The sequence below is a fragment of the Vigna radiata genome, chromosome 2, assembly GCF_000741045.1.
Source record: "Vigna radiata var. radiata cultivar VC1973A chromosome 2, Vradiata_ver6, whole genome shotgun sequence".
Lineage (NCBI taxonomy): Eukaryota > Viridiplantae > Streptophyta > Magnoliopsida > Fabales > Fabaceae > Vigna > Vigna radiata.
Window position 1 is genome coordinate 3,366,717 of NC_028352.1, and position 68,093 is coordinate 3,434,809.

At 30.9% G+C, this 68,093-nt stretch overlaps 8 protein-coding genes across 12 annotated transcripts; 5 read left to right on the plus strand and 3 right to left on the minus strand.

Moving 5' to 3' along the window:
- Positions 1-12,521: 12,521 nt before the first annotated feature.
- Positions 12,522-14,144, plus strand: LOC106755242 (probable NAD(P)H dehydrogenase (quinone) FQR1-like 2). Its single transcript, XM_014637358.2, has 2 exons — positions 12,522-13,303; positions 13,697-14,144. Exons 1-2 carry the CDS (start codon positions 12,753-12,755, stop codon positions 13,920-13,922), a joined length of 777 nt encoding a protein of 258 aa, XP_014492844.1. The 5' UTR covers positions 12,522-12,752; the 3' UTR covers positions 13,923-14,144.
- Positions 14,145-14,669: 525 nt separating this feature from the next.
- LOC106756618 (dolichyl-diphosphooligosaccharide--protein glycosyltransferase 48 kDa subunit) lies at positions 14,670-19,089 on the plus strand. Its single transcript, XM_014639115.2, has 13 exons — positions 14,670-15,004; positions 15,186-15,322; positions 15,904-16,029; positions 16,247-16,300; positions 16,399-16,512; positions 16,881-16,936; positions 17,035-17,076; positions 17,314-17,389; positions 17,515-17,586; positions 17,687-17,812; positions 17,901-18,005; positions 18,351-18,434; positions 18,818-19,089. Exons 1-13 carry the CDS (start codon positions 14,743-14,745, stop codon positions 18,863-18,865), a joined length of 1,302 nt encoding a protein of 433 aa, XP_014494601.1. The 5' UTR covers positions 14,670-14,742; the 3' UTR covers positions 18,866-19,089.
- A 3,216-nt stretch (positions 19,090-22,305) lies between these two features.
- On the minus strand, positions 22,306-22,861 carry LOC106755908 (putative lipid-transfer protein DIR1). Its single transcript, XM_014638136.2, has one exon. It carries the CDS (start codon positions 22,809-22,811, stop codon positions 22,506-22,508), a length of 306 nt encoding a protein of 101 aa, XP_014493622.1. The 5' UTR covers positions 22,812-22,861; the 3' UTR covers positions 22,306-22,505.
- Positions 22,862-28,595: 5,734 nt separating this feature from the next.
- Positions 28,596-30,611, plus strand: LOC106755737 (UPF0496 protein At4g34320). The gene is made up of 2 exons (XM_014637948.2): positions 28,596-29,111; positions 29,327-30,611. Exon 2 carries the CDS (start codon positions 29,347-29,349, stop codon positions 30,466-30,468), a length of 1,122 nt encoding a protein of 373 aa, XP_014493434.1. The 5' UTR covers positions 28,596-29,111; positions 29,327-29,346; the 3' UTR covers positions 30,469-30,611.
- A 1,373-nt stretch (positions 30,612-31,984) lies between these two features.
- Positions 31,985-35,550, minus strand: LOC106776327 (probable 1-acyl-sn-glycerol-3-phosphate acyltransferase 5). Of its 3 annotated transcripts, XM_014663767.2 has the most exons (6): positions 35,268-35,550; positions 34,718-34,854; positions 34,533-34,599; positions 33,297-34,126; positions 32,889-33,019; positions 31,985-32,515 (listed from the first exon to the last, which is right to left on the minus strand). In XM_014663767.2, the coding sequence occupies exons 4-6, from the start codon at positions 33,866-33,868 to the stop codon at positions 32,073-32,075; spliced, it is 1,146 nt and encodes a 381-aa protein (XP_014519253.1). In that variant the 5' UTR covers positions 33,869-34,126; positions 34,533-34,599; positions 34,718-34,854; positions 35,268-35,550; the 3' UTR covers positions 31,985-32,072. The 3 variants fall into 3 exon arrangements, with proteins under 3 accessions (XP_014519253.1, XP_014519244.1, XP_022633975.1); XM_014663758.2 differs by lacking the exon at positions 34,533-34,599; XM_022778254.1 differs by lacking the exons at positions 34,533-34,599; positions 34,718-34,854.
- Positions 35,551-36,800: 1,250 nt separating this feature from the next.
- Positions 36,801-47,922, plus strand: LOC106756330 (phospholipase A-2-activating protein). Of its 2 annotated transcripts, XM_014638715.2 has the most exons (23): positions 36,801-36,977; positions 37,094-37,419; positions 37,572-37,675; positions 37,894-37,962; positions 38,387-38,447; positions 38,551-38,690; positions 39,246-39,435; positions 39,736-39,797; positions 40,229-40,317; positions 40,470-40,539; positions 40,626-40,685; positions 41,493-41,639; positions 41,745-41,783; positions 41,901-41,938; positions 42,739-42,825; positions 43,237-43,402; positions 43,580-43,657; positions 44,205-44,341; positions 44,742-44,818; positions 45,391-45,460; positions 46,125-46,190; positions 46,926-47,092; positions 47,629-47,922. In XM_014638715.2, exons 1-22 carry the CDS (start codon positions 36,918-36,920, stop codon positions 47,058-47,060), a joined length of 2,271 nt encoding a protein of 756 aa, XP_014494201.1. In that variant the 5' UTR covers positions 36,801-36,917; the 3' UTR covers positions 47,061-47,092; positions 47,629-47,922. The 2 variants fall into 2 exon arrangements, with proteins under 2 accessions (XP_014494201.1, XP_014494200.1); XM_014638714.2 differs by lacking the exon at positions 47,629-47,922 and having other exon boundaries at positions 46,926-47,418.
- A 685-nt stretch (positions 47,923-48,607) lies between these two features.
- Positions 48,608-53,653, plus strand: LOC106756122 (cytochrome c biogenesis protein CCS1, chloroplastic). Of its 2 annotated transcripts, XM_022778260.1 has the most exons (9): positions 48,608-49,142; positions 50,548-50,767; positions 50,848-50,959; positions 51,576-51,848; positions 51,935-52,200; positions 52,290-52,446; positions 52,514-52,597; positions 52,851-53,031; positions 53,395-53,653. In XM_022778260.1, the coding sequence occupies exons 1-8, from the start codon at positions 48,623-48,625 to the stop codon at positions 53,004-53,006; spliced, it is 1,788 nt and encodes a 595-aa protein (XP_022633981.1). In that variant the 5' UTR covers positions 48,608-48,622; the 3' UTR covers positions 53,007-53,031; positions 53,395-53,653. The 2 variants fall into 2 exon arrangements, with proteins under 2 accessions (XP_022633981.1, XP_014493884.2); XM_014638398.2 differs by having other exon boundaries at positions 52,851-53,653.
- A 229-nt stretch (positions 53,654-53,882) lies between these two features.
- On the minus strand, positions 53,883-56,867 carry LOC106756124 (4-hydroxy-3-methylbut-2-enyl diphosphate reductase, chloroplastic). Its single transcript, XM_014638399.2, has 10 exons — positions 56,501-56,867; positions 55,969-56,165; positions 55,612-55,791; positions 55,367-55,498; positions 55,202-55,276; positions 55,012-55,117; positions 54,822-54,916; positions 54,491-54,676; positions 54,314-54,400; positions 53,883-54,094 (listed from the first exon to the last, which is right to left on the minus strand). The coding sequence occupies exons 1-10, from the start codon at positions 56,763-56,765 to the stop codon at positions 54,029-54,031; spliced, it is 1,389 nt and encodes a 462-aa protein (XP_014493885.1). The 5' UTR covers positions 56,766-56,867; the 3' UTR covers positions 53,883-54,028.
- Between the last annotated feature and the right edge of the window lie 11,226 nt (positions 56,868-68,093).

Below are 68,093 nucleotides of genomic sequence, written 5' to 3' on the forward strand. Positions count from 1 at the left end.
GACATGCTTGTATCAGATTTTGTTCATTTTATTTAAACAATTTGAGTATATATTATTTGAACAAGCTCTTTTTGATATTTTTGAATTTGGGAAATTATGTTACCGATTAAACTATTAATTTTTTGTTGATGTTATTGAGTACTGGTTCTTTTTTTTTTTACTAATATTTTTTTATTGATTGTCGGAATTATTCTGATATTAGAAAAATCTTTATTAGTGAATTTGGAGACAACAAGAACAAGGGTCAAAGATTACAACAAGTACAACAAGAACAAAAAATGATGAATATATAATAAACTTATTTTTATGTTTCTGAAAATTGTTTAAATTTAAATTACAGAAAGTTTGTATTTTTTTTATTTTAAAAAAAATGTAATTAAATGGGCTAATGAGCCAACCCGTTTACCCACCAACCCGTGGTAGGTTGAGCCGGGTTGAAGTTTTTCTGGCTCGCTAATAAATGAGCCGGGTTGGGTTGGTTCACTAAGTGACCAACCCGTGGTGGGTCGGGTCGAGTCGAACCGGATTACCCCTTTTGACAGTTCTAATTAAAATAAATCATTTGGCAGAAGAAGTTTCGTAAATACTGGTTAACATTAAGCAAGGTATTTTCCTCTTGTCGATTCAAAAAATGAAACGTTAGAAACAGTCTCTCGTATGTTTTCTAAAAATATTTTTTATTTAAAAAAAAAAACGTGCTTACAATATAAAAAGTACATCTCTTCTTCGACGAATCTACCTATAATTTTTGCATTTCTTTTAATAAATTTTAGCTACATAAAAAAGATGTCAAGATAAATATGTCAACAAATGCTATAAAAATACCCCTTTCAAAAATAGTCAAATGCTACTTATATATAATAATGGGAATGAACACAGTTAAGAGAAAAAGGTAGAAAACTTAGATAGTATCTTCAATACTGTCATTTAATTATAATTAAAGTATCATCCTGATATTTTTTTTGTAATATCTTAATATAAATATTTATTACACAGTAACATTTACAGTTTTAAGTATTAAATTTAGTTTTATCCAATTATCTATTACTGGTAAAAAAAAAAGCCGCTGATAAAAAAAAAAAAGTAGAAAAGGGAGGAGAAAAGCACAATCACAAAACTTCATAACAAAGTCTCAGATCTAAAAAAAATAATCTAATGTCTACCAAAAAATATTGGATAGTACTATGAAATTAAGGAAAATGCTAACATTGAAGAAAGGACCATAAATTATCGCGCAGATGTTTTGAAAGCTGACCGATAAAAGCATTATAGTACGTCTGTCTTTTGTTTAGACTTTAGTTACTTTTCTATTGTAATGTGAAAATGATAAGTTGAAATTTGAATCCTCATCTGTCAATAGAGTTTTGATCAGCATTGGCCCGAGTCAGCAGACTGCATACTCAAAACTTCCATTACTTTTTCTTTACCAAACGTTTCATTGAGTTCATCCTGTCCCCATAACACACCAGATCAGATGCTAAAGTTTGTGGCAAAAAATAAAACACAACAAAGCAACCGAAGAATCTAACATGAGACCATTAATTTCTATCACGTTTCCTAGTTTAGATAAATCATGTTTATGTTTCATTTTGTTTCTATATAATTAATTACCTAAATCTCTTCAAATTTCAAATTGCTTCAAAGGAATAATGTAACATGAGACCATTAATGTTTTTCTTTCATAGGAACACAAGTACTTAGTCCTTATACTTAAAAGTCTACAGAAACAGTTATATAACTTGAGAAATAAGGATTCAAATGGCATACCAGTATGGAATCGTTATTTTCTGTGAGCTTATCACACTCATGAAGAAGGTCATGAAGCTCTTTTCTGAGCGCAGCATTTTCGACATCTAGATTTTCAATAGAAGCATATAACCTTTCGCGTTCCATCTGCCAAGGTGAAACACACAAGTTATGAAAAAGATTATGAATTTAAGGAAATGAAAGAGCTGTCAAGAAGGATTCTGAATGGTAATGATAAAAGTGAGAGTGAAGCAAAAGCAGAATTAGCCACTTCTGTTATTCAACCTTTATTAGAAAGGTTCATGCTGTATTTGTATTTATATGTACAGCAGCAGGTTACACAAACAAGGAAAAAACAGAAACAGAATTTTAACAGACAAAAACTGTCAAACTAACTTTGACTTTAAAACACACAGCACTTGAGTGCCAGTATATATACATATAATATACGATAAATATGTTGTGTACCTTCATCTTCATCCTTGATCTCTTAGCTACTTTCTTCTTTGATTGCCTTCTTCTTTGTTCTTTTGCTTCCTCACTTTCCTGTCAAAGTAAATGCAGTGGGCATCAGTAACAATTAAAAGCAAAACTATAACTATGACAGGTATTTAGCAAAGAAATTCGTTTTCACTATAGTACACATCTACATGGGCTGTATATATAACAATAACTACAATTGTGGAAGCCTTTCATCCAAAATGGCCTTAAGTGACCAGCAATGAGGTGCAAGAAGAACAAAGCCAATGCAAAAATTGAACAAAAACATGACCAAAATCACTTACAATGCAAGCAGGAAATCGTAAAAAGAGCATTAATACTGCAGAAGCCCCTCCAACAAGCCACACAGGGTGGTATGTAGATATGATGATACTTATACTTAAATAAACCAGATCATATAGATGGTGTAGCTATAAGGGTATTTAACAAATTTAAACATGAAAGAAATCAATGAGGTGAATCCAAGCAATGTATCTTTGGGCCATTATAACACCAAGTGACAGTTGAATATCATAATTAGATTCTCCTTTTTTATACAGTTAAACTGGTACATATAAATTTCCTTCCAAGGTAATACTATAAACTTCCTATGTAAAAGATTTCTCTTGTTGGGAGCATAAAAAAAAATACTTTTTTAGATTCTATGGAATTTATAAGCATGATTAGCATGAAAAGATCAACGTAAGATATTCGTATATGTTCAGCTTATTAATCCAATAAAAGTTTCAAAGTTCAGTTAGCTTATCTATTAATTTCACTTTCCCTTTATCTTTGGAGTTCATTTGGATCAAGTTCCCTTTTCTAATATAGAAAGGTAACCAGATAGATAATATGTGATATAACACTCAAAAATTCAGTACCTCCTTTGTAAGTTGAGGATTAGTGACAGATAGTTTTGTACTCAAGTTCCTGTTCCTCTCAGTTGGATTTGCTCCAAAATGATTCGACCCAATATTTGTTTTTTCTTGAATAGAATTGCAATTTTCAGTACTAGTCACACTGTTTGTACCTCCCCCTGATCAAATCTCAGATCATAAGACAGTGATTTTTCTTCTTTTATAAATCAAATCACAAATTAATGAACTCAGAACATACCATTTCTGACTATCATACTGGATCTTTCATGCTTAGCTGAAAAGATATCCACCAGCTGAAAGGAATCATGCTTATAAGCATTATGAACTATGAAGGTGAAAACATTGGCTAATAAGATGGTGGAATTTTTATTTATAATCAATTCAGAAGTTCGAGACACATGCATAACGGGCCAGTGTATATCTACTGTACAATAAATATGCATGCATGTATAGCATACCTTCATGATCTTCTTTGGTCTCTTAAATGATTTATTCATCGCCTTCCTTTTTCTTTGTTCTTTTGTATCATCGCTTTCCTGTTAAAGTAAAAGGAGCTCAGCAGTAGGCCATCCCTAAGAATTAAAATAAGAAACCATTGGCAAGTATTTATCTAAGAAATTTGTTTTCACTGAAGTGCACATTTCCATACTCTGCAGAATGCAATAACGATAATGGTGGCATATCTTCATCAGAATGGCCTTAAGTGACAAGGAATAAGATGTAGAAAAAGCCAAGCCAGTGCAAAATTGAACGCTAATTTAGAAAGTATAAAAATTCAATCAGAAAATGATAATATTCCCATGCAACAAGCCACACTGGGTGGCACGTAGATTTGATGATACTTGAATAAACCAGACCATATAAATGGTTAAAGGAATTTAACAAATTTAAATACGGAATAAATCATAGCATGCAATTGTAAAATAATGGTAAGATTCTCCTTTCTGATTCAGTACAGTTGAATTGGTAAGTACAGATTTCCTGTAATATTATAAACGTTGTGTGTGAAAGTTTTTTCTTTTTGGGAGAATATTAGAAAGAACTTTTTAGATTTAACGAATTTATGATATATATCTATGATTGGAAAAAATGGAGCTAGTCCATGTTACTCCTTTTTCCTTTTGGTTTGCTTTGTGTTTCAACATGATCCTTAGACCTTTGCAACTGGCTCTTATTCATAAGCACCAGGAGATCAACTTTAGATATGAAAATATGTATCATATTAATCCAATAGGAAAAATTTTTACAGTGCAGTAGCTGGTCTATTAAATTTATTTTCCCTTTATCTTAGGCTTTCATTCAGAACATTGATTCCCTTTCCTAATATAGAAAGGTTAACCTTAAAGCTCACATGTGACATATAACTCGGAAAATTTTAGTACCTCTTCAAGTACAGGATTAGCGGAAGATGCTTTGAGGTCTATATTCAAATTCTGATTCGGATCACTTGGATTTGCTTCGAAGTTATCTGTTTCAATATTTGAAATTTCATCATCAGCATTGATATTTTCAGTATGAGTCACACTCTTGGCACCTCCCACTGATCAAATCTCAATTCATCAAACTTGAATTTTCTTCATTATTAAATGACAAATTGTTTAACTTCAAACATACCAGTTCCAGGCATCATCCTGGATTGTTGTTGCTTAGTTGAACGAATATCCTGCCGCTGAAAGGACCAAATATCATAAGCATCTTGAACCATACGGCTGAAGACGTTACATGTTTTTAATGTCTCATTAAATTCTGGTGTTTATGAGTTCTAAATATAATCGGTGACAAAATGAATATTGCATTAAAAAACAAGGTTATCTCGAGTCTAGAATTAAATCATGAATCTCCTAATGTTCGATGTAAAAAATTTAAACTAGGAACAGAAACAACTTAATCATATTGTCACCTCATATATGCTTTTTATACTTAAGATCTTGGATGATGTCTGCTCTGCCTTTCTTTTTCTTTGTTCTTTTGTATTGTTACTTCCCTGTCAAGGTAAATGCAGTTCAGCAGGAAATAGCAGACATCACTACGAATTCAATGGAGCAACCGTAACACTTTCTGAAAACTATTATCAAAGAAATTCATTTTCTCTAATTCTTCTTACATTGCAAAGATGTATATGCATCCTTTTTGATCCACCGTCATTCTTATTATCATTGACTACAGCAGTTGTTTTCTTTGTTGATCCTTTCAAGTTGATTCCTTGGATTGAAGGCCTTCTTTCATTTTCTTTGGCTTTGGGAGTTACATTACTTGTAGGTTGTGAGATCTTCTTGTAAGGATGGTTCTTGAAACCCATGTTGTTTTCAGCAGAAGTCCTTTGCAGTGTACTCGCAGAAGCTAATAGAGAACTCTGACCAACCTGCAAAATTTTGAATATACAAACACGTTCATCATGGAAGGGAAGAACCATGCATTGAATACATTAACAACTGCTAACTGTACCCCAACCTCATCCTCCATAAAAGAACATGTACATTCCATAAAATCTGAAGCAACTGGCCAATTCAATTTAATAGAAATCATGTAGCTAAATAAACTTATCAAATGACTGAGGAATTATAGTTACCCTTGCTGCCATCATAGGATAATTGGAGAGCGAACTACTTTGATATAGAGAACCATATTGAATTGGCCTATTCCACATCTTGATCAAACAAGATATAAGAAGAAAACAAGACATGTGAGTAGTCCCTTCATCATAATCAAAGCACAGAATCAGCTATATTATGCATGAATACATATATCACTACCTGACTTCCTAACCATGGGGAATAAAAGTGAGGACTAGCTGGAGTTAAACTGGAAGTTGAAGTGGACCCATAATTATGAAAAGCGGAAGCCTATTAAAAATTATGAGTGTGTCAACTGTTTGTTTCTAATAAGAATAAGTATAAAATGTGTCAAAAACATAAAACACTGATACCTGAGAAGTAGACCAAGGAGTTCGGCTTTTGGGAAGGTTTCGTATTTCCTATTAGATAAAGAAAATTGGGTTAAAACAAGAGAATGTCGGAAGATTGCAGAAGCAAGAATTCAGTAGAGTGGTAAATATCATCTCTGCTTACATTCATGGGGGCAGAACTTTTGTGACCAGGCTTGGCAACTGCCTTGTTTTTCTCTAAATAAGTCTTCATAGATCCTATTATTGAAATAAGGAGACTAAATATAAGTCACTAAAAAGTGGACTTCAGTTTTCATATTGCATTCACTTATATAATTTAAATTAACCGAATGAAATAATATGTTCAACAAACGATAAATATTATTAGTATGAACTTTAACATCATGTTAAGAAGTGCATTTTAAGTCTAACTCAATTCTTGATAAAGGTGTGTACATTTTGTATGTAGGACTAGACATGATCCGATAGCTCGAGAGGAGTGAAATAATATGTTCAATAAGTAACAAATATCGTTAGGATAAGTTCTAATAGTGTGTTAAGAAGTGGACTTTAAGTTTAACTCAGCCCACCTCAGGTTGAGGTATATATATCTCATGTGTAGGACTAGGCATTAATGAGTAATCTGATAGCGGTCCAATAGAAATGGTACAATATGTCCAACATACAATAAATATTGCTAGGATAAATCTTAATAATGTCTCTAATAATATGTTCTAAATTTGTGAGGTGAGATTTACACTCTGTTTATATATTCTAAATTGACTTTATCTCTAGTTGATACTAGACTTCCAACCGAAGTGATAAAAATTTCAAAGTGAACGATCCAAACTTATGCGTGTGATTTTTTAATTTATTTTGAAGACTTGAGAACCGTAAACCATGTAAGCACAAACAATGCTCCTCAAAACCAACTATAAATTCACTGATACAACATTGATTCCAAAACCATTTGATGCAGAGGAAAATATTGGATTAACAAGGCACAAACACGTTTAAGAAGAAAAAGAAAAAGATCTTTCAACATCTTAAGTCAATCCCCGTCAAGAGTAAGACGACAAGAATGAATCTTGTACAAACAGACATTTCACCAAAAACAAAAACCGAGTTTACAGAGTTTAAGAATAAAAGGAAAAGATTTTCAGCATCATAAGCCATCCAAATTAGAAGTATCATAAATTTCACCAGAAACCGAAATTTAGTTTACAGAATTTGCTTTGAGTGTTTTTGTTTTTATTTTGGTCTATCTGCTATATATGAGGAGGTGATAAACCAAAAACTAACATCCAGAAAACATGACTGAAAGAAGAACGTGGAAAACAGATTTCATGTTTAAACCAAAATGAATAAACATGTCGTGTGTCTGCATCAAAATCAGAGAGAAAAAGAAGATGACAAACCTCTGTGTGTGTCTGCATCAAAATGAAACTTTATGAACTTGTTGTCTATTGAATATGCATGCTTCTTCTTATATTCATCCAAAATACGTTACATTAATATATATAAATAAACCATCACATTTAATTCACAACATTGCTGTATTTTATCAAAAACTCTTTTTTCTGTTTGCAAAAATTCATAGGCATGTCCTATTTTGGTCTCCACCAAAGTGTATCAACATTCATATTTAAGGAATGAAATTATTTACTTCCTTTATCAAACTTTTGAACTGTATGATATAAACAAATTTCAAAACCTTTTGAATTCGTATTTTAATATTTACTTTTCATATTTACACTGTCCATAAAGATATATGTGAAAATAATAGAATAACTGAGAATGAATGTGTTTTCTAAGCCTGTCAAACAAAGAAGAATTTTATGCTTGTTAAAATCCGATTTCATTTTTAAACTAAAAAAAAAAAACAAAAACGTCACAATAAATATTTTTTCCAATAACATTAAATACAATAAATATAAAGTATTTAATAAACATTAAATACTTTATCTTCTTTCTTATAATTTCTTTTATTTCTTTAATTGCATAATATAATGACTAGTTAATGAAAAACAGAACAACGTATAATATATTTATAATTTAAATTATTTTAAACTAGGAATGTGTGTTCACTTTTTTCTATGATAACAATATAATATTAAAATTATTATTATTATTATTGTAATTATAAAATTAAAATAATTTTTGTAATTTTATAATAAAACATTTTTATTTATTTTGTAGGTAGTTTTATAATTAAAAATAATAATTAAATTTAAAAAATGTCAAATAAATATAAATAATCACTTGAAAAGTAAAATTGATAAAATAATTATTTTATTTTAAAAAAAACATTTATTTAAAGGATAAATTTTGAAAATAATTGTGGATACTAAAAAGGAGGAATCTCTTTTTATATATAAGTATAAATATGCAGATATAGATGATAAAAGTTAATTTATTTAGAATATTGTATTTTATTTTCAATAATTATTAATAAAATATTCATTAATCAACTTAAAATTTTATATATCCTAGTTATTTTCCTTTTTAATTACACAAAACAATGATTATTTATTGAAAAAAAAAATATATATATATATATATATATATATATATATATATATATATATATATATAAAGCAAAGTAGGCTTAAAACTTTAAACAAAAATGTTTAAAGGATAATATTTTTTTTTAAGATAATAATAACTATAATTTTACCCTTTGCAAAGCAGGAAATAAATGTTTACTTGCATAACTAAATCTATTTAAGATTTATAATTATAAAAATGATTTTAACTTCATAAAAATTTCAAATAACAACTGTGAAATATCCTTTTACTGCACTTTATTATATATATGTTCATCCACATGAAAGTTTAAGAATCCTTCTAAATCAATTATCTGAATTTAGAAAATCTAAGAATTTAATCATAACTGGTTTTGTAAATCGTTATAATAAAATCTCCATTTTAAGCTTAAAACTTAATCCAATTAATACACTCAAATCCATTCGTAGTATTTAAACATTTTGGATGATTTGATTTAATATAAACCACAGTTTTAGTGAATTTTTTCACTTAACAAAGTGTGATCACATCTAGATTGACACTAATTTTAATGAAATTTAATCTTTATATTCATATAATGTTATTTTAAGTTTGAAATTAAAGTAAAAATAAACTATTTTTTTTCTTAAACCACTTCAAAGGAGTAACTATATAAAATCTTCAACAACATTCGTATATGTATACACGAATTTAAATTGCATAATCTTAGTTATAATAAATAAAATATAAACAATAAAATAAATTTAGTATTAAATTATTTAAAATAAAAGTATTCTTTATATGTAAAATGTTAAAAGCCTGTGAATAGATAAAGTATTAAGTAATCTTATACCACTTATTTATGGTTCAGTCAATCTTTATCTAAGCTATAATTAAATATTTAATATAAAAATTTAAATATATTACTTAATGAACTTAATATTCTATGTCAGTTAATGGAAGTTTTCTTCATCTCATTCATGTGGCCACATCAGTGGTAATGTAAAATGGGCACATGTAGATCTTATCGGGTTTTGCGTATGCAACCCCAAGATTTCTAACTACACCACCATCTCATTATTTATGTTATTTGTTTTTTTTCTCTTATTTCCACCCACTCCACTTAAAAAAGTGTAGACATTGATAGTTTTTCCTTTTCTCTAATTTGCACACAAAAAAAATTATATATTTATATAAGAAATATAAATTAGTTTCGATACTGATTATTGAAAGCATAATATTGATAAAATATGTTTGTACGAATATCAAAATAAAGATCAGTGTTTAAATATATATATATTTTTTACAAGAAATCACCAAATCAAATAAAGCACAATTATTTTCATATAGGCATGTAGGAACTGAAAAGTAAAATGATATTCAATACAAGAAAAATAATAGAAAAAAATTAAATATAAAAATCAAATTTAAGTTTATTTACAAATTTGTTTTTTTTACCATTTCAAAATTATCAATAGAACTATCTATGTGTATATAAATCTATATCTATCTTTCCTTTTATCTTATGTGAGACTTCCAACAATAATTAATTTATTTGTTAATTTTAACAATTAAATAACATATAGATGTAACCATTAATAAAAATATTATATTAAATTTAAGTGTTTGTATTGATAAATTATGATAAAATGGTATCTCAACTTTTAAATAAAGAGGTGAACCCACATAAATTCTTTGTTTTAGAGGAAAAAGATTCAAGAGTTGTGTCGATTTATTGTTTGATAGAAAATTAGGAAGAAAAATTGAATTAAAAGAAAAAAAGAATTGACCAACTCGTTATTGGGTTGATGGGCAAAAGATGAAACAACGAAATAAATATAATTGGTTAAGAATTTTAATACGTCACATGTTAATACCAAAATCACAAAAAGAAAAATAGAAAGATAACTAGTTGTTTCAAGGTTAGATGGACTTTTTTTTTTTGGTGTTGCTCCCTCTATCTCTCCAAATGGGTCTTGCACCTCTCCACTAATTTTTTTTATTTCAATATTTTTACACCTTTTCAATATTTTCTTTTATTTCAAAAATATCGTATACCTTCCCACTATCTTTAACAATCTTTTTTTATATTAATGGAGTATTTACATGACTCAAATTTGAACTTGTGATATATTTTCTTAAAAAAGTTTGATTTAATCTTATTTTCGTTGTTAAATATATTTTTTTCTTTTCAAATTACTTAATAAATGGTAAAATTTTGTTCTAAATTTCTAGAAAAATGTGTATATATGTGTGTGTTTATTCACCTATAATATCTATAATTTTTAACATTATATTATATTTTAACTCACCGACATGTTTGACTCAAAAAACTTGAATTAAATATTTAATTTATTAGATAAATAATATAAAAATATTATTAAATACTTAAAATATAAAAAAAAAAGTTATTTGCTAAAGATTTATAATTTATTTAATTCTTTCGTCATTATAAAGTTAGTATATAATAATAATAATATTTCATTATTTGCTATTAATATTATTATGTTTATTATTTTGTATTTGCATCTAATTTTTAATTTTATAAAATGAAAATGGTGGAAGTACTAATATTAAAGTTTTCTCTGAATTTTATATTTTGTAATATATCGCAAATTCAGATGTGAACCATGTGAATGCTCCATTAATGTAGAGAAAGAAAGGGAAAGATGGTTGAGGATAGTGAGGAGGTGTAGGGTATTTTTGGAATAAAAGAAAATAGTAGAGATATGTAGAATATTTTTGAAATAAATGAAAATAATGAGGAGGTGAATGAAGGAGGTAGAGAGAACAACACCCTTTTTTATGTGAGTATAGTAATAATTTTTCCAATCTCGTCCCATTATTTTGAATTTTTAATCTGATCTTATTTTTATAAAATAAAATGGTTAATATAGTTATTTCTATTAAATTCATGATGACAATATTATAGTAATTTTAAATGATATTTATTACATATGTTATGTGTCATCTTTGTCAACAAAATTTTGATCACTAATATATTACTTGTGTGATTATTATTGAGGAGTTGTTGCTATCAATTTGAAAAATAATATATATATATATATATATATATATATATATATATATATATATATTCTTATAAAAAATGAAACAAAATTTGAAAGAATATGTAGGTATAAATTGCATCAATATCCAGTGTTAAACACCTAAGAAGAACAATGCAAAATTACTAAACTGATTTGAAGTATATGCGTGAAAGTTTGGATAAGTTATTCTGAATTATGTTTGAAAATGATGATGATGTTTGAAAAAAGAAGTCTTTGTAGACTTTTAAAATTTGAAAGCTTGTGCACTTGCATTTGTGCAAGGAATAATCCCAACTCCGAGTTAGGTACAACTTAAAAATAATGCCTTGTTACACATCATTAAGGAAACTAATATATTATTTTCATAGAAATTAATTGCTATCTGTCAAGGAAAACAATAATCAGAGTTTCAGTTTCTACCTCCTCACCACTAAAAAAAAAATATTATCCTTCAAGAAATAGCACTTTGAAATTGTCAATGAAAAGGAACTTTTCATTTACTAATATGTTCTTCTGAGTCCAGACTTATCATTTGATTCCTTTCCATTTTGTCTAATTAGGCTGCTATAGTTTTATTAAGATGCCACATTGCACTCTTTCACCAACAAATAAATCACAACAAACAATGTGTTGAAGCTATTTTAATGAAATCTTGTAATTATTTGATAAATTAAATATAAATAATGATATTTTAATAATATTTTATGTATATTGATCCAAAATTATTTCAGAATCAATAATATTAATAATCATAAACACTAATAATATTAATAATCATAAACACCATTATGAACGAATCAGATACGATATTAAAATCTTATAAAAAAATGTTTTCAAAGTATATTTATCCATTAAATATACCTTTTACTTGAAGAGTGATCACTGACTTAACAATTCAAGAAGCAGCATGCCAGCCAATAGCCAATTTATAATTCATCTTATTTTAATAATTAAAGTAGTTCGTAGGTAAAGTCAAATCCAATCTTCTTCACGTTACACGTTTTCTCTCTTCCTCTCTTTTTGTTTTGTTATTGCAGTTTAGGCAGACCTATGATGCAAAGTTAACCAACATTTTATTCCATTCTATCTGTTTCCTTCTTCTTCTTCTTCCAATATCTGTCTCTGTATCTTGTCTGGCAAGTAAGACAAGAGTAGCCTTATACTTTAGAATCTTCATCAACGACAGTATTCTCAGAGGCTTGAATTTCAATGGGGAAAGGAGGTGGTTGCTTTCCAAGCAAGACAAAGGCACCAGTTTCTGTATCAGAAAGAGATCCAGTTAGTGTTGAAAGTCCAATCCCGGCAAATGATCCAATTACCACAAACCAGGAGGGGGAAACAACAGCAACAGAAACAGCACCGGCAACAGCAACAGTGAAAAAGCTGAAAGTTTTCATTGTGTTCTACTCAACTTATGGTCATGTGGAGTCATTGGCAAGGTCCTTGAAGAAAGGGGTTGATTCAATTGAAGGAGTTGAAGGAGTGTTGTACCGTGTGGTGGAGACACTTCCTGAGGAGGTCTTGCAACTCATGAAGGCACCTCAGAAGGATGATTCGGTGCCACTCATATCTGCTGAAAACTTGGTGGAGGCTGATGGCTTGCTGTTTGGATTTCCAACAAGGTATGGAAGCATGGCAGCACAGATGAAGGCGTTTTTCGATTCAACAGGTCAGTTGTGGAGAGAGCAGAAGCTGGCAGGAGTGCCTGCTGGCTTCTTTGTCAGCACTGGCACACAGGGTGGAGGTCAAGAAACAACCGCGTAAGAAAAAAAAAAAAAACCTTTATTTCAGCCTTGATTGATGCATGTTAGAAATAGTCAATATGGATTACAAAATATAAATTACATCATATGGTATAAATCTCAGTTTAGAAGATAGTTTTCTGAGATTAAATTAGATTTAAAATACATCCATAAAAGCTGGTTTTGAACTACTTTGAATTTAGCAAACCTTGTTTGAAAATGTTCAGTGTCCTGTCAGAGACAATTGAGCGAATAAGTTGTATGCAATACCATATGCACTGTTGTGTAGAATGAAGCAGTGAAACCTAGCAATTATAGTTATGCAGTACTGTTGGTGTTTTAATGGTAAGCATCATGATTGGGAGACAGACAAACAATGATTAAGATTGCTTTTTATGACTATTATTATAGATGGACAGCAATCACACAGTTAGTCCACCATGGAATGCTGTATGTTCCTATTGGTTACACCTTTGGTGCTGGAATGTTCGAAATGGATTCAATCAGAGGTGGGTCACCGTATGGAGCTGGAGTTTTTGCTGGCGATGGCTCAAGGCAAGCTAGTCAAACAGAACATGCCCTTGCAGAGTATCAAGGAAAACACATGGCCACAATAGTCAAGAAGTTAAGCCACTGAACTTGGGTTTTCAAATTCTCATTCAGTGGTACGAGGATTTTCAATTGTTGTGTTTATTATTTCTACAAGATTAATCATCACAAGACAAGTGTTAAGAACAACACAGTTTCTGTTCTTTCTTAACACATTGTCTGATATTCATGAATTGTACACATTGTAAACTTCATGTTCGTCATTCTGTTATGTTTGATACATTTATAATTGAGGTATTCTTGGTGGAAATTCAGAAATTGTCAATGTTTTTTTTTTTTACAAAGATTTCTGAAAAAAAAAGTATTTTTTTTTAAGTAAATAACTAGAAGTTCCTACTAAGAAGCATTTACAATTACTTACTTAAATATAATAATTATTCCGTTATTTTGTTTGTTAAAAAAATAAAGAAATTAAAAAACAACTACAAACTTTATCTCAGAAAAAGATAAGTACATCTTAAAATTATAATGATTTGATGTAACAATATTTCGTATATATACAATAATCCAATACAATGGAAAAACTTAATCTAACACGGTACGTTTTGGGTAGTTTCTTCCTATAATCTATATAAATAAATTTAAATTGTGCAATTATTTTTTGCACAATAAAAAAGGATAAAATTAAAAGTTTTATTTATACGGGAGTGCAGGAAGAAACATATGGGGGTGGAGGCAGAATTGGGCTGTAGTGGCCCGAGTCCATTAACTATGGGGAAAATGATAATTTTGATTAATTAAGGGGGTGAAAAAGGTAATTTGTGAAAGATGAGGTAGAAGAAGAGGACTCTGAGAAAGTCTGTGATTGACTCGCAGCGGAGAGAGGTGTGGCAGTGTTGTTGGTAGCAATGTCGAAGCTCATCTTCATCTTCCTCGCTTTCATTCCTCTTCTCTGCACTTCCTTCACCCCAGAGCGACCCTCAGATCGGCGCGTCCTCGTTTTGCTCGATGACTTCGCCATCAAATCCTCACACTCTCTCTTCTTCAACTCCCTCAAATCTCGAGGCTTCGATCTCCATTTCCACCTTGCCGATGACCCCAAAATTGCGCTTCAGAGATACGGCCAGTATCTCTACGATGCCCTAATTCTCTTTTCCCCCACCGTTGAACGTGAGTTTTCCATTCCCCACCCCTCGTTGCTATGATTTTTCCTTTTTTTTTTTCTGAAAGCTTTTGAGATCTTGATTTGTGTTCGCATTTTGCTAGTGGGTCTCGAGGATATGCGGGTTTTGTCTTGTCTGTGTTTCGAAGTTTTTATGTTTAGCTAGCTGAAACGAAGGTGTTTTAATAGGTTTTGGAGGATCCATTGATGCTGCAGCAATTTTGGATTTTGTTGATTCGGGTCATGATTTGATTGTTGCTGCTGATAGCAATGCTTCTGATTTAATCAGGGAAATCGCCACCGAGTGTGGAGTGGACTTCGATGAGGTGCTTGCGATCTTATTAGCTGAATTGATTTTGTGTAGATGGTTTTCTTCATGTATGGTTGTCGTATTCCAGTACTACGGTCCTGTAATTTGCTTAGTTGTTGTTATTTTTGTGTTTTCAACTCAAACGATAAGGAAGGGGATCCAAAACGAAATTAAGAAGTTTCTGAGTTTGAGGCCTGGAGAAACCTCTAGAAATGCGTAGGAGAATAATTGGTTTTCTAAATATTCTTTGCCTGCAACCTTCTTACCATCCATTAACATATATGCCAAACTACACCCACACAAACATAACGGTTTCTGACAGAATAACAAAATTACAAACATAATCAAATAGAAGAAAAGAGAAAAATTACAATGCGTTAATTGATGGACAAACCGTCGCAACTATGAGGGCGCATAGTCGTTCTCTTAGGCCTCTGATCCTCAGTAAGATCAGTAGCCTCACTCCCCGCCCATATACCTTGACCAATTGGGCCTGAGTTGCTACTAGTGGTGCTGTAATTTCCTTAGGTTTTATTTGTATGTTATGTTAGCGCATTCAACTTTCAAGCCCTACACTTTGCTATTATTTTTTTCTAGGATCTGGCTGCCATGGTTGTGGATCATTCTGGATATGCAGTATCTGCTACTGAAGGGGATCATACATTGATTGCTAGTGATGATTTTATCAAGTCTGACGTGATATTGGGAAGCAAAAAGATTGAGGCAAGTGAATTATTAAATTTGTTAAGAACTGTGTTTTGCACACTGAGTGTTTGAAGCACTTATGCTTGCACTATTGTTTGAGGTCATAAAGTTTATGTTTTTTATTCCTTTGCCGTTTTTGTCCTTTTTCTAAATGGGGTGAGGTTTGTATGTTAGTGGCAAATGCTTCTTGCACACTGCAGTGTTCTTTTCTGAATTTTCTCACTACATATGACAGGCTCCAGTTCTTTTCCAAGGGATTGGGCATTCACTAAATCCTACCAATAGGCTGGTAATATTTATTTATCACAGTTCACATGTTGGCATTAGCCATATTGCATTTATAAGTTTACATTTCGTTTGGTTACACTTTTTCTTGTTTCAATCCAGGTGTTGAAAGCTCTCTCTGCATCTCCTTCAGCCTTTTCTGCTAACCCAAAATCTAAACTGACAAGTCCTCCATCACTCACTGGATCTTCGATCTCTTTAGTTTCAGTTATACAGGTATATTATTTCATCCTCCACTTTTATTGCTTGTGTGTATTTGTGTTATTTACTTCCCTCATTTGTTCATTTTTGGTTGTCTTTTAACGTACCCTAGCTCTTATGGATTTGAAATACACAAGCAAGGCCTGATTGTTGATGTTATTTTCATTATTTTAATTGCTATTACCCTTTTGGTAGTACAATTTACAGTAGTTATAAACAAAAAGGTAGTTTCAAAATATCTGTTGTTAAGTTTACAGAATACAATAACCTGTTTCATTTAATGTGCTAAAATCATTTTGCTGTTCATTGCATGTTTATGTGGACTTTAATTGGGAATCTTTGCAGTAATTCCTCATGTATTCTCCTCTTTTTCTTTTTGGTAGGCAAGAAATAATGCCCGGATATTGGTATCTGGCTCATTGAGCATGTTCAGCAACCGGTAGGGAAGCTCACTCACTAGTCTATCAGGGTTGTTTTGTACTTACTTATATGTAAGATCTGAAGCTCATTTTTCTGTAAACTGGAATTTTTCTGCAGATTTTTCAGGTCAGGTGTGCAGAAGGCTGGGAGTCCAACCAAGTGAGTAAAGAATTAATCCTTTTTTTACTCTGTTTTTTTGTCAATTTTTCACTGCTTTACTAGCTGCCTTCTCTCTTAATATTATCGATATATGGTTTCTATCGGCAATATTGCACAATTCTTGCACTACGCCCAACATACCGTGGACTGTCTTTCCCACCTAAAATTTGATTTTAGTGAAATAGTTTCTGCAAAAAAAATACTTGCTAACTCTTTTTTTTGTTTTTGGAATAACAGACATGAAAAGTCAGGTAATGAGCAGTTCTTCACCGAACTTAGCAAATGGGTTTTCCATGAAAGAGGTCACCTCAAGGTAAGAAAAAAGATCTGGAAGACAATTTTATCGTCATTGTTCATTTATTTGATATTTGACAACATCTCATTTAGCATCATTACTACTAATTAATATGTTTACGCTTCATGTTTTGATATATACAGGCATTGCAGTTGCAACATCACAAAGTTGGGGAAGCTAGTGAACCAGCCATATATAGGATCAATGATGATTTGGTGATCAAAATGTTCCAAATTTTATATATTGTTCGTTACATTTTCTCTAATTATTACATTTCTTTCTGTTGCCACTCATTTGCCCGATCTTGTTGTAAAGGAATTCTCTGTTGAAATTTTCGAGTGGTCTGGGACATCTTGGGAGCCTTACGTAGCTGATGATGTTCAAGTGCAATTTTACATGATGAGCCCCTATGTCTTGAAGACTTTGTCGACTAATGGCAAGGTGCTTTTAAATTTCCTAATGGCCATACTCATATTTTTCTCTAATAAACCCTTATGTAAAGTTAACTGGATTTTCTGATCTCTTTCAGGGCCGTTATTTCACATCATTTAAGGTTCCAGATGTCTATGGTGTTTTCCAATTTAAAGTTGAGTACGAAAAACTAGGATATACAAGCTTATCTCTATCAAAGCAGGTAATTGCCGGTGCTCTAAATTATTTTTTTGTATTTCTAAGTGCCATTTTACCAAAATCCCTCTTTTCTGCATCATTTAGATTCACTTGTGTTCTACATCTTTGCATGCATCCGTAATGACTATCTCTTTAAAGTTGCCTTTATGGTACGTTGTTTTTCCAAGCGTATACAGTTCAAGCAGTTGTATTTCAGAATTAATTGCCAAATTAGAGTTCCTTCCTATTAAATCAGCTTGAATGCTAATCTTTGGCATCAGTTGTGAAACTTATTCGCTGGAGTAAATACATTATAATAAACAGAGTCTTGTAAACAGTATTTATAAAGAATGTTGAATTTTCAATGTAGATTCCTGTTCGTCCCTTCAGACACAATGAATACGAAAGATTTATACCAGCAGCTTATCCCTATTATGGAGCAGCATTTTCGATGGTAAGGATCTCTCTCCCATTATTTCATTCTCGTTGGATTAAGTTAATCTACAAATTGGGACATGATCTCTGTACACGATTTGGAAAAATAGTTCAACCAAGCAGCTAACTTGAAGCTTGTGTGGTAACTGAGGTGGTTCGGAGTTCTAAACCACCTAATAATTCCCTTCAAAATGGAAATGGGAGAGTTCACCTTTTTCTTCTAATGACTGAACTGCTTTAAACAGTTTTGATGAAATATGGTTGGCCCTTCTGTTAATGTCCCTGTTTTCCTTGCTTGGAGGTTCTGTAATTTTCAGTTGTGAAGTTGGTATTATGTCTATGTATGTTCTGTTCTATCTCTAAATGGCTTTTAGGTAATGTACTCTTTTGATTGTGATGCAGATGGCAGGTTTCTTCATCTTCACTGCCGTTCATCTATACAACAAGTAGATGTGAACCTTTGCTTGAAGATACTGTAGTCTGTAGTACGGACCTATTTTGAGTTCGAAAATTTTGATTAGGCAATGATATAAACGTATGGTTTCTAATTTATGATAGATGCGTTACTTTCTTAAATCCTCTTAGTTGGCCTTGCATTCTAACATCATACTATATTTATTTTACAGTAAGCATCATTTGTGATATTTAACTGTAAAGATTTGCCTATTTGTCTAGCCATCTTTTTTGAGATCTAAGAATTAGCTTTAAAATAATCATTTACACTGTTTGAAAGGATGTTATAACCAAGTTAAATTTATGGATTTTGACATTGGTTTATGTTTGGAGTAATCAACACCACTGGCTAGTGAAGGTGGCAAAGAGTTATCATGGTTATCAAACTCGTAATTCAACACCACTTACTTTACGTTTCGACACTCATCTCTCAAGTTAGTTAATTCGATAGTAAACTTGTTTTTGGAGGATACTTGTTAAATTTATTGTGAATTTGGTAAACTCGACTAAATTTGTAATGTAATAAACTAGTTGGTGAGTCCAATGGCTTTTCTTCAAATTTATAAAAACAACGAAGATTATAATTTCTTTGTGTGAAATTAGCATGACGTTCTTTTCCATTGTCACTGGCGATTAGAGATCCAAGTTTTCTGCAATTGTCACTCTTGCGACTGTTGCAATGCTGCGATCTTCTGTGTTGGTGTTGTTGTCATGTTCATGTTGTTTTGTAAAGTTTGGTGAGAGATGAAATTTAGGGTTTCCTTTAGTCTATTATGAGTTTATGGGCCTTGATTCAACATGGTTTTGTTGTTTTATATAATAAAGTGTGATAGTAGCACTAAGAAAACAAAATTGAACCATACTTAAAAATTAATAAGGTATCTGTTTTTTCTTTCAGGTTTATAATGGGTTTTTGCGGGGCTATTTTTTAATCATGATTTAAGATTTGATATATATGAATTTAAAAGTTAAATTTGATCTTTTCTGTGACTAATATATTTCTTTGGGCATGTTAATAACTAATTAAAAGTAGGTTAAAAGGTGTTGCCAACCTTCTTCTTTTGCAATTGAAAGAATTGTAAGTTAAAATATCTTTCCAAATTTAAAAGAAGAAATTTGTATTTGCCTGTGGTTTATTTTGAGGTTGTTTTGCAAGAACAAAGAAATAATTTTTGTTCTAATAAATAGTTATTTTATTATTTCTTGTCATTTATTATACAATAAATGAATGAGTAAAATATTTCAAAAATAGTACACATGAGGTTATGTAATAAGAAAAAAATTATTATAAATATATTTCAAAATTAAAAAAAGAATATAAAGAAATGCTTTTACAAGATACCTTTCATGATTTATTACTATCCTTTTTTTTCTTATTTAGTATCACATTATAAATGTTTCATTGTTTAAAATAAATATACAAATATTAAATATTTATGAAAGTAAAAAAATCATAATCTAGTTCAAAAAACTTTTACGTAAAAAATAAAATAAAATAAAAAAACAATCTGTCATTTGATCCTATGCACATGTTCGAATAATATCATGGCCAATTTCTGAAACAGATAGAGGAACGAAGAAGAACGCAATCTAGTTCAAAAACTCTGAAATGATGAATAATGGCATTTGAATGTGAATGATTTTACAGGAATTTGTATGGTAAAGTTACTAGTAAACGCCTTGATATAAGAATCAGAAATAGGCATTTATCAGCGAAACTTCCAGGATTCAATTTCGGCCTCCCATGAATCAGAATAAGCACTTCAAACTGAAGCTTATCTGGGATTATGAAGGCCTATGCCAAATATTAAACAAAATCAGAATCTCAAAAAACAATGTAAAGGAAAACGAAACGCTGCTACAGAGTTTAAGGAGCGAAGAAGAAACAGACATTATTAGGGTTTATTTGCAGCTTAAGCTTCTATCATACACATATATAGAGTTGCCAGCCCATTATCGTTGGGCCCACGAAAGCAAAAGCACAGAGGAAACCCGGCCCAAAATATTTGTTTTATTAGAAAGAGAAAAGAAAAGAAAATAACATTATAGTTATTTTCTCATGTTTTACAAAATAAAGAAAACTAAAAGATTTTTTTTAAAAAAAAAATATGATTCTTTGAATTATTTAATTATATATTTATTTCCAAATAAATTACTAAATTTTATTTTTTTTTCTCAAACTTTTCAAATATTTTTTAGTTTCAAAAAGCGCTATTTAAATTATTTTATTTAAATGTTAAAAAAAATTTAAAAGAATTTTCAAATGATTTGTTTTTAAATAATTATTTAATTAAAGATAAAAATTGATGATTTGTTAGAGCTAAAGAAATATATTCGAATCCTAATTTAAATTGTATTATTTTCCTTTTTTCTTTCATATTTATTTAAACGGATATTATTGTATTTCAGTATTTGGAACCTTCTAGTACTCCCACGTTTTCACCCAACTTGTGATATTTTTTTAAGTGAAACTCCAAGCCCAAATGTTAGACAAATTAGTTGGTATCTTCCAAATTACTAGGTATGTGTCACATTATATATTAAATTACTTCAAAACATGTATAGGATTTTGGTACAGATGTACTTTATCATAATTTGTTTTAAAAGCAATATTCAATTAAATGTCAAAATAAATAATTAAAAACAATCAATAAATACAACTATTTATAATGGTCTTTCATAAAATAAATGTATTTCACGTGACATGTACAGTAAGAATAAACATGTATTTACTTTTCCATTACTTTTTATTTTCTTTCCATTGTTTTTTTATTATATCAATTATCTATGCGAAGTTATTTGAGCATCTTATTATACTGAAAAATGATTCTCCCACGTATTTTTACAACATAAATTATTATATAGATTTTATTTAATTGAGAAATCTGAGAGTTGATAGTGCGAATGGTTATCTCTAATCCACTAATTTTATGTTTTTTATTTAATTATTTTATGCAACTGACTTGTCCAATATGGTGCTTTTATGGTCACTTGTTGATTGTTGTACACGGTCGGGAATGTTTTCAACTCATATCCTTTTCATTCCTTTATTTGGATAACATTGGCTAGCATATGTATTTTTTAATAAGTTTAACTAATAATTTTTATTTGGTTCAATACACCAGGATTTTCACCTAATAATACTCTTTAGATGTGTATATATCAAAGGCATTCCAACTAATAATTTAATTGATGAGAAATTATAATAAAATCTTAAATTCAGATTAAATATAATCAATTATTTTTTTACTTTGATATGTATTTATAATTTAAATTGAATTTATGATTAATAACGTTATAATCATAACTCAATGATTGATCATCCATAGATCTCGACCATATAATTATACTGTACAATTTTCGAATCACGAACGATAAATTTTTGTATACTTTTTATTGTATTGTTAATATAAGTATCTGGTTGAAGTTGTTTGGCATAAGAAAAACGAAAAGCTCTTTGAAAGAAAACGACAAGTACATTAACAACAACAAACCAAAATAAGATGTATACAGAAACTAGTAGCGAAAGAAGCAAATGGTATCATTACAACAACATCAACAACAGCAAACAAACATAACATTAGAAAGCATAAAAAAACATAGTTAAAGAGTAGATAAGAAACGTTGATGAGGTGGTCTAGCAGTGGAAAGAGTCGACAACCTTGCACTTAACAGGGAGTTGCATGCATTTGTTGGGATCAACACCATATAGAGAGAGCAATCCCGAATCCTTGTAGCGGCAGAAGCACTGAAGATCAGCCTTTGCAATGGCTGAGCAGCAATCAGAGTTTGGATCGACAGGGTTGTCCCCACTCACACTTGCTAAGCATGCCTTCAACCCATCTTTCGGCATGCGGCAAAACGATTGCGCATTCACTTGGATCATCACCATGCCCAACACCATCATCACCACAATCAAAACCTGCTTCTTGCATGCCTCCATCACTCTCAATATGCTATTTAACTTCTCTGCTCAATCTCATTCACATTCACTCTCATTGCAAGTCTCAGAGTTATTATATAGAGAGAGTATACGAGTCCGTGACAAAGTGCGCGCTGGCTGATTCGCAATACCATGGGAGTATGGGGCCACCTATCACGGGCATGCAAGTGCTTCTTTCTTGCTTTCATGGAATAACTCCATCTTCGCACTATTCTAGGTGGTTTTTGCTTTTTTTAATGTATAATAATATGTAACATAGTCACATGTCAAGTTCCATGGGAGAAGAAGCTTCACAGTGGACACTAGAATACAAACCGTATTACTAGATGATATCTTAACAATTTTTTTAGGAAAAAGTCTTTTAACAACTTTTTTTGACAATGCATATATGGTAGTTTGTGATTGATCCGTTTCAAATATTTTTTTAGAATAAATTCAAACAAATCAATAAAATGATAACACGTGTTCTGTTGTGAAAAAGTTGTAAAAAGAAGTTGTTAAAGAATTTTTTTTTATTAAATATTATCTCCAACAACATTAGTGAAAGTTTTGCATTTAAAGAAAATGTTTTTTTAATAATTTTTTTGACAACTTTTTTATAATTGCTTATATGTTAGCTTATGATTGGTCCGTTTCAAATATACGGACCAATAAAATAATGACACATAATTTATTGTAAAAAAATTGTTAAAATATTATGGCCCTTAAAGTAAATACCCCACAACAAATATTGCTAAGATATGAGGTGAGGTTTACACCCCACTTATATATTATAAATTGGCCTTATCTCTAGTCGATGTGGGACTTCCAACAGATATGATAAATGTGTAGAGAACTTTTGTTAAAGAAAACAAAATTTATTTAGATTATTATTCCATAATTTACAAAGAATGAAGAAATCAACAATATCAAGTAATAAGATAATTTCAAAACTAAATTAATAATAATAAATAAAAATAATAATAGACGGCAAGTAATTTAAATTGAGCAACAAACCTTATAATTAACTCAACGAAATGATCCACGTGTTTGGAATGTGAGTGCCGAACTTACATTATTTTTTTGAGGTAGTATGCTTTTGATAATTAGAGTGATTATTGCTTTGCTTTCCATAAATAATAATAATAATGAATGGATTAGCACATTCCGTTACACTACCAAAGTGAAAGGTCACGAGTTTAGATTGACGTGACCACTTATATAACACATGCAATTATGACAACCATCAACATCAGTTAATTTCAAATATTCCAACATCTAATATTTAATTATCTCCAAATTTATCAGATAATCTTAATGGATTACGTATGACCCATTCTTCAAATCCTTACTTATACTTAATTCCCCGTTCTTCGCTAATTGAAATTAGTTATCTCTATTATGCCAGTGCAATCACAACGTAACATGCAGACAATGTCCAAAACAAAATAATCATGTATAGCTTTTATTCCGTGTTAGTTTATAATGATTTTCTATCATAAATTTTTAGATTTGCCAATGAGTGTAGTATTCGTATTCAAATATCTTATAGCAAACATTGAGATGAGAAATAATTTTTTATATTGTTTAATATATTATGATTGTTGGTCATTGAGATTTATTTGATGAAAATAAGGTTGGAAAATGTAAGAAGGTGGGAAGTGATAGAAAAGAATATCAAGTTGTGAAGAAAATGCGTTGCTTCAAAGCATTTAGATTGAAATGTATAGTTTTAGTTCCCTTACACATATTTTTCTATGTATTAAGGCTACATACAAAGCATCTAGTGCATATTTCAAAACATAGGGTCATAGTCAGCAACATACCATCCAGTTCAATCAGTTTCAACTCCTTGATGCTCAAAGTGAAAACCAATCAATTCGCAACACGTTTCACAAAAACCAGGTCTCAGATTTCATATTTACGTTAAAAAACACCTACTTGGTCGGAGCACGCGCATGCCTTGCACACGACTTCCCCCATTTTGTTTTCGCGATGATTTTGTCATTAGCTTTGTTGGAAGTGACACATATACATTGAATAAAACTTCTATTACAGATGAGTTCTATGAAATTGAATTAAATTTAAAATTCACTTTTTAATATAGTGTCAAAGTTATGACTTAGAATTTATTTTAATAAGATTTGTGTTTATTAGACATATCACTTTATTTGTGATCGAGTTATTATCAGAGTTTAGTTCCACATTGATCCAAAATTTTGATAAATTTAAATTATATAAATATAAATTTCATCTTATAAGTCGATTTTGTATGAATGAATTAAACCTTTTGACTTCCTAATAGAAGCTTTATTGTTAACTCATTCACAAAACTATTTAGTTCATAAACACAACGGATTTTTTAGTACAAGTTCAATTCACCTACCTTGAACAAGAAAAAAACGATGATATTGGACAAGTTCACCGATAGTAATAGATTGTAAAAGTTTTATAATTATCTTACAAAAATTGATTTAATTTGGATAAGTTTGGTGTTGGAACCAAAATATGTATTCGATTTGTGTTTTGTAAACGGTCAAATTGATACAGACAATAATAACAATGACGATGAAAATAATATCTTAGTGATCATAATCAAAGGTGTTTAGTTGAAGCAAATTATTTTAAATAATCAAATCACTTTTTTATTAGGATAAAGATTACGTATGAACTTTATTTTAATGGAATGAATATCTAAATACTTAAGACTTTATGGGAGAGAAAGTGAAAGAAACGTGGTGGATATATAACAATAATGGTATATGTTTGTATTCGAATTGGTTTTCTCCCATCATGTTTTTGCTTGGAAAAGTACATAATTGTAACTGGCTTTCAAACACTCACACAATATGATGTCGTAAATAAGAATAGAAAGAAAAAAAAAAACTATTATATGTTCAATGTTTTGTGTATGATTACAACTAATTATTGCGTTTATTATGAGTAAATTCGTGTAGAGAAAAGAAAAAAACATTATTGGAATTTGATTATGCAAAAATGGTGGTATGTTTTGCGGGCGCTACGTAAAGTGATAACGTTTTTGGAGCAACTCATAGGTTGGTTTATATATGTGTATACTCTTCTACAACTACAACTTTAAAGCTATGTTCATAATTATAGTATTTTTGTTTTCTAGTTAATGCAAAATTATTCACAAGCCCCAGAACATCATGTTTAGGAGACTTACAAGTATAATCAATTAATTCTGCCAAATATCAAACTAAATGAACTTTTTTTTAATCTCATACACACTTATATAGTCACCTTATTTTTACAGAACTTAATTAAATGCTTATAAAATATTTTTAGTTCGGAACTCCATTAAAACTTTTACAAAACTAGTTAGAAATAACTCACTTTAGTTGGGAAAAAAAGTAATCGGAATATTTAAAAAATAAAAATTGAATAATTATAAAAGAGAGAAGTTAATATTAAAAAAAAATACTACAAATAACGTTAAAAGTTATCATGAAAAATATTACAAATAGCGTTAATACTACAAATATTTCAACCCAATCAAATGTGGTTTTGATAACTCGAGTTCATCTCAAAGAGAATAAGTATTTTTATAATTAACATTACATATAGAAAATAAATGTTGTTCTTGCATTTTACCATGTGTTGAATAATATGTGACCAATTAATGGCAATTTTATTTTTCAAATACCATAAGAAGAATATGTCCTCATGAGTTAATTTAACAAAATTTGTATATCAAAATGACAACACATGGATAAGCACATCCTAATCATCCAACAATGCAGGTTAGGTCTAATCATGAAGTTTAAAACTTCAAGGTTTTCGGTTATGATTTGAAAGAATAACTTTTGACCTTCATATGACAAATTGCATAAAGTGATCCAATCTGCTGGTTTGATTATAATCTTTGTCGGTTTCACCTCACTGAAGATATGGCCATTAACTCTAATTTTGAGGTTTGTATAAAATACTTTAACGAGTCTAGCATAATAAGTGGGACTATGAAACTACACAAAAAATTTTAAACTTTGAAACAATATAGGTTTATGAAGTTCAATCCGATTCATCGATGAACCATGACACCATGATTTTAGGTGAGAATACATTTCGTAAGTAGACATTATATTCTTTCATATTGGCTGAGGATGTGAACCACTTTGTCTATTGTAATCAATTTACATATTATTGTTTAGGTAAGTCATTAATAAGAATTGTATGTGACTTTTCATTATGTGTTTTACCACTTTTTGCCTTTTACTTAAAGAAAATAAAATCATATCCCACAATAAATTATCTGTGTAATAGTAGATTTAAGAAACGATCAAGTCATTAAATATATATTTCATTCATGAAGTCATTACAACATACTAATTATTACAAACAAAAAAGTAAAATAATACATACTAAAAGCTAATAAAACATTTCAATTTAATTAACCATAGAACATGAATTGTAACATATAAAAAACAAGTTATATGTCAACATACCGTACTAAACCATGGAATATAACAACATACTGATCATTACAAACAAAAAAATTAAAATAATAGATACTAAAAGTTAATAAAACATGAATTGTAACATATAAAAAATAAATTAAATGTCAACATACAGTACTAAACCATGGAATATTACATATAATTAATTGTTAGAAAGACTAATTTAAAGAACTAACACCTATTAGTATCTTCTAACATCATCTTATATAACTTATTTCAATAATATGAGGGAACATTCTCATAAATCATTTGACATATGAAAAAATTTAAAAAACGATCACATTAATAATCTTTTAATACAATCATTTACCTTTTTCCTTTGAAGTCAAAAGTTATAATGTATAAGAGAATCTCCACTATTTAAAAGGAAATCTTTCTATAAAATAAAACTCATCTTTTCATGTACATTGAAAAATATAGTTTCAAATAAAATGTAAAGTTATTTTTATCTTTTAATACATCTTACAGTATACATCTTACCAAACCTATTCCAATTTGTATAAACATAGCTCTTCTAAATCACCACAAATGACTAAAAAGAAACTTATTACTTAATTGCAAATTGAATACGTAACTGAATAGTAAATTTACAAACAAAGTGGTTTATTCCTATCAATAAAAAAAACACATGAAAAATAGAATAAAATATTAATAAAATGTTTGAAAGGATGTGAGATAGAATATGTTTATGTGTGACTTTTCCATTCTAAATGAAATATGGAGAAAAAAGGTTGGAGTCCAACTATATTTAACGCCCAATAAATTTTTACACATGCTTTATATTTATTATTAGGTTTAATTGCTTCTTTTGTTTTGGAGTGTGTCAAATTCGTTCCCTTTTAGAAAAAATGTCAATTTCGTTTTCATATAGAAAAAAATTTGTGTCAATCAAGTCATATTTGTTGAAAATCATTGTTTTTAAAACTCACTTTATCCACATATTTGTTGAAAATCGTTGCTTTCAAAATTCACTTTATCCATTGTAATATCAGGGATCGGACCTATGAAATAGTTATTATTCAAAACTCACTTTAAGTTTTTAACACCATTAGTTTGTATTTAACGAAGATGACTTGATTGATATAAATTTTTTCTGTATGGGAACGAAATTGACATTTTTCTAAAAAGAAGACGAATTTGACACACCTCGGCACAAAACAAACCATTAAACCTTATTATTATTATTTTTATATATACCAAAGATAACTTTTGTAATAATTAAAATACTCTCTCTGTAAAGTGGAGCTTGTAAAGTAAAACTAATTTGAGTAGAGAAATTTGGGCGCCCCACCGCGTTCTGAGACAGCCATTGGGACTTGTTGAGCAAACAACCTTAGTCGGTTGTTCAGTAAATGTGTGGTGTTAAGGTGAAGCTAGCTCTTCTGGTTCTTGAGCTTCGCTAAGTTGCTTCTGACGCTTTCTCTCGTCTCATCGCCAACTTGGTTGCTTTGCGCGTTAAAATTGTGCACTCTGTGGTGTAAACGGGAAGAAGGGGAACACAGAACAATAGGGTCCAGTTTCAAGAGAGAAAAGAAGGGTCATTTCGTTGCTTGCAGCGTTTTCCATCTTTTAACACCTCATTTTCCTCATGCGTGCAAGCCATTCTAAAATTTCAACCCACCCACATTTCTTGGTTCTTAATCGCTTTAATTGCCTTTAAGATTCTGCATACCCTCCTCCAACTCAACTTCATTGCTTCATCCTCTTCCTTTCTTTTCTCCCCACACACATCACAAAAATAAAAAACCAACCTTTTGCTCCATCGCCTTTCATTGTCCTTGTCCCGGATTCCTTTTCTTCAATCGTTTTCAAAGGCCTCAACTTTTTCTTATTCTCCATTTGGGTCTGTTTCAATTTTCTTATTCATTTTTTATAGTCTTTTTGGAGTGACTGGAATGATATTTATGTTTCTGATAGAAGTTCTTTTAAATCACATTTCTTTTCTGTGAATTCTGGACCGAAAATAGTAATTTTGGTTATCATTCTCTTGATTGCTTGGGTAAGGAATTAATGGCACATGATTCTGACTTCTGAGTTCTGGCTTATTTTGGTTATTAGATCATTCGAATTATAGCGGAATGGGGAGTCACATGAGCAAGAAGATGCCTGAAACTTCTACTGTTGGCCTCGGCACCGAATTGTTGCACTACAAAACTGAGCTGAGTTCTTATGAGGCTGCTTGCAAGCTTGATTCTGATTTGCAGTTCTTTGACATCACACTTCAAGCTAGAACAAATGAGGTAATCAATACTCTTGCTGCTGGTGTTGAAGTTCGGGCCCTTTCATTTGAGTCTCTAAAACAAGTCACAGAGTGCCTTCTGGAGATGAACCAGGAAGTTGTGAAGGTAATCTTGGACTGCAAGAAAGACATATGGAAAAGTCAAGAACTGTTTGAACTGGTTGAGGAATACTTTGAGAACAGTCTGCAAACTTTGGACTTCTGCACTGCATTGGAAAAGTGCCTCAAACGTTCTCGTGACAGTCAGCTGCTAATCCTTGTGGCTCTTCAACAGTTTGAGGAGGAATCAGGGTTGGGTGACAACCGGTACGTGAGGACATTGCAAGAATTTAAGAATTTCAAGGCAGCTGGTGACCCTTTCACTGAAGAATTCTTCCAGATATTTCAATCTGTTTACAAGCACCAGATACTCATGTTTGAGAAGTTGCAACTCAGGAAGAACAAGCTTGATAAGAAGCTCAAATACATCAAGTCTTGGAGGAAGGTTTCCAGCATGATCTTTGTGGCTACTTTTGCTGCAGTCTTGATCTGCTCCGTTGTTGCAGCAGCTATAGCAGCACCACCTGTTGCAGCTGCAATAGCTGCTGCTACATCGATCCCAATAGGATCAATGGGAAAGTGGATGGACTCCCTCTGGAAGAACTATGAAAATGCATTGAAGGGGCAGAAGGAAGTGATTAGCTCAATGCAGGCTGGAACCTATGTTGCTATAAAGGACTTGGACAGCATTAGGGTTCTCATTGACAGGCTAGAAATTGAGATTCAATCTCTATTGCGTAATGTGGATTTTGCCATTGAAGAAGGAGCTGTGAAAGTTGCAATAGAAGAGATCAAGAAAAAGCTTGGAGTGTTCATGAAGAATGTTGAAGATTTGGGAGTTCAAGCTGATATGTGCAGTCGTGACATTAGGAGGGCAAGGACAGTGGTCCTGCAGAGGATCATAAAGCATCCCCACAACTAAAGACAGTCTCGTGTCATGTCTAATCTTCCAGTAGAAACTTAGATGGAGAATACACCTTCTCCTATAATAAATTTTCTAGATTCATATAGGTTCATGTTAAAGGAATAATTACCAGGCATATTTGATATGCCTTGATTCTTTCATCTATTCTTTAATTCATGTCATAATAGTGCACTAACGTACATATTTATGCTTTGCTCATATATATATATATATATATATATATATATATATATATATATATATATATATATATATGTATGTGTGTGTGTGTGTCAGTGTCTTGAAACATATTCACAAATCAATTCAACAACCGAGTTGATAATGCAACCAACGTTAAGCTGCAAACAAACAAATACTTGCATGTTATGTTTGACGTGAGATTAACCGAACCTGTGATATGTTCTTGGAATAATCTCCCAAAACGGTATCTTTTCATTATCACTATGATATACTTTTTCTTTGTCCTTTACTTAAATAATCTTGCTAGAGTACGTATGGTAAGAACGCCATGTTTACAGTTTTTAAGAACAATAAACTCTCTTCCCAAATATTTAGCACAATTATATATATCTTAGAATTGCGAGTTAAATTAAAACAACGAAACTTGTGTTAGTTTATTCATGCATTACGTGATGCATGGATACTTGTTACATGCAAAGTATAATTAAGTTGATGTAAAAACGTCTTTATGTATTTATTTTTTTCAAATGCACTTTCACCGTGTGAAAGAAATATAACTGGTTGTCTACCATTGTAAAATTTATTCTTTGACCTTTTTTTTTGCTAACGATGAATTCCCTCAGGGATAAGTCCGAAAATATTTATTGACATATTTATAAAGTAATATACAATTATACATATCATCTTCTTAAATGGGAAAAAAAGTTATTATATATTGTTGAAGATTATGGGACCCCCACTAATTTATAACAATATGTCTTATAAAGATCGGTTGAGTTTCTCCTTAAAGGGAATAATTATTGCGAAATGTGAGTAAACTTTGCCCCGAAGGAACTCTTGGAACGTGATTTCGGGGCGGTATCTTATAAGTTATAACTTCCTTTAATTATCGTTCGTAAAAAAAATACCAAGTTGGAACTAACACGGAAGTGCTGATTGATAAATGTTAAAGGTGATAGAGCATAAGGATTACAGAAACTGAAAATGGCTAACTTTATCCGAAATTCCCTTAAATAGTTCTTAACGTTAGGTCAGTGACGTTGCAAATGTTCAACGTCAGCTTTGGAGATGGAGCTTTCGTACGTACAACTCAAGTTGAAATCAACGTAAGATGTGAAAAACAATTAATGTTTACCTGTGTTTTTGAAGCACATGCACAACCACCTATGTTTATGTTATTGCTTTGACACGCCAAGATCTTGTTCAGATAAAACCACTGGCACCGAAATATTAATTGTGACAAGAACTTGTTACATATTAAACAGGAAATGGGTGGTATAAAAAACATAAGACCTGTGAAGTTGCAAATTATGCTTGAGCAATGAGAACAATAAGCCAAAACGTGGTAATGGTAATATCAAGTTTCATACTTGTATACTGTAACAGAAGTCATACAACAACAGACAGTGCCTTCCACCTATTCATGTATTTGAAAGGTGGCAATTTGATCTCGTCTTCAAAAGGGTATGAATGGGCTGTGGCCGAATATTGAAATAGGTGGCTGGAACCAAATAAGAACATACTAGAGACACATAAAGTTTAAACCAGAGGGAGGAAAAACTGTAGTACATGCATGTGCCTGTCACGGCAACAATTGTCATACAATTTAAAATACTCTTCACAGCAGAGAGGTCCCTTTGTGTTGCTGGATCAGGAAACTGACCTTGGATTTGAAAATTGGAAAGCAACTGATCCTTCAACTGGAATCTATTTATCAACCAAGTGGACATTTCACTTTCTGATACTGGGATAGTATCGATGGGGATGCAACGAATATGAATATGAACTTCAGAAGGATCCACCCCAAAGACATTGTCCAAGAAAGATGGGCAGCGGTTTTTGTAGCCAATGGTAACATCATAAACTGAATGAAAAGTTACAAGAATTTTAGTGGCAGGATGATATGATTTACAATTGTTACACTTTCAACTTCCTATTGATTGATATCATTGCAAATAATATTATATATGCCATTTTATCCAAAAGGAAAGAAAAAGGCTCATTTAAGATCTCCTACATTCATCAGGTGGCTTCTACACAAGTTTATTTTCTTGCAAATGACAAAAGATATAGACAGATGACAGTGCTGCAGATTTTGCATTATAGTATCAAAAGGGAAGAGCAAAGTAGCCCATGAACAATTCTTGAATGAGTATACGGACTAACTATGAATAAAACTAGTGTCAAACACTTTACCAGTAATTATATAGACAGCAAATAAGGACAAACAAGATAACCTGCAGTGAGAGATTCCCTCAGTTCTTGCAAACAGGCGCAGAAGCCCTTTGTCTTCGGAAGTAGAACATTTTTCAGAACTGGTAACCCATGTTCAGCAGCATACTTTTGACTCCGAAGGCACTTTTGGTCACTGCAAGAATTTTTTTTTAACAGAAGAGACATACAGAGTTACATATGCTACATCAACTCAAACTGGGATGAAGATTGTTTAGTTTGAAAGTCACCAGTGGAAGAGTGGTGACAGCATGTTTTTTTCCTAACTTGTTTTACGGATGTTTCAAGAGAAAAATAGCAAGATTAAATAGCAATGATCAGAATCAAAGATATTTAACAGTGTATCAACAAAGATTTTGCTGATGATTGCCATAAGGTAGGTAAAAAAGAGAAGACATTGGCAAGTGTCTTACGTAAAATCAGTGCCTTCTGGGAAAAGAGCAAGCCAGAGAGGATCTTGTGGATCCTTGAATGTTGAAAGCATATGGCGCATGATTGACTCATCAGCCTCCCACTTTCTTTCCACTGGGATGAACTCTAGTATGTGAAATGACCAACCAAAAACTGGAAGTCTCATCAAGCTGCTCTTAAGTATATATTTTATATATCCAAGGCATCCCTTCCTCAAGGCAAGGTCCCATAAATACATCCAATCAACCTCAGTTCTATGATTTGCGATCAGTAAGATCCGTTCTCTCGAAGGAACATCATCTCCAGAAAACACAACTTTAGTCTTGTTGATCTTTTCAAACAGAAAGGGCCACAAGGCAAGCCAGGCACCAAAGAAAAAGGAAGTTGCTCTCCTGCTGTAACGGACACTAAAAAGTCGAACTATAACAGCACTTATAAAGCCAAAGAACACTAGCATTATAAATGCTGTTGAAAGCAGAACCAGAAGACACACCAGACCCCTTAAAATTCTCAATGGTGCTAGAGCCTGATACTTTGCTCCAAAACATGAACTTGCAGGTGTATGAACAGCCATATCCTATATCAAAAGCAATCACAGAATACAAGAGGAAAATACTGCACTGCCTCTTTCAGAATTGCCTCCTCAATCGATTGACCAAATATGAGATATCAATGATCCTGGATTGGCAAAACAGAAATAATTGCTATGGCAACTGGGTTTCTGGTAGTGACGCTGACCAAAACAGCTGGACTCTGCCAGCTGTTTTGACCTTGTAGTTGATGACTCAATAAGAGAATGATTTCTGACAATTTTGGCACAAAATGAATGCACCTGAAAGAAAGTCCAGCATATCTTTACCATGAAGGACATCGAGTATCATGAAGCATGAAAGTGGAGAACAAAAGAAATCAGAAAAAGAAAGCCTACACATTACTAATGGAGAACAATTTCAGCATATGCAAAATAAAAAAATGGCATGGTATTATTACTTGTAATAACTTGGCTAAAAGAAGATCAAGGAGTAAATAAACAGTGCTCTTAAGAAAAATCAACCTTTTCATAAAGCCAATGTATGAGGGAAGCATATGCAACGAATAGAAAGGATGCCAGAGTAACATTCTTTTCCAGCTGGGCCAAAATAATTCAATTGTTTGACAACACTATATACTATACTATAGGAAAGACAATCAAAGCATCCAGCATGTGTGATGTGTTAGAGTAGCAACGAGATAAGTACCTTATGATGCAAAAGGGGTTTGCTGTGGGGAAAATCAACCAACGTTGTTATCACAATAATAACACCACTGTTTGGATAAGTTATAAGAGGAGAGTGTGGGAGCATGAGAGAAACATTTGTTCTATATCATAAAGACATGATGCATTAAAATCGGGATTTTACCACCAACTAAGAAACAAACTCACATCCAAATGTATGACTAGACGGCATCTTTCCTTGTCCTTTATTTCTGGTGATCCTTGCAACAAGGCGTCATGGAAACCCCTATGTAGGTCAAGTCAAACTCCACCCAAATAAAGACACAATCTCCCTCAATCTCAACCTACGGTAACCTCAGATAGGGAACAAAAACATAAACATGATTAAAACAGATAAAAATGGCATGCATCCAGCATCCTAGCAACACATAACATTATGATACCAAGTATGACCACAGCTAACAAAAACACGACCACTTGGGACACTGTTGACGACCTTGTGTATAAAACAAAACCACATTATGCAGAAAGGGTAATTTTCTTCTTCTTTTTTGCCATTTTAGAAAATAAGGGACAAGATGGATGAAGCCCCATTTCCAAAAACCTTACATTTGCATACACTGTTATACAAGCTCGGATCTTTTTTTTTTTTAAAAAAAAAGCTTATAATTTTGGAAAAGAACACTGATCTCTTGCAAAGTTGGAAAACAGCAAAACCTCTGAGGTGTAATGATGCAATGAGGCTGAACATCCTCACCTTTGATCAATGTTGTGGCACTTTTTCAGCCCCAGAAAGACACTGAGTGATATCAAGAAAACACAAGGTGAAAAGTGAGGTTGCAGCTGGTTTGGTTGTACAGTGAGATTGGATAGAAGGTAGAAGTAAGGTGTAGAATGTGGGTAGGGGAGTGTTCTTCCTGCAATAATAGTACCCTCATCTCCACTATTGATGTTTCGAGTTTAACAACATACACAGTACCGGTGAAAGAAAAGCCTCCAAAATGTAGGAAACTACAAAGCGTGCCACCTGCTTTCACGGTACGTTTTAATGTTCCAAAGAAGTTTCATTTTTTTCAATACACTGCTAACTAAAATCTGTACGGTGTTACTATTTGAAATAAATGATATCTAGAACACATATTTTTTATAACATATAATGTGTGAATTTGTTATTGGTTAAAAATTATTCTATGATTATTATTATGGATTAAAGTATAGGGACTAAAAACATATTTAACCCTATTATTATTGATTGTGGAATAATTTTTGACCAATCACATCATCAATGTTTATTGTTAAAAAAATGTTTTCTAAATATCATTATCTTTTTATTAAACAATCTTTTCAACACTAATCACATATATTCAATTATAATAAAATAATATTATTATGAAATATGTATTGTTTTTTTTGACGTTTTAAATATCTTAAACACGTTTTGTAAAATATGTTTTTCCTCTAAAATTTAAACACATTTTTCTAGATTTATTTCGCGAATGATTTTGACAAATTTTTTTCTTGCTTGTAAAATATGTTAACTCATTGTTTATGAAGGGTCTAGTTGGTTCTGGATAATGAAGTGAGTCAAGTATTAATACGTTGATTGTAAACTTTTTTGCATATCATAGAACATATTATAAATTTTGTTTACCTATAAACACATTCAGTTTCCACCTTATTTTTAGTTTTCGAGTTTTGAGAACTCGTGTACATATAAAATATATTACAATTAAATTTCATTTATAACTATTTTAGAGAAAATTTTCCTTTTTATGTACATATTGTAAATTAAAACTTTTTTTTTAAATTAAAACAATTATTTTATCAACTTTACTATTTTGTATTGTTTTTTAACTTTAATCATTATTTTATTTGAATATTTTTTAAAACTAAAATAACTATTTTTAATGATTTTATGTAAATAATAATAGAAAAAGTTATTATTATTTTTTATCATAAAAGTGAACAACCATGATTTTACTAACAATTTTTAATTACAGTAAATTATCATTTAAGATTACTTTTAACTATTAACTATTGAAAACATATTTCTATAAATATTAAAAGTGAATACTTATTTACAATGATAAAAAGATAAATTGAGAATGACTGTTAAAATAATTATCGATTAAAAAAAACATAAAGTATTTTAAAGAGTAGATAATTTATACCAGTGTATTTTAAAAAATAATTGTATTTGATTTCAAAATAACCTCCTAAAATAATATTTTAATTTTTTTAATCTCTCCGTGGACTCAAAGAAGTGAACTCTGCAGCCCAAAACACGAAAAAGAAAAAGAAAAACTGAAATAAAAAGGAAGTAGAATAAGAGAAGCAAGCAAGGAAGCATTTTTCTGTGTTGTGTGCAGCGATCCTCAAGCCTTCTATTTTCTTCCATAACATTCAAATGGACATTGATTTCAAAGACTACCAATTGCGCTGCGAGCTTCGTGGCCACGAAGACGATGTAAGATTTATCTTTCAAATCTTCATGTAAAATCCTCAAACTTCCAAAACTCAAACACCGTCGTTTTCCCTTCTTTTCCTTTTTCATTTCAATTTGCATTGATTGGTTGAATTCAGGTTCGCGGAATATGCGTTTGCGGCAGCGAGGCCATTGCGACCTCGTCGAGGGACCGGTCGGTTAGGTTGTGGTCTCTGGACAGCAACCGCAAGTTCGTAAGTTCCAAGATTCTTTTGGGGCACACGAGCTTTGTGGGACCCTTGGCATGGATTCCCCCGAATTCGGAGTTTCCGCTTGGTGGGATTGTGTCTGGCGGCATGGACACTTTGGTCTTTGTCTGGGACTTGAACACTGGTGAGAAGGTTCATACTCTCAAAGGCCATCAGTTGCAGGTCACTGGCATTGTGTTTGATGAAGGAGATGTTGTGTCCTCTTCTGTTGACTGGTAGGGTTTTCGTTTTTTTTTAACAATATCAATTATTTTTATTCTAGTTAGTTTTCAGTTTGCTTGGATTCCTTGTTTCAAAGTCTCTTAAAAGTTGAAACTGATTTCGCTTCAATTTTGATCCATTTTTCGCACTCTTCACTGCTGCGTAGTACCTTAAGGCGGTGGAGAAATGGGCAACCTGTAGAGACGTGGGAAGCTCACAAGGCACCAGTCCAAGCAGTTATAAAGTTGCCATCAGGAGAGTTTGTTACTGGTATGCATAGTATAGTATAGCTACTCGTTAATTCATTTGGCAGGAATATTTTTTATTACCTTTTGTCAGTTTAGAGTAATGTTCTAAAGTGAGAATTTATACTTGGGGTTTTGCCTACGTGTAGTAATGTTTTGATCTTGTTACCTATAAGGCTTTTATTTTATGGGAATGATATGGAGTGAATTAAGTTTGTTAAACTTATGGTCTCACAATTTTAGGTTCAAGTGACAGTACTCTAAAGCTTTGGAGAGGAAAAACTTGCGTACATACCTTTGAAGGACATTCAGGTTTGTTTTCCTGTGTTTCGACATGCACGTTGCATTTTAATCTTTTATTTTTTTTTTCAGAAATTTACATTTGTTTCTTTATGCATGTCCCTTTTAATTTTTTGATCTTCCTTATACATTTCTTTGGGCGGTGAGGAATTTATAATTTGATGTTGAAGTTTAATATATTGCTTGTCATATTTGTTAGTGGATTTTATCTTGTAAACGTATTATCTTATCAAATTGGTCGTTTTCTGCCAATTTGGCTTGTGTTTTCGAAATAAATGAACGCCGGAGAGTTTGTAAGCTTGTAGCAATTATGCTACCTTGGTGACATGTTTTAGCAGTCACACTATATTCTTTTATGTCTTTAGGGACTACATTCCCTTCCACCTGTTGTTGTTAATGCATCTGCTAATGCTGATTACCTTTGAGGAGTGTACAGATACAGTTCGTGGCTTGTCTGTGATGTCTGGTCTTGGAATCCTATCTGCATCCCATGACGGGTAGGCTCATGTCTACACAAACACCTCTTGATCTAATTAGTGAATCCCTGGTTGTGCTTCAGAAAGTATATGTGCCTTGCCTTTCTTGTTTTTGTTGTTACAGTTCTCTTAGATTATGGGCAGTAAGTGGTGAAGTGTTAATGGAGATGGTTGGTCATACTGCTATTGTTTATTCAGTTGATTCACATGCATCGGGACTTATTGTCAGTGGTAGCGAAGATCGTTTCGCCAAAGTTTGGAAAGGTAATACCTTTTTATCGTGTGAATTGTGACAGAGATCACATGGAATATTATCAGCATATATTACTTCAGTGACAATAATCAAAACTTACGAGTTTAATGGCCCTGGTTCAGTTTTGGGAGTTCTAAGTGAGCTACAAATTTAATGTCAGTGTTTGGTCTTCAGGAAGTTTAAGGGAAGGCATTTTTGGAGGGGGCGTGTGTCTTCTATTGTTTCTCATGTTTAGAAAACTATAATCAGTTATATTATATTTCATTTACCATAAATTTTACATTTCACAGGTTTGGGTTTATGTCAATATCCACAATTTTTGCAACTGTTTTTTCAAATATAAATTATTTTTTTATAAGAGTACAAGTTTTATTTTGTAATGTCATATGAAGAGACCTTTCTCTTTCATTTTCACCATTCAACTTGCCATGTACATGAATCTTCCAAGGTTGTAAGAAGCTCAAAGGCCTCAATTTTACTTCACCGGCTATTATTTCGGTTTTTTGCCTTAACTTATGTATCTCTGGTTTGAAATCACAGTCTTTTTTCTCTTGAAACTTTTTCAGATGGAGTTTGTGTTCAGAGCATAGAACATCCTGGTTGTGTTTGGGATGCAAAGTTTATGGAAAATGGGGATATTGTGACAGCATGTTCAGATGGAGTCGTACGCATTTGGACTGTAGATCAGAATAATGTTGCTGAACAGCAAGAGCTTGATTTATATACTTCACAACTTTCTCTATACAAATCTAGTAGGTATGTTTATTTTATTTGGTCTTCACAATGTGCCGGTTACTCCTTTGTAACATCAGTTTTTCCTTTTCTTGTCTGTCCATTTGATAATTTCTTAACCAAGATTTTCACTTGACAATGGTAGTATATGGTTCATTTTTCCTTGGTGAATAAATGACTTCCTATTCTTGTGAACATTTTACACCTTGAAAATCCATTTTTTTTTTTATTTTTAAAATTTTAATCTATATATTATGTTATGCTTGGATTAGCTATGTCATGCTATTATTGATGAACTCAGCTTGATCGGTTTATTTTTGCTAGGAAGAGGGTTGGAGGATTGAAATTAGAAGAGTTACCAGGCTTGGAGGCACTAAAGATTCCAGGTATACTGTTTTTCTTTTTAAATTCCATTTAGCATGAGCATTACCCCCCACCCCCGCCATTTATTCTTCTTTTGGAGTGCTGGGATTGGGGTTGGGGAGACAGATGTAATTTGCAAGTGATGGCATCACATTGGTTGAAGATTGCCCATCTTTTGTAAATCAGATGCTATTTTCAGTTTTGAATGTCGTTTCAGATAGGAGAGCCAAGCTTGATTGAATGAAATTTTAGCATTAAATGAGTCATAACTTACAGGTTTTCAACAGTTCTCTTATACTTGTTGGCTAATGACATTCTGTAATTTATACATTTGCATGATACATGGTTAGAATGAACATCCCCTCCTCTTTTTAACCGTCTTATAACTTTCTTGCATTTCGAGCACCAGTCTTTGGCATGGTTTCTGTTTTAAGCATCTTCTGGTTCTTAACAGGAACAACTGATGGCCAGACAAAAATAGTGAGAGAGGGGGATAATGGGGTGGCATATGGATGGAACACGAGAGAACAGAAGTGGGATAAAGTAATTCCCTTTGTTCTATACAACTTTTAGTTTCTATATTTTGTGTTTTACTTAAACTATCTATTTCTGTCGCCTAATTCAAATCCAAGTTACGGTGGCAAATATAGATGATATTATAAGATTTTTTATTAACAATTCACGTTTACTTAAAGATCGGTGAAGTTGTTGATGGACCCGAGGACTCAAATCGCCAACAGTTTGATGGTATTCAGTATGATTATGGTCAGTTTTCTTTGTTTCCCTGAACACTTAATTAGGTTTGCCTTCTTCAGATTCGTTTCTTATAAACTTTGCCTGTGTCTATTCAGTGTTTGATGTGGATATTGGTGATGGTATGCCTATCCGTAAGCTGCCATACAATCGATCAGGTACATGTTTTTACCTCCAGGCAGCATGTTTAATCCTGGTTTAATAATGAACAGACTCGCTTTCTTGCCTGTATCTTGTTGTTCTATGAATGTTTTGGAATAGTGACTTTAACTGACTTAATAGGGTCAGTAGAAATGTATTAATTATTATTTCATTAGTTTCTTATGTGTTTTATAATTCAATTATGAAAACTTGGAGAAGTAGATGGATCTATTCATATTCCACTAGAAAATCTGGATTGTGTAACATGAACTACTCTGGTCCAAGTTATCAAAACTGTTATGGTAGATTGCATCAGTTTCTAGAATGTGTGCCCGTGTGTGCATAATTGGTCAATGTACTAATGAAAATAAAGTAGTTGTTTTGCCCTGTCCTGTATAGAAAAAAAAATGAGGTGTGGTAGTAAAATAGCACTCATATTTTTGTTTTCCTTGCATTTGATTTTCGCTTATGCTCTGAAGTCTGGAGTCACAGTACTCAAGATAGTAGAGAGATATTTATGAAGAAGAGAATGTGTCAATCTCTTAAAAATATTTGTCCCTTGTTTGTCTGATGTGAATATACCATCCTCTTTTATGAGTGGTTTAATTATTAGGACCTGGGAAGATTAATATGGTTTCTACGACATCATTTTGATGTACTTATCCATTTTGCTTTTTATAACACACTTTCTTGCCCATTTTATGCTTTAAGCCTTCTCTTCACTTGCAATTGTTTGTCTTATTTGACCCATGCAAGATGGTAAGAATTTTATGCCTGTGAATGAAAATTGCTGACTAATAAATAAAACTTTAATATGTCTCCAGATAATCCATATGATGTTGCTGATAAATGGCTACTCAAGGAGAATCTTCCACTTTCTTTTCGTGAGCAAATTGTACAGTTCATTCTTCAAAATACCGGACAAAACAATGTTACTTTTGATGCCTCATTTCGTGATCCCTATACTGGCTGTAAGAATAGAGTCTATTAAATGAAAGAATTGATGGTGGCTAATGACGTCCATTATCCTTGTAGTCCTCCTTTTTTACTTAATTGTTTTTTACTTTCTGTTTCAGCCCATGCTTACGTACCAGGACAACCTTCTCATTTGTCTGGTAATAAAAATTCAGATTTATGTTGTCATTCATGAGTTTCATCATGTTCATCTTGTATTTATCTCGTCCTTGTATGACTCATCCAATTTTTGTTTTTTTTTTAATATTTAATGACAGATATTTCTGCAAAACCCACTTTCAAGCATATTCCTAAGGTGTGCTTTCATACCCTTTGTATTGGAGGTGGTTGACATATTTTGTCTTGGGGAAATACATTTTAACCTGGGAGTTCTTAAGTCTGGAAAATGCAAATGATCTGTTTTATATTTTACTTAGTAGTGCTTTTTTTTTTCCTTTTTATTAATAAAAAATGCATTTTTAATTTTTAGCTTGGGTTACATGTCCTGTGGGCAGTTAAAGTCCAACTATGTAGCAAAGTCCTTGATCCTAGCATGTTATATTTTGTTTGCCCTAACCCAAGTGTAAATTTATGATATAATATTAGCATCTGATCTGGTATGTTTTGGCATAAGCAATTTGTGAATTTTTTACTTTGATGTAATTGTGGTCTATGTATCCTACTGTTTCTTTGTATTAAAGAAAGGGATCCCTTGAATCGGTACCTGGAGAATATTGCTCTAAGTGGAGCTCAATAGGAAGAAATGACTATTAATGTTTCTTGATGATGCCCTTGTTTATTAGTTGCAAATGGGGTTTCACTTTAGAAAATTGGTGTCCAGTAACTCCAAAGTTTTGATTTCATCGTATTGGCCTTTATGGTCTTGCTATTATTAGCTCATTATTACTGCTACTATTACAAGAAGACAAGCAGTCAGATGGGCCAGCATATCATCTTTATAGAATTTTGCTCAATGGACGAGTAATTTGATTCCATTTGGAAGTGATGGTGCTAAAAGTAGTGTAATAGTTTCTGTGAGGAACTTTGTACTTTTTCCCTCTTTGACTTAATCATGTAATTTTTTAGCTCATACCCTGTTATTAATTCTGTTGTCAGAAAGGGATGCTTGTTTTTGATGCTGCTCAGTTTGACGGGATCCTTAAAAAGATTATTGAGTTCAATAACGCATTACAATCTGACCAGGTAGATATGGTAGATGTTTTATTGTTCTTTGGTTATTAATTTGTTATACATACTGTTAAAATCATATACTTTTGGCCAAAGGAACTTCGAAGTTGCGATGTTCAGGATTGGGGAATGTTTTAATCTTCCATGTATGCTTTACCCATGATCATTTCGAACTCCTATGTGCTTGTTGATGATGATAACTTAAAGTGCCTTTTGATTAAACTTGAAATCTGAAGTTTATGATAACGGACTTAAACATGACTTCCAACTCCCTAAAGAGAAACTCTGCATATGAACTATGTATAAGAAATAATAACAGTAAAGCTGTATATTTTAGCAAGTGGGCTTCAACTTTTATGGAGCATACATGAATTCAAAAATAAAGTGTGCTGTGTAAATTGGTTATATTTTTTCAATCTCATGCAGGAAAAGCAGAACTTGTCTTTGACTGAGCTCAATGTTTCCAGACTGGGTACCATTGTTAAAATTCTGAAAGATACTTCACATTATCATTCTAGTAAATTTGCAGACTCTGATATAGACTTGTTACTGAATCTGCTTCGATCATGGCCTGTTGCAATGATATTTCCTGGTTAGTTATTGTCTCTTGTGTTGCTCCTTTTTGTTGTACTTCAAGAAATTTTCGTTGCTAATTCGACAAAATCATTGGAATTTCTTTCTTTTCAATTTTTTGTCCTCACTTAAATCAGTGAACTTCTCTAGTCTTTAGGAAAATGGTCTCCTTACTTATTGTGCTTTTTCGATGCAGTCATTGATATCATAAGGATGATAGTTCTTCATCCAGATGGGGCTATTTTACTTCACAAGCATTTTGAAGCAGAAAACGGTATAAATGTTACCATCATTTTGTTTTCTGACATTAAATTATGATAGCAATCAATAGAATCCCATTTTTATTTATGTGAAATTGGTCTGAACATTGAGAGAAGTGAGAACCGCTCTAGACTCCCATGCTTGTAGTGTGAGACTCACGTCCCATACCTTGTAATTGAATCCTAGCATAGTAGCATCTCATCATGCTTCCCCTGCACCAGTGACCATGTGGGCTGTCTGTACACAAACTCTTTGATTAGTCACACGTAAGCATTGTTATGTAAGTGGTGCTTGTTTGCAGTTGACGGAGAAAAGATTTTTACGAGTTAGTATATATGCTTTCAGCAGTTACCTTAGTAGTTAGTTATGCTTTCTCTCCCTTAGTTCTGTTCCTCCACATTGTGCCCCTTTTGACCCCTTGATCATACACTTTGGTTATCCTTGTGTTTCTACCAGAAATATGCACAAGTTCTGATACCTCTTGATCTTGTAGAATATTTTTTTCTCTACCTTCTGTTGGTGTGTAATCTTTCATTGATTTTCTCGTGTGTTATATCCAGACATTATAGTGGAAGTGATTAAGAAAGTCACTGTAAGTCCGACAATTCCTGCGAATCTGTTGACCAGCATTCGTGCTGTGACTAATCTCTTCAGGAATTCATGCTACTACAATTGGTTGCAGAAACATCGTAGTGAGGTTAGCACCTCTTCATTGTAATTTTCTTTGAATTTTTGAAGGATTTGAAGAAGTGCTTGGTAGACTATCATTATTGTAGAAATTTTTTCTTACTCAACATTGTTGTGAAAAAAAAATCAATTGCAGTAACATTGTTAAGAAAAATAGATTCATAAATGCATACCTTCTGTGATGAGTTTAGAACTTTTTTATTTTTCTTGTGTTCATGTGTTTTTAGTGATATTCATTAATTTGAAGATATACTTCTCAATGTTGTTTAATAGTTTTTCACATATTCATCTCTACTGACAGGTATCAATTCATCAATTCAATGACCAGGGCTATCTTATATTGTTATTTTTGCTTTACAAAATTCATTTCTGAAGGACTACAATTCTTTGTTCATCTTTTACTTGGGCAGATACTTGACGCTTTCTCAAGTTGTAGTTCATCTCCAAACAAAAATTTGCAGTTGTCATACTCTACCTTGTTACTAAAGTAAGTCCTTTGTTTGGTACAAATGATCTACTCTTATCTTGACTGTAAGTCAGTGAACATTGTTTTGGAAAAAAACTGTATATGATCAATTATTATTATTTGGCTGACATAATTCCACTATTATTTTTTCATCTAGATTTAATTTCTTTTGTAATTTTAGTTTAGCTTTTGGAAGTCCTCTCTCTCTCTCTCTCTTTTGGTTGTGTTAATTCCAAATAGAAGATACTGTCTCTATGTTCAGGGGCAGAAGTGCTTCAGTGCTTTCTGGTTTTTTTATTAACTCTTCCCACTCCAAGAAAATATAAGAAAGATCAAATGAATTATATTATCTCTGGGTGAAAAAAATGGAAGCGAGGGTAATTCGCATATGATTTCTTTTTTGCTTGGTTTGTCACTCTACTTCACCATCCTGCTGCATGGACGAAAGTATAGACACGAAAAGTGGTGGTGGCTTTTATGTATTTAGATCTCAGTTCACATTTCATCATTGCAGCTATTTTCACTTTAGAAATGCAATATTAATAGTCCAGAATTTAAGTATGCTGTAACTTTTTCTTATGTGGTCCTCGCAGTTATGCTGTGCTGTTGATTGAATCAAATGATCAAGAAGGTCAATCTCAAGTTCTATCAGCAGCTCTTGAGGTATTGCTTATACTGTTTTTACCTAGCTATGACAATTGCGACTACATCCCCAAATCTTCTACTAGGTTAATTTGACTTTATCAATTCCATTAGTCTCTGTCAAAAAACAAGATTTCAATAAAATCATTTAGGACAAGGTCTTTTAAATTATTCCTCCTTTTTCTTCAGTATTCCTTCTAGGCTTCTTCTTGTTAATTAGATTATCTTGGACTTTCTCCCTCCTCTTACTGTTGGCTCTATTGTTCCTCTCACATGATCAAACCGCTTGTAGGATAATCTTTGGGTCTATTATACTTGTCTTGTAGAATTTCAAAATCAAGACTTGAGGGACTTCGCAACTACAATGACACCTAAAACATTTGTTCATGTCATTCACTGAGATTGAATTATATTTGTGGCATCCCCATCAATATTATATCTAAATAGTGCAAATTTCTACCCCTAAATAATGGTAATTTTTGTTATAATAAACCTGCATTTCTCATGCACTGCCATATTCCCCATAAGTGGAAAACCTCCAAATTAAAAGCTTCTTTCTCTACACTTGATAAAAAAGGACCTAGTCAGTGTTGACTTACATTTTGTACGCGTCTGGATATTCAAAATCAAATATCCTACCTTTAGATGTTATTATTTCTAAACTACGCATTTTGTTTTTGTGTAGCTTGCCGAGGATGAAAATGTAGAAGTTGATTCCAAATTTCGTGCTTTGGTTGCTGTTGGATCTCTGGTAATTTTTAGTTTTTATCTGATGTCTTGTGTTTGATAACATTCTTTTGTATCTATATAAGGCAAACTGTTCTAATTGTTAAATTTCAATGTCATTTAAATACGCGGTTTTGCATGTTTGTTAATATCTGCTTTTGTGAATACTGATTATCCAAATCCTTTATAGTATATATCTGTTGTTACTGTTACATATCTTGTATTTGTGCATAAATTCAGTTTCTTTTATTGAGCATGGAATTCAAGTTAGTCTGCATTTGTGTCCCAACTCTGTGACTGTATGATTTTTGCCTATTTGTTTACAATTTACTCTTTTTTAAACCCGATAATCCAATCCATTTATCACACTATTCTACTCGTTGCTACTCAACCTATTAGCAAATTATTTTGGCTGCAGGTGTCTTTCATATCCTAGTCAGTGGATCACCTTTGTCTTAAAGACACGATTTACTTGAATAAGAAATGACATTATGTTATATACTATACTAAGGGTCTAGAATAAAAATTAACACTTTGTTTATTACGAAATTCTGAGCTAACAATTTCAAAAATATCTTTCTTTGTGTGTCTAAATATTTATATATGCAGACAATCCATGAATCTGGGAAACTAATGAGGAAGCTTATTATTCAACAAAATTTCACGCTATACAATATTATTTTTATGATAAACTCATGTGCTTTGAAGCATATCTACCTCTAAATATCTTCATTTTTTTTTTCGTCTAATCTTCAAACAGATGCTTAAGGGTCTCGTCAGAAAAATAGCTCTGGATTTTGATGTTTTGAACATTGCAAAAGCAGCTAAGGGTTCTAAGGATGCCAAGATTGCTGAAGTCGGATCTGACATTGAGCTGCTAACAAAGCAGACCTGAAATGGTGTTCGGCTCCTCCAAATAAAATGAAGGTAAAAAGAAGAACGATTTACGCCCATGTTAGTGCCCCGTACCAGGCACATGCACACAGGGTTCCTTTTTTTTATTGTTCTTGGCGTTGTCTTTGGGGGTGAGGGTCAAAGCATCTGGTCTAGACTTCTTTGGAAACGGAAATTATTCAGTGTACAGCTTTTCTAAATCATTTTCCATATATATTGAATTTTCAGCTTCATTCCAAATTCAATTTGGTACATGTTGTATTATTTTCATTATTTACATGTTCACCCTCCATTCTTTTACTACTACACTCCATCATGATCATCATGGAAAATAGAATGGAAGTCTGGCTTGGGATAAATTCTTGACATCATACCAAGTATGAGAAAAGAGAGAACCGTCAATTGAGCTTTAAGTTTGTGTAATATTTCGTTCTCAGTAACCAAAGTTTCATATAAAATAAAATTCTTTACGATAATCAAATTATCAAACTTCGTCGTTAGTTCCTGCCAAGAGGGGGCACTTTTGAACACGTCATCATACTGTTAATTTGCATTCTCTGTATTTGCAGGATTACTTTTTGTACTAAAAGGATGTCAGCAACCAATATCACTGTTTAGAGTGTAAAACTGTTATCTTTTTCTATTTAAAAACAAGGAGCTGTTTCATTTTAGAAGATTCATTGAAAGTGGCTCAGCAGCAGTAACAACCTACAATTACAGATTTCCACAACCTACTAAGATAATTATAGTTGAAAAACCTTGAGACGTTTGTCAGATAGATTCTGTAAGCCAATTGAGCAATTGAGAACATTGTAGTCTTTTTCTATCATTTGCTTTAATATTATTATTTCACATTTGAAGTCTGTGTGCTACCAGCGTCTTTGTTTTTTTCTATTTAAGAGTGCACGTTTTGGTCTTATCCATCTAACCGACAGAGCATGCTCCAACTAAATAATTTATCTATTTTAGTCACTTAAAACTGTATATGTAGCTTTATATAAGTTATCTTGCAATTTAAAGAACTTGATCTTTAGATAAGTCTTTCCTTTCAACCGCACTTTAAATTATAATTTTTAAAAGTTGGTAATTAAAGTGATTATACTTTAATATTTTATTTTTCCTCTCCTTTTTTGTTTTAATAATTTTTAAATTTAATTTATATGCACTGTGATATTGAATATAATTTATTCTTGTTATCACATTCTTTTCTTTAATATATTGCCACAGTAAAAAGTAAAGGGGGAATTAACTTACTCTACACTTACTCCACCCTGTAACTTTTATCATGTAAAAATTTACTAATCTAATCATTGAAAACATATGATATTATCTTAAATAACGATGAAGTATGTAAACTTTTATATAATTTGAATTTTATATCTATATAATCTTATAATCAAAACTTGCTTATATTTGAAAAGCACTTTTTTTTTGTTAAAGAAAAATCTAGGTTAAGAAAAAGGTGCCTTATAAAATCAAAAGAGTACCAACAAGAACAACGATAAAAAAAAAACTATTAAGTGAAGTTAAAAAGTAGTTCTTGTTTATTATTTTATATATTATATGGAAATATCTAGCATATGGATAAAGAAACTGGTGTGGTCGTTATGGGTCACACGCAGAGAGCTAATCACGAATCCTCAACAGAGAGTGTTCCCAAAGTTTGGATCCATGAAGGCTTTCAGTGTCATAAATTCCACAAATCCATGTCTTCCCAATACCCATTTCCTCAAAGTCCCTATCTTTCATCCCTTCTTCAAATTCAATCCATTCGGCCATGCTGCAAACAGAGCTCACAAGCTTCCATTCACCATCAGCTGCAAGCTGAAAAGCTCCCAAGATGTCGAAAACAAAGGGAAGAGCGTGTCCCAGAAGATTATCTTATCAGAAGCTTCCTCTCCACCTCTCACTGAGGATGATGCCACCAATGGTGACACTGGGGAAGTTCCACAGAGCTCAAAGAAAAAAAAGGGAGGCCCTTTTGGTTTGCTCAACATGCTCAGAAGAAAGACTTTGCAGATTCTCTCTAGTTTGCCATTGGCTATTGCGGACATGTTTGCTGCTGCTGCTTTGATGGCTTTGGGTATGCATATATGCTTCACTTTTTCTCTTTTTTTTTCTATTACCATCAATTAACCATATGTTACCTTTGCTTCAATGATAAGTCATTAGTATGTATCAAGAATCCAAACCTATCCGATATTTTTCTTCATTAAACATACCATTTTGTAAGATATAAAAACATTGTCAATTGGTTAAGAGAATTTTTAGGGAAAATATAATTAATGCATCATTCAACTAAAACTATCTTACAGCAAATTTCTGAGGAAAAATGTTATGAATAGTGATGTCGGGAGTAATTTTGTATTTTGGGCAGTGTAAAAACTGTTTTTATATATTTAAAGTATCATTTTTTAAAGTTTTTCTATTTTTATTTAGCTATAATTTTTGAAGTTTAAGACGACATTAATTATTCTTAAGTTATTAGATCTTCATCCCTTATCTTATATATAATTAATTTAAATAGACATAGAGAGAATAAACAATTTTAAGGAAAGTTTGTTGTTGATTTATATGTAAAAAGAACGAAATGAGTACCATTTTGTAACTGTTAGTAGAATAGGAGATGAAAACATGAAATGTCTACTCGAAACAAACAAATGGTGGTCTTTATGGATTCATCTATGCTTATTATGATGAAACCAATTCCTAGAAGATACTTGATTATTACTTTTTTCGATTCTATTTCAGTTCCTTTTTCTCTAATTCAATGGACTCTTTCGATTCTTGAATTAAGAGTATTCCTTAATTGAGATTCTTTCTGTTTCCCTCTCTTTTGTAACTGCAATTCCAACAAGAAGATTAAAGTATACAAGTATAGAACTTTGAGTGAACTATCCTAACTTTTCTTTCCTAAGTGTATTCTAGAAGATTAACATCACAATCCTTTTAGAGACAACGGGCATGTGGAGAGAAAACTCATCCATCAAACTTAGAAGAGAAAAAAAATAAAAATTCTATAAGCTAAATTAGCTTATGTCTCAGCTAAAACAATAATTTTATTGTAACTAATACAAAAATAGCTTCTACAAATTATAAGTTATTTTTAGTTTATAGAATAATTGATTTCACTTTCATTCTAGTTTTTCTATTCATGTATATGATAAGTTTGTTCAAATGAACCAAACATATTTTACTTATGTTGCTACATATAAAACCATAATCATATAGCTCATGCCCAATTATTTTATTGGTGGTGAAGTGCGCTGGAAATCACAATGTGCTCTGTATAAATATTTGTCACGTTTATCCTTGTTTCTATTTAGAGGATTGATGATAAAGCAGAAGCTCCTGAAATTTTTGGGAGATCTTATAATGGCTTAAGGGGTGCCATTGTAACTTTACATACTATCACTTGAATTTTCTGTGACTGCAAAATGTGCTTTAATATATGATCACAATGACTTAAACTTATGCTTCTATGCCAGGAACAATTATTGAACAAGGTGAAGCTCCTGACTTTTATTTCCAGAAATACCCTGAAGATGATCCTGTGTTTGGATTTTTTACTTGGAGATGGATTCTCGCCCTTGGTTTTGATCACATGTTTTCGTCCCCTGTATTTCTTGGAGTGTTGGCTCTCCTGGGTGCATCCCTCATGGCCTGCACATACACAACTCAACTCCCCCTCATCACGGTTTCAAGAAGGTTTGTTTCTCACTTTTATGTATCCATAATGCCTGAGTTGGGAAGTTTCTTTTCCACTGAAGGCCTAAATTGTTCCACAGATGGTCATTTTTGCATTCTGCCGAGGCTATACGCAAGCAAGAATTTTCAGAGTCATTGCCAAGAGCATCAATCCAAGATGTTGGTACTCTTTTGATGGGATCTGGATACGAGGTTGTAGTTCCCCTACTCATATTCAACTATTTGCTTTTCCTTATATCCTTTAGAATCAAACATTCCATTAGACATATTTAGGAAATGATCTTTTATTAACCAACAACAGTAACAACTAAACATTATATCAGTTAGTGAGACTGACTACATGCTTTACATAACTTTACTGGAGTCAGTTAAAGGCCAAATTATCAATAATATACTTACTCATCATAAGATCTCTGTTAACAATTCCTTTTAATTTCTTTATGGGTTTCCCTCTTCATGGACTCAAAAACCATGCAATACTTTTTTTACCAGTGTGTCTAGTTATCTTCTTTGGACATGTTAAGACCACTTTAACTGATTTTTTTACAATCGTTCATCAGTCGGTGCCACACCATGCCTCATCATACGCAATCATTTTATATCTTATCTTTTTATATATATATAACTGTTCACAAATCTATCTATCTTAACATTCTCATCCTTACCCTTCCAACCTTTTTTCTGTTGTTATGTTATCCCTTTAAAACCCAATAATCACTACCATAAAATATTACTTCATTCTCATTGTTACTGGCCTACAATGAACTTGAATATTTTTGGGCTTATAAAGTGTAATTTTGGATGATAGGTATTCTTGAAAGGACCATCTTTATATGCCTTTAAAGGACTTGCAGGTAGGTTGGCCCCTGTTGGAGTTCATATAGCACTGTTACTTGTAATGGCTGGAGGAACTGTTAGTGCTGCTGGGAGCTTCAGAGGTTCGGTCACTGTGCCCCAGGGCCTGAATTTTGTTGTTGGTGATGTTCTGGTTCCTTCTGGCTTTCTCTCCTCTCCAACTGAGGCTTTTAATACAGAGATTCATGTCAACAGATTCTACATGGATTATTATGAGAGTGGAGAGGTAAAAGAGATTTTTGTTTTCTATGGAATTGTCATGATGATACTTGAAAAGGTCAGTAAAATGTTGATTATTGGTTTATGTTACAGGTTTCACAGTTCTACACTGATCTTTCCCTTCGTAACATGGATGGGAAAGAAGTAATGAGGAAGACAATCAGTGTAAATGATCCTTTAAGATACGGTGGTATCACCATATATCAAACAGATTGGAGTATTTCGGCTCTGCAAATTCTTAAGGATAATGAAGGACCGTATAACTTGGCTATGGCACCTTTACAGATCAATGGAGATAAGAAACTTTTTGGTACTTTTCTACCGGTTGGAGATATTAACTCTCCTGACGTTAAGGGAATGTAAGTTTTTTGAAATTAGGTGTGATACCAAAACATCATCTTCATCTCTTCTCATCCCTTTTACTTTCTTGGGTTGTGTTGAATTTTAGATCTATGCTTGCTCGTGATCTACAATCAATCGTCCTTTATGATAAAGAAGGAAAATTTGTGGGAGTTAGACGCCCTAATTCGAAGCTCCCAATCAATATTGATGGATCAGAAATTGTAATTGTTGATGCAATAGGAAGTAGTGGCTTGGACTTGAAGGTGCCACCTTAAACTCAAAACATTCAGCAGGTGTTTCAACTGTCATTAACTCGTTTTATTTATACAGACTGATCCAGGTGTGCCAGTTGTATATGCTGGATTTGGTGCTCTGATGATCACTACTTGCATCAGCTATTTATCTCATTCGCAGGTGAATTTTATTCTAATTGTTTGACATTGTCCATTCTCTCCCTCCATGTTATAATGGCGTTTTTTTCTGACGAAGAAACAAGTGATAGTGACTTTTGGCTTAATAATATTGCTATATCATCTGAAAATTCCCTTTCAAGGAAATGTCAATGTCAATGTAGCACATACATTGTTTAACAAATAGCATGATTTATATGACCAGGACTGAAAAATTGCATATGATTGACCTGTCAATTTTTTATTGGTCAACTCAGATATGGGCTTTACAAGATGGAACAACAGTCGTCATTGGAGGAAAGACTAACAGAGCAAAGATGGAGTTTCCGGAGGAGATGAACCTCTTACTTGATAAAGTCCCTGAAATTGTTGAATCAACTCTGTCTAAGCAAGCTGATAGCATTAGTGGTTAGCTTATGGCTTGAGACATCAAGATGGGTAAAATTGCTCTTCAGTTGGATGACTGCAACTTATAATGGATTATTATGATCAATTTGGATAAATTCGTTCATTAACACTTACAGAAAAGAAAACAAAAAGTAAATGAATCAAACTTATGAATTAAAATCAGCTTATGCATCTCAATCTTTTTGCAAGCTTTTCATTACTATTTTCAAAAGTTGGGGATGTTTTGGTTGATTTTATCATCTCGAAGAAGTTTAGTTCATTTCACTTCTTTATTTCTTGTTCATAAGTAGTTATTGCAACTTTTATCCAAATTAGACCTATATAGAAGTGATAGAGTACTTTGGCATACAAATACATGAACTCCATCAATGAAGTGCCCTGTTACTTGATCAGCCAAGGATTTTACAAGTGCTCGAAGGATGCCTTCCAGAAGCAACTCAAGAAAACTTTTACAGTTATATTGCATGACCTTATTTAGATACACACTCAGTTCAACATACATGTATATTTCCTGTACACTCAGTTCAACATCATGTATATTTCCTGTAATTTTTTTTAGCTATAGAGCCAGTTTAATCAACACTCATGTCTTGTGTTATTTTAGCTCCTCATTGAAAAGAGAATCAAGTAGAATTTGAATTTTTTTCATAAACATGATCCACAAAATATTCCAAAACCCACAAGCAAAAGATAAATCTATATGCTCAGGGAGAGTGACTTCTGCTAATCAAGCTTTTTTTAAATTTGATTAGTCCATAATGTACAGGGTACTATTCTAACTGCATTAAGATGAACCTCTTTGTCTTTTCCTTTTATTGTATTTAGACATTCCAATTTCCGTTGTAGTGACAAAGGCATAATCAGAGATCTTGTAACCAAAATACAGAGGTAACATGGCAACATTTATAAGAACTCTTGAACTTTTGTTATTGATAATAAATTCAACAATACATAGGGCTATAAAACTCCTATAAAATAAATCCCTCGCTTCATGTATACATTGACAATGTATGTATGCAGACCTACTCTACACAAGTTGCATAGCTTCTTTACGTTTCAAGTCAAAAATCTTGATGAGAGCATCTTCAACAGCCTGTTTGAAAACCAATTATGCAAATAAGTATTAAATGAAATTAAATAGAATACTAACAAAAAGTTAAAGCACACCGCATCATCAGAAATTTAAATAAATGACAAAGGTCACTTGTATCAGATATTTCATGATATGAAAATACATGTGCTACAAGTTTAAAAAATGCAGAACTATGCAGGAGAAATCCACAAAAATGAGGAATGAAAGGCTACAAGTTACCTTGTCTGGAGTGGATGCACCAGATGTTACACCAATTGTTATTGGACCTTCTGGCAACCAGTTTTCTGTCTCCACTAGCTCTCCATGCTGATAGTCCAGAAAAAACATTCTATTAATAATAAGGCTAAAATGAGTTAATAACTTTAACAAGGTACAAATCTCTGTATGCATGCTTACGTTCAACTTGTGTGCTATTATGTTTCCGGGACCAATTCTTTGATCACTGTCAATCCAATAAGAAGGGATTCCATATTCCTCAGCTATTTCTTGCAGGTGTGATGTATTGCTAGAGTTCCATCCACCAACTACTAATATAAGATCCACATTTTCCTCCACCAGTTTGTACATAGCATCTTGTCGTTCCTGAAAGAAAAATCAACTTAGCTGTTGAATAGACAGAAAGCGTACAGAACGGAACTGACCCTCAATTATGTCATAGATATATAATATATGCTACTAACTTAACAAGCATGTCAAATCACAATAGACAAGGGGAGTGAAACCACACCTGTGTAGCATCACAAATTGTGTTGAAGCTCATGAAGTGCTCGTTGACGTTCTCCACACCATATTTGCGCATCATAGTCCTCTCCAGTAGTTTCCCTGCATAATCAGTAAAATAAATACCATAAGGACTTCTGGTAAAGATATGTGAGTTGCACACCACCCACAACAAAACCTCCAAAAAAAATACAAACCAATCTCTTCCGTCTCTCCCTTGAGCATCGTTGTCTGATTTGCGATGCCAAGCTTTAGCAGGTCCTTGTCTGGATCAAACCCCTTGGAAACAGCAAATTTAAATTTCTGCAAATAAATAAATAAATAATCATGATAGTGAAAACCACAGGGTTTAGAAAAAAGATTAATCACATGATAACAAAACCGTACCTCTAACAATGCTTCTTTGGTTGAACTGGACCCATTAAGTTCACCACCAAGAACATAGTCACAAACATATTCAGCCTGTATAAAGTAACAGTCATACAAAAATTACAATAAATTCTTGAAGGCATTCATCACACATATTGAGCATAGCAGCAGCCTAGGACTGACCTCTGACATATTCTTCACAATTATATATTTTCCAGCAAAAGAAGCAGTTGCCACAGTTTCCTCATGGGCGTATTTACCATGAATTACAGAGGTATAATCTCCTTGCTTGTGCTTTTCAACGGAATTCCAAACCTTAAAGACAATTTATTGAAGAAGCAATCTCAGTATTTGGTGATACATGACAATATGAATTGAAGTTGTGCAGATCCGCACAATATCAAACCATATATAGAAAAAAAGAGTACCTTTGCAACCCATGGACAAGTTGTATCAACAATCCGAACATTTTTCTCACTCAAAGTCAACATCTCTTCCACTGCTGCTCCAAAAGCTGGCAATATGACTACATCACCACTGTCGATGACATCAAATTGTTTAGAACCTTCTTCCAGAGGAAGATTCTGCACTTTCATATCCTCTAGCCTCTGCATTAACAACTCATGAACATTAGAAAACAGTGTGTACAAGAAAAAGGGCGGCAATCGACCATCAAATTCAGGACACGAATAAACTTTTTTACCAACTTCCTGAACAATGGCATAACTTCAAACTACCTACTAAAAAAATCGACATCATTTATGGTTAAGGAAATCCAAAGAGACCTTAGAAACGGTAGGATTGTGAATGATTTCATTGGTGAGCCATATTGTCTCAGTAGGAAACTGTTTTCTGGCCTCGTAAGCAATTTGAACAGCCCTCTCAACTCCCCAACAGAATCCAAATGCTTCAGCCAGCTTCACTGTGACATTACCCCATGTATACTCGAACCCATTTTCCTTCAAAGTCTTAATGATGTCACCTACAATTACAAAAAATAGTACACATGAAAAAAATCACTACAACAACGAAGAAAACATGACATGCAATTACAGAGGAGCATATCTTAGGTAAGCCCCCAACAATAAAAACAGTTAAAAACTAAAAAAGAGTTCAATTTCCATGAAACGTAAGAAACCCGTCCCATCACAAGAATACAACCAACGACAAGTTATCCAATCTCTCCCCCCCTCTAACTCGGGACCCAAATAAACGCATGCCCAGAAAGAAAGTACCAAGCTTTTTCATGCAAATCGATTCAAAATCACATAAAAAGAAGTCAAACACTAATTTGGAACTCAATTTAAGGAGACATACTGGTGTATTCACTATTCATGAGTTGGAGGGTCTCTTCCTTATACCCAAAGCCTTTGCGGTTATAATTCTTACTCCTAGTAAGATTCTTCCGAAACACCTTCGGGTTGAACTCGGAATCCACAGACGCAGAAGGGGAATCTCCGGCGCATCGGATGGAGAAAGGTTTCCGGCACCGGATCCTGGTGAGAGATTCTGGTAAAGCGATGTCGGCACGTGAGGCAGGGAGACGGCAAAGATGAGCAGAGAAAGCCATGGCAGATAGCATTACAGAACTTCAACCCAACACAACAATGTCTCAAAGTGCGTCGTCAGTTTTTTATGGCTGCAAACTCGTCTTCCCTGTTTTATTTTTCAACTTTTCTATTTATTTTATTTATGTCCAAAGCAGCCTTTTTTATATTATTATTATTATTAATATTATACTTTCTAATATAATGAAATGTAATATGAAATTTCCCACTTCATTTTGAAATTTGTTTTTTTATAATGTTTCCCTTTTTTCTGGTTCGTTCCCGTTGTTTTTTTGAGCTGACTAGGATGCTGACCGTTTTACACGTTCCCTATATGCCCCCGTGACAATGTCGTCGATTAAAAATGATTTTTTCTTTTATTTGTTTCTTGAATCTGTAAAAAAAAATTCCCCTTTTAATAATCTTAATTTTCATTTTTGAAAAAAAATAGTCCCCTTTTTTTTTCTTTGTTTAGGGTTACCAAGTGATGCATTGATACAAATTTTACAAATTCAATTTATCCTTTCAATGTAGAAATGAACCTAACATGTTATAGCTAAATCACAAGTACAGGTTTTTATATTTTATAATATATATTTAAAATAAATAATTTTATTATGTTATACAGAATATCACTCATTAAAAATTTATCGTTAATAAATAATGTGTATTTGGAAAACCATTTAAATCACTTTCAAGGGGTGTTTTTGGCATTCCAATAAAGGTAGATTCTAAAGTTGCATTGAATGCAACTGTTCACCAGACACACCTTAAGGTGGTGGATAAATACAGTAAAGAGATCCAAGTATATTACTTAAATAATTGTTATATATATATATATATATATATATATATATATATAAAGTAATTAACAAAAAAATAAAAAAATAGTTTTTAGTTATTTTTTACTTGAAAGAGTGGTGAATAGGCTGCCACTCAATTTCTTACAATACTCTAAATAATTTATTTTTCTCTAAAATAATTTGACAGAGGAAGGAAAAAATACATTAAAAATTAAATAAGAATTAAAAAATTGAGATTTCACGTGTCTCTTCCTATACCTTAAAAAGTGTGTAAAACTGACACATCTGAGGAACTACTGTAACTACTGTTTAATTGGATAAGCAAACGGTTGAAAATTTATAAACTTTGCTTGGAGACAGCTATTACTCTCTTTTATTTTTTGAAAGGGAACCATATTATTTCTATTAAATTCAATAATTTTATATTATTTAAAATCATATCAAATATTATTTAAATATTGTTTTTCATTTTTTATCGTTTTATAAAATTAAAACATTGACAAATAAAATTTCAAAATAAATAATACCTTATATAAAAATTAACTCTAATAATAATTAATTATTTTTTTTAAATCTTGACTGAAAAATTTATATACATCGTAACTATTAAAAATATAAGACATTAAAAACACTTAAAATACAATTCATGTGCTTGAAAAACCGGACCTAGTTTCTTGGAAACCGAGTCTAATTTAATGGACAAAAACTAGGTAGGTCTGCATGTCTAACAACTGGCGATACAACTTTATCAAAACTCTGATATTATTTTTCTTATCCTTTTCTAGAATCTCATCCATAAAAATTTCTCATTAATAGTCAAATTAATTAAAATATATATATATCACAAATAAAGTCCAAGCTGTATATTTTTTTTTAATTTTGCTGACTGGCTGCGTAAATCTATGTTTAAATTTTCATTAGGGTTTTCAAGATCGGGTAGCTTTGACTTTATTTCTTGTGACATTTTTGACCATATAACAGATCATAATTTCAGAATAATCGTCTAATTATTATGTTAAGATTCTCTTGATAGTATTTAATTATTCTATTTTTAATGTAATTTTGAATAAATTATCTATAAATTTCCTTATTTTATTTTCTATCCGAAATTTTTTAAAATAACATATAGAAAAAGAAACTTTCCTCTAAAAAAAAAAGTTCATATATATATCTTTTTATTTTTAATTTATTCAGTCCTTGTGGTTTGAAAGCACAGAGCATAAATTGTGAATAAAGAAATATAAGGACTTGGTCATTATTGACTAAAGAAGCAGCCTAAATTAAATAATTATTTTCTCTTTACCAGGTCAAAGTTTCATTGATATTTTTTAGAAATAAAAAATGTTTGAGAAGATATATGTATATATACGTAGTAGGTATTTGAATTGAACCTCGTATCGTATGATACCTGTATCAACTGTTTGCACGCATGTGTCAGGTTTGGCGTGGATACAATGTTTTTAATTTGGATATTTTGAGGGAAACTCTTTAACTCAGGTTCACACGATTTGTATACGTATCAGGTGTATTTGTAACACAGACAAATTACATATAATTGTATCTTTAAATTTTAAATTAAAAATTATTTTATTTAAATTTCTTATTTCTTCATTATTTATGAAATAAATTATGTGAACAATTTTCAAATTTCAAATTTAAATATTTAGTTTGTTTATTATTTATGATTTTTTTTTTTATTGTAAACAAAGTAGATAGTTATTTAAAGTATAAAAAGTTGAAAAATCTAGTAAATTGTGAAATAAATTGAATACTATTAATGCGTATGTTGACTGTGTATCTTGACTGAGTTTATACATTTATCCCAAAAAAATTTGGTAATAACGATGAGACATTTAAATAATTCTTGTGTTTTATTTTTTTTTAACATAGACAATAATTTATTTTAATGTTACTTTGTTTATAAAATGTTAATTTTAATTGTTTATTTAATGTTGACTTTAATATTAGATTTACTTAGTTTAGTTTATTTTATTATCCGCATTCATTGAATATGTAATAACATTTTATATTTGTTTATGTATGATTTTCTTAAATTGCATATTGTTTAATATCACAAATGTATGATTTTTATAAAAAAAAAAATGGATAAGACACTGTAATAACTTTTTTATATTTGTCTATATATGTCTTTCTTAAATTATCAAATTACTTGATATCATAAATGTATGGATCTTATAGATAAAATCATTATATTTTAGAGATGTTATATAGTATAACAAAAATGTTACACGTTAAAACAAAATTATTGTTATTTGATCGTTATTTATAAAATAAATCATGTGAAAAATCTTCAAAATTTAAATTGAAATATTTTGTTTATTTTAGTATGTTGTTTATTATTTATGATTTTTTGTATTATAAACAAAATAGATAAATATTTAAAGTATCAAAAGTTGAAAAGCCAATTATACTATGAAATAAATATTGAATGTTATTTATACAATTTATCACAAAATTTGTAGGGATAATTAATAATGTTGAATATTTCAGCCTCTTTATTTCTTAGGTCCATATTCCATAATTCACATAGCCAATGGTGGGTTGGAATAGATTATTCACTGTAAAAATTATTTTACCATATTTTTATCTGTAATTTAGATAAAAAGAAATTATTTTGTTATTTTTTAATATATGCTTGAATCTCTAAATTAATTGTTTTGATTATGTTGTTGTTATACCTAGAAACAAACATATCCACTTTACGCTCAAGTCAATTACAAGCAGTGAATAATAATGTTACAATAAATTACTATATTTGTATAATGTTTTTAAGATTTTATTTATGCAAGTCAATTACAATAATGTTATACCAACTTTCAATTCTTATGCAGAGAAACTAGTTTGACCTGTTTTTAAGAATCAAATACACGATAAACCAAAATGAGATAAATCACGATTAAATTACTCAATGTTTTAAAATTAATTTTAACACTTACTTTCAGGTGATAAATAAAAATATCTATTTACCGATGGCATATTGGTTACTCATATATAATAGTAAGATGTTTAATATTAGAATATATATTAAAGATATAAAGTTATAGAGAAAAGATGAGAAAAAGTAAAAGTATCTCGGAGAAGTAAGACAAATGTTCCCGTGGAACGCGCGGGTGATTTTCTTATTCTATCTTTTTATATTCATTTATTAAATTAAAAAATATTTGAGTTATATTTATTGTATAATGAAATACTTTTAAAATTCATTTTAATTTCAATTACTATGCGAAAAATGATGAACTAGCGTGAAACCCGTGGAATGCCCACGGGTACTTTTATATTAATTTATTAAATTTAAAATATTTGAGTTTTATTTATTATATTATTAATAAACTATTTTTATAATTTATTAAAAACTTTGAAAATGTACCGTAATAACAATTTAAAAATAATGAGATTTCATTATTTTAATATAAATAGTTTTGTTATAAGAATTTTATTATTTTAAAGCATATTATTTTTTTTTATAAATTATTTTTTTAGAGTTATTTTATTTTTTTTAGAAGTTATTTTCATGTATTTATGTGTTTGAAAATTAAAGACTGTTTGAGTGATTATAGCGATAATATTTTCAAGTTTCTCTAATCAATTTTTTCAAAAAAAAATTGTGTTTTTTGATTTGCGGGAACTGTTTAGGATTCTATAAAGTCATGCAGTCTTTTAATAGGTATGAGAAGTTAGTTACTTTGAATTTAACTTATATATAGGTCTCAATTGATGTTTGTATGATGATATGATAGTTGATTTATGAAATTGAATTAATTCATGAAATTTGATAGGTTGGGTTGCTTGATGAAGTTTGTATGTTGAGTGGAGTTGATGTATTTTTTTTTTGTGTAGATGGATTATTGCTTTTATACTTGATTCTTGAGGGTTTGGAAATGTTAGATTGATTATCTTGATTTGATTAAGTGTTTTGAGGTATGGATTTGAGGTTTGTCTAGTCATAATTCTACATAAATTGTTGTTCTGTAAAATTAATGCAGAATGACTGGGCGAAAGTTTTTGAGTGAGAGTTCTCGTCGAGCGAGAGTTTTGGATCGTTGGGCACTAGACTTGACATTAGGCAACTGTTGTCTGCAGTTCCTTTTATTTTTTTTCTTGGTTTCTCTTAGTTATGTCTTGTTTGATTTTGAGTTATAATATACTTGAATTGATATTTATTTATGTTTATTAAATGATATAAATGTGACTATGAGAATCAAATATATGTGATGTGAGAAAAACTTTAAGGAGAGGTTATGTGTTTGAAAAGTTGTGGTATATGCTTGACATTGAGATTTCTGAAAGGAAGTATCCTAATATTCTATCAACCATTCAACTCATGTAAAGATAAATGGAGCGACGAAGATAATGACAAAATGTCTTTACATTATTAGACTTTTAAGAGTGAAAGATTAATCTTATGAGTAGTAGGTCGAGTTACTCTTATTTTTTAACTCTGTAAAGTATAAATACTACCACGAGTTACGTCTTCGTCGAAGTCTGTGTCAAAACATTGTATTTGAATAATTGAGTTTAGAGTCAAATAATGATATGTGTATATGAGTTATAGAATGTTTCAATGTTAAACTAATATATGGTGTATTAAATTGTTTATAAAGTTTCTCTGAACACTAATTCATCTTGTTGTCTCTTTTGTTGTTCTTGTGTATTCATGAGAAATAGGTGTTAAATAATTTTTGGTGGAAGATGGTGATGTTGGAGAGTGTCTTCTTGATCTTCTAGTGGTTAAGTTTAATTCTTATAGATATAATTATTATTATGGTTATTTATTTTTGATAATTGTATTAGTACTTTATCTATAAGTATTGACAAATCTATTTTTTTTGCCAATTTTATAAAGTCTTATTTTACTGATGGTAAATTATTAAAAATGAGATGTCACATATTTTATATAATTTTAATATTATTTTAATTTTAATAATAATATATTTTAATGGTGTATAAAGTATAAAAATAATTTAATAAAAAATAAAAAAAATTAAATACTTTTATATTATATTTCTAAATATAACTAAAAGTTTGATTAAAAAATTAATTTCATCTAAAAATTCAAAATAACTTTTAAATATTTCTAATTAGTTTTTTGTATTTCAGTATTTTTTAATGAATCAATATTGTATTGTTTGTATATATAACAATAAAATATTGATATTGTTTGTATAATTATATATTATTTGTTTTACAAGTGCATTAATGTTTATGGAATTATATTGTGATCTTGGATAGAATTATGGAAATTTCTAATGTGATTTATTATGTATGCTTTCTTCTTATCTTTTTATGTATAATTTAATAATAATAAACTAATTTATATTAAAACAAGTATTATTGTTTAAGTACTATTATGAATAAATAAATTTGAAGATTGAAAATAGTCAATATCGTTCGAAAAAATATTTAATTTATTAAGCTGGAACTTCTTATATTTTACATTTTGATTCGTAAGTGATAAATTTATTATTACTTGTTTCAATTCTAAAGTGCTAACATGAAAACTTTCTCAGCTACTATACTTGAGTAGTTCAAACTGTTTAATTCTAGAATTGCATTGTTCTTAATTTTTTAGCATAGCTTTATTTTATTTTAACACTCCCAATAGTGCATTTACATTATTATTTTTACTATGACCTTTTTTTTACATAAATATGAAATCAAATATGTTTTTTTTTTTGTTATTATACCATTTTATTCCTCTCTTACTAGGGCTTATATACAAATTTGTTTGTTGTTTATGATTTGTATGTTCTTTATAACTTTTTAGTGTGAACAAAATATATAAATGCGAAAATAATTATTGTTGTATTCTTTGTTGTACTAGTGAATAATGTTGTGTATATATAATGTTTCATTTGCATTATGTTAATAGATATTATATATATATATATATATATATATATAAAAGATATATTAGTTTTACATAATTAAAACATTGAAAACTTAAGTCTTTTTCCTAGTTTTATTCATTTAATTTATTTCTATACGTAACATTATCCATTATCAAATCAAAGATGATAATAGCTCACATAATATAACTATTTTATAATTATTCACACAATAACATGTACGTATACAATAATACGAGTCTTATCGAATTCTTGTACTAGAACATATAATGTATTATAATTAAATTATTCTTGTTTATAAATAAAGAAAAATCATCAAGTGTATTTCAATAAAATAGTGTAATTCTCAATATATTTAAAAAGAAATATATTAAATATATATTACTAAAGATTATTAGTTGACAAATTGCATATATTGAAAATTTATCATTAATTTCTAAATAAGTTTATCAATTTCTAAATAAGATTGTTAGGTATTATTATGAACTTTAATGACACTTCAAATCTCATCAATCATTTATCATCATATAAAAAATTATTAAAAATAAAAAATAAAATAAAAGAATAAAAAGGTAGATAATCATATCAAACCCATGATAAAAAGAATATACTTAATGAAACATAAGCAAACAATACCTATTATGGACACATACAAACAAATACATAAAAGTAAAACATTAAACTACTTATATTGTTTTTTATAAATCGAAACTAAATTAGCTAACTCATTGACACAATGATTTCTTTCACGAAACATATAAGAACCATTGAACTATATATATTTGCAAAAATGCAAGCATTGACGCCATCTCCTTTTAAGACTTCAAGAAATCACACATTGATCCAAAAAATCATGACAGACTAAAGAATAATCACTCACTTACCAAAACCTCCAAAAGTCCTTCTTCTAAGCATGATTCAAAGCATAAATGACCTATAAATTTGATATAAATAAAAGCTTGTACCCCTAAAGAAGCTTAAAAACAACCCACATATTCATCCTGAATTCTTTTAAGAATACCAACACACGAAGTCAAACTAGGGCAACCCCTAGTTCCACCGTCATCATTCACCCAAAGTCAATTAACAAATGAGACTTGTCATATTATATCCATAAACGAAATCGTCATACATTCCTTGTTTTGAATATTGAAAATTTTCAGCACAAAAAAAAATCAGAGATAGTGTTACTCATATGCTTCTTAGACTTATTTTAGTCACACACACTAACTTTGTAATTTAAAAAATAACATAAACAAACACAATTGGATTATGAAATCTACTATGATTTCTCATCCTCTAAATCATTTAAATAATTACAGTAATGATAGTCATTTTAATCATTGTAAGTACAAAATTACAAGGACACTTCATAAAATGAATAATCGATCTAAAGAAGAAGAATGCAAATCCTAAAAAAAATTCTTTAATTATTCTTGCAACTTATAGCAACAAAATGATGAAAGAACAACTACGAGAAAAATTCAACATTATTGCAACACCAAGAACACATAGAGCATAAAATCACTCATTTTTTTAACCTCCAAATTAGTAGGTAAACGACATGCAACATCTTTCAAAGAACTAAAGTTTTAGCTAGTAGCACCTCAGCCAACCAAATCAAGATTCCTCAATCCACACGTTCCATATTTGAAGGGTACATTTTTTTTTGCAACATTTTGAGAAAGCACACCAATATCGTATAAAATCCCATTAGGCTCATCTTTGATCTCATTAACCTTATAAAATATAAATTAATGTTAATTTTAATTAAATTTAACTTAATAAATATAAATTAAATTTTTATTTTTATTTTTTACGAGTAGTCGATATCCGTGGGTACAAATAATATAATACCCGCATCCGATCCATTTATAAGCGAGTATTAAAAAATATGTTACTCGTAACCGCAGATAGTAAATATTCACAAGTACCAACTATCCGTCGCGGATATTCACATACATCAATTTTTTTGTCATCCCTAATTGTAACCTTAGGAGTAACTTGATGTCAAACTATTTATCTTTCTACCTTAGTCTATAAGACTCCATTACTAAAGTAAGAGGAGTTTAACCTCTTAAAAAAATAATAAACGAACTCCTATACCGCAAAATTATCAACACACTTAAATATTTTAACATTAAGTCTTTCAATTCTTTTGACTTAAACACGTGTCTACTAACAAATTGTTTCTTTACACTTATAAAACTAAACTTTGACTACGTTTAATATATCAAACCTCACAAGAATATAAATTCCTTTAAATTAATAACTGCAATAGAAAAAGAAGAAAAATAATCATAAATAGAGAATTAACCACTTATACTCTAATAAAAAAATTGATCGCCTTATCTTATTCTTCACCTTGTACCTTTTCAAATTATATTCTACTTATTCTATCATTACAATAGTACCCTGATTATAGTTTAATCTTAAAAGAAATTGTCATTATTTCCAACAATTTGACATGTATAGGAGAAAGATGAAGCACATATATAAGAAGACGTAAAGAAAATATGAATTAAGAAAATTTGGGTAAAATGTAATTGGAATTTGTGTAAAATATGAATTAAGAATGTCTTGTTGCATAGGTTGAGTTGAGTGTAGGTATATTCATAGGATAGATAAGGGTGAGTGTGAAGGAGAAGATGTTGACTTATTAGAGTGCAGAAAAATGTGCAAAGAGAAGAAATTAGTGAAAGAAATTAATTTTTGGTGCTCGGACACGACAAGCCAGAGTTAGAGACGTACGAGGTTGGGCCATATGCAAAGGGCCACAGTGTTCAAGTGCTTTGATTGTGACACACTCATCCTCTGGTCGCTTCATTTATGATATGGAAAGCAAATCAATTATTTCAATACACTTAACAACTTCTACCACACACACACAAAGATAATCTTATTTCCTTTATCCTTACTATTATTATTATTATAAATCTAATAAATTCATCATTTTTTTTAATTATTTCTATTATTTTTTATTAATATATTTTTTTTCTTTCACTAATATTTGAATTTTGCATTGTTTTAATTCACTTGACATATAGAAAAAACTTATTAATTTTACCCTTGAATAAAATCAATTATCTCAATTTCCCTTTTAAACTTCAGTATTGTATATTTGTATCGTCAACTTTTAATCGAAATATAATGTAGGACTCAAATGAAATAAATAACAACAACCATAATAATTAAATAATTAAATAACAACAAAATCATATGCCAAGTTGACAAGTCATGTGATGTAATGAAAACCAAATAAAATAAGAGACGTTTTGAGATTGAAAACTTAAATTTATAGTATTTGTTTCAAAGAAAAAATACTTCAATTTTTGTTTTAAAATAGGAGTTGCACATGGAAGGTAAATTGACTAATATAATTTTATGTTTTTCATATATGTTTTTGTTTTGAATGTGAGGTCGAGTTTCTTCGTACATTTATATAATTTTTTTCGTGAAAATATTTAGTATCAATTTTCAGTCTTTATCTATATTTTGTCGTTTGGAAATGTACTTGTCAAAGATTCTTCGATACTTAAGTCAATAAGATGTCTGTATAATAATCTATGAGTCACTTATTTTTATCTTTCACCTATATTTATAGTTTTAGTCATCATAAATCTAAAATTAGTGAAATCTTAATCACATCCGATATCACTCTAATACCTCTAATCATTAACTTACCTTAATCTTTACAAAAAGACTTTATTATAGATTTTCACCTATCATAATTGACTACATAATGACAATTATCACTCATATGGTACAATTTTCTTATCATCAACATAGAATTAATTTTTATCCACATTTAATACCTTGAAAAGAAGAAAAAAGAAACACGTAAACCTATCAATATTTTCGATTTTTTCTAATCAATCACTCTTATTACAAGTTGATTAGAATTCTCAGTATTACAAGTTGTAGGATACCATAACTTCACGTGAAAAGGACAAACTAATTCATATGCAACACAATGTTGAAATCACAAAGATAAAAGGTAAACCATTCCATGATGAAGAATTTAGAATCTCAGAAGCAGGAAGAACAACGAGGTAATTAATGATATTAATTAATGCAGACAAAAGAAATAGGTAATGTATTGATACCACTTGAGTCTGATTAAGACCTTTCACCACCCTCTTTAACTTGATCGAATAAACAAACCATAAGCTGGTGTGCCAACAATTCCTTTCATTATCATCGTTTTGAAAAAAATTATTTTTCTAAATTATTTAAAACGCAATTACCCAAAGAAATTATTATATTTTTATTGTACGGAAAATATACATTGCAAAAATAGTTATTAAAAATGTATCATATTAGTATATACTTTTATACACGATAATTTAGTTATTAATATTTGTTAATGAAAGAGTTGAATCCACGATTTTTTCTATCATTATTTCTAAATTCATTAAAAAAAAATCTATATTTACAAATTATTAGTGGGTAATATGGTTATTAATATTTGTTAATGAAAAAGTTGAATCCACGATCTTTCATATCATTATTTTTAAATTTATCAAACAAACTTTATATTTACATGTTATTAGTGGAAAAAATTGAACTTATAATCTTTCTCATCCTTCTAATTTTATCATTAAGCTATCTTTGTATATTCTTTACATATTTTAATAATTTCAATAATACTCGTGTTAAGTACTTAAGTAAAATTTCATTTCAACGTACGTAA

Coding starts and splice junctions, on each gene's coding strand:
- LOC106755242 (XM_014637358.2), top strand. CDS start 12,753: ATGGGGAAAGGAGGTGGTTGCTTTCCAAGCAAGACAAAGGCACCAGTT. Junction 13,304..13,696: donor GGAGGTCAAGAAACAACCGC/GTAAGAAAAAAA, acceptor CTATTATTATAG/ATGGACAGCAATCACACAGT.
- LOC106755908 (XM_014638136.2), bottom strand. CDS start 22,811: ATGGAGGCATGCAAGAAGCAGGTTTTGATTGTGGTGATGATGGTGTTG.
- LOC106776327 (XM_022778254.1), bottom strand. CDS start 33,868: ATGGCTGTTCATACACCTGCAAGTTCATGTTTTGGAGCAAAGTATCAG. Junction 33,020..33,296: donor CCAGAAGGCACTGATTTTAC/GTAAGACACTTG, acceptor AAATTCTTGCAG/TGACCAAAAGTGCCTTCGGA. Junction 32,516..32,888: donor GAGGGAATCTCTCACTGCAG/GTTATCTTGTTT, acceptor CTTTTCATTCAG/TTTATGATGTTACCATTGGC.
- LOC106756122 (XM_014638398.2), top strand. CDS start 48,623: ATGGAAATATCTAGCATATGGATAAAGAAACTGGTGTGGTCGTTATGG. Junction 49,143..50,547: donor TGCTGCTTTGATGGCTTTGG/GTATGCATATAT, acceptor CTTCTATGCCAG/GAACAATTATTGAACAAGGT. Junction 52,598..52,850: donor GCTATTTATCTCATTCGCAG/GTGAATTTTATT, acceptor TGGTCAACTCAG/ATATGGGCTTTACAAGATGG.
- LOC106756330 (XM_014638715.2), top strand. CDS start 36,918: ATGGACATTGATTTCAAAGACTACCAATTGCGCTGCGAGCTTCGTGGC. Junction 41,640..41,744: donor TCGTGATCCCTATACTGGCT/GTAAGAATAGAG, acceptor TTTCTGTTTCAG/CCCATGCTTACGTACCAGGA. Junction 44,819..45,390: donor TACTCTACCTTGTTACTAAA/GTAAGTCCTTTG, acceptor TGGTCCTCGCAG/TTATGCTGTGCTGTTGATTG.
- LOC106756618 (XM_014639115.2), top strand. CDS start 14,743: ATGTCGAAGCTCATCTTCATCTTCCTCGCTTTCATTCCTCTTCTCTGC. Junction 16,513..16,880: donor CTTTAGTTTCAGTTATACAG/GTATATTATTTC, acceptor TCTTTTTGGTAG/GCAAGAAATAATGCCCGGAT. Junction 17,390..17,514: donor ATGAAAGAGGTCACCTCAAG/GTAAGAAAAAAG, acceptor TGATATATACAG/GCATTGCAGTTGCAACATCA.
- LOC106756124 (XM_014638399.2), bottom strand. CDS start 56,765: ATGCTATCTGCCATGGCTTTCTCTGCTCATCTTTGCCGTCTCCCTGCC. Junction 55,792..55,968: donor ACAATCCTACCGTTTCTAAG/GTCTCTTTGGAT, acceptor TTGTTAATGCAG/AGGCTAGAGGATATGAAAGT. Junction 55,118..55,201: donor CCAAAGAAGCATTGTTAGAG/GTACGGTTTTGT, acceptor ATTTATTTGCAG/AAATTTAAATTTGCTGTTTC.
- LOC106755737 (XM_014637948.2), top strand. CDS start 29,347: ATGGGGAGTCACATGAGCAAGAAGATGCCTGAAACTTCTACTGTTGGC.